Consider the following 71,728-nt stretch of genomic DNA (forward strand, 5'->3'; position numbering starts at 1 on the left):
AAGCTACCTTAAAATTTAATACACAGCAGACTAACTTTGAACAGAATACTGGAAGCAATGCTTCAGACTGAAGAGAAGATCAAGCACAGCCAAGAGACTGTAGAAAGAAAACAAATGATGCTGTGATTACTGAAATTCAAATTATGACTACGAATGCAAACAATGAGGCAAAGTGACTGCATCAACATACACCTTTCAATAATAACTTCAACATCAATGGTCTTAACTCTCCAACAAAAGACATAGGATGGCTGAATGGATAAAGAAACAGAACCCATCTTTCTATGATCTATAAGAAATTTATCTTTAAAAGAAATTTATCTTTAAAGAGAGATTAAAGAATGAAAAAAACTACTCCAATTAAATGGGATAAGGAAGCAAGCAGGAGTCACTATCATAATATCTGGCAAAACAGACTTCAAACTAAAGCTAATCAGAAAAGACAAAAAAAAAAAAAAAAAACCTCTACATTCTACTCAAGGGAACAACTAAACAAGAAGACATTATAATCCTTAAACTCTGGTGCACCTGTTTTCAGTAAGAAGCTACTACCTACCAGAATTAAAAACAGATTAACATCAGTCCATTATTAACAACCCATGTAGAACCACTAGAGCCTACAAACAGACAAAGTACTCTTCTGAAAGAAGAATGAAACTGAAGGCAATATTTTCCTGGCTTCAAGATTTATTGAAAAAGCCATAATAATCAAAATATCATAGAAATATCATAAAACAGACATGAAACAGCATAAAGAGCTGAAAAATAAATCCACATTTATTATCAATTGATCTTTGACAGGAGGTCCAGGAATACACAACAGTTAAGGGAGAACTTCTCCAAATGAAACAACTTCTCAATGAAAACAATTAAACTAGATTTCTATCTCATAATTTAACCAAAAACCAACCTAAATGGACTAGTAACTAAAACATAAGACATGAAACTATAAAACTAATAAGCTAATAAACCAATAAAACAAATAAACTAATGTAAGTGAAAAACAATATTGGTTTGTGATTAACTATATTTTTGGATTTGCTCTCAAAAGTAATCACAACATTCCCCCCACCCCACCCCCCAAAAAAAGAAAAATACCATTACATCGAGCTAAGAGGCTCTGCACAGCAAAGGAAGCAATCAATAGAGTGAAGAGACAATCTATGGAATGGGAGAACATATTTGGTTTTTTTTTTCTCCTCCTCCCCTGCGCCCCCAACTCCCATCCCATCCCCTTTCTGCTTCCCAGGGAAGGTGAGGCCTTCCATGGGGAGTCTTCAAAGTCTGTCATATCAATTGGAGCATGGCCTAGGCCCTCCCGCATGTGTCTAGGCTGAGAGAGTATTCCTCTATGTGAAATGGGCTCCCAAAGTCCATTTATATATTAGGGACAAATATTGATCCACTACCAGAGGCTCCATAGACTGCCCAGGCCTCCTAACTAACACCCATGTTCAGGGGTTCTGGGTCAGTCCTCTTCTGGTTTTCCAGCTATCAGACTGGGGCCTATGAGCTCCCCTTGTTCAAGTCAGCTGTTTCTGTGGGTTTCTGCAGCTTGGTATTGACCCCTTTGCTCATTACTCCTCCCTCTCTGTAACTGGGTTCCAGGAGTTCAGCTCAGTGTTGAGCTGTGGGTGTCTGCTTCTGCTTCCATCAGCTACTAGATGAAGGCTCTAGGATGGCATATGAAATAGTCCTTATATGCCATTATCAGGGAAGGGCATTTAAGGTAGCCTCTCCACTATTGCTTAGATTGTTAGTTGAGGTCATCCTTGTAGGGGAGAGCATATTTGTAAGCCACAGCTCTGCAAGTAAGCTAACATTCAAAATGCACACACACACACACACACACAACTAAATGGCAAGAAAATAAAGACTCTAAAATTGGTGAAAGGACTTAAATGGGTATTTACAAAAAAGAAAAATAATGAATAATAAGTATATGAAAAAATGGTACCTTGGAGAAAACTATATAATACTGTTAATTTTTGTTTGTTTTGTGATGCTGAGGAATCAAACCCAAACTTTGTATGTGGTAGGCAAGTTATTTATCACTAAGCAACATAAGCTGGGGGTCTCTCTATGTTGCCCAGGTTGGTCTCCAACTCCTAAACCTAAGTAATCCTACCACCTCAACTTCCCAAATGCTGGAACTATATGTACCCATGAGCTCTCCTGAATATTGCCCTTAATAAAAGAAAACTCTGCCATTTATGACAGCATGGATGACCCTGAAAGACATTGTTTATTAACCTAAACCCATGATCTCACTTATATAAAGATTCTTAGAAAGTTGTGTTGGTTGAAATGAATAGTAAACAGTGGTTGCAAGGAACTGAAGGATTTTCAAAGTGAGATAATGTTGGTAGAGGGGGGCACAGTGTCAGTGATGTTGTATGAGTAACTTTAAGATATACAATACACATCGTGGTGAATATAGTTCACAATACTACATCATATACTTTTAATAAGAAAATAGGTCTTAAGTGTTCTCACAATGATGAGTGTCTTAGGGTTTCTATTGCTGAGATGAAACATAATGACCCAAAGCAACTTAGGGAGGAAAGGGTTCATTTTGCTTACATTTCCATATCACAGTTCATCATCAAAAGCAGTCAGTACAAAAACTCAAACAGGGCAAGAACCTGGAGACAAGAACAGACACAGAGTCCATGGAGGAGTGCTGCTAACTGGCTTGCTCAGCTTGCTTTCTTATAGAAACCAGGACCACCAACCCCAGAGTGATATCACCCACCGTGGGCTGGGCCTTACGCCATCAGTCACTAATTTTAAAAATACCCTATGGGCTTACCTATAGTCTCACCTTATGGAAGTATTTTTTCAAGCGGGACTCCCTCCTCTCTGATGAATCTAGCTTGTGTCAACTGACACAAAATTAGCCAGCTATCATGGTATTGCTTGGCAGGAAGAATGGAATTAAAGGGCCCTTTGTAGCCATTGTCTTCCAGGCACCACTTGATACATGAACATTAACATGTCCGTTTCCTCTGAAACAAGTGATCATGTCAGTGGTCAGTGTCTTGGTAGACACAGGAAATCAAAGATTTCTAAAATGGACTCACAGTTCAAACACTATAATGAGAAGTCCCCCGGCTTACTGTAACTTATTTTCAAGTGTTGGACTACCACGACTAGAGTAAGATTAAACTCTAGCCTCTCAATAAGTGACAGCCACAGGTGGCTTGTGACTGATTGCAAGGTTAAAAAAGAACCAGTGACAGTGTTTAAACAATCGCAAACCTTACAAAGCTGGAACATAAATTGACAACAACCCACAGTCCGTTAACATCCCTTCCTCTCAGGCACATCTGAGTTCTAAGCCACCCAGGTCAACTATTCACTGAGTGCAAGGCTAACTAAATAGTATTCAGGTTAATGTTTGCCCTTGGTTGAAAGGAACCAGCTGAATACTGCATTCCAGCTCAAGGTTCACATCACCATGACAGGAAGGCAAGTTTTCATCCTTACAATAGGAACAAGGAACAAAGACGCTGGACACCAGGTGGTCCTTTTTCTGGTTTCTGACCTATGTGTGGGACTATTTTTCACTTGTTCTATTAAAGTGTAACTTCTTCCTCCCTGCCCTCCCCTCAGTACCTACCCTCCAGGTCACCTGCTGTGTCTTTTGGACTACAGTATGTTGTCCTCCTGATCCTTTTTTACTTCATTTTTCAATTGTCAGTAAGATCATGAACCTACAAAGGGGAATCTGTGCCCCAGATACACACACACACACACACACACACACACACACACACACACACACACTCCTATGTCATGAACATGACAATTATCTTGATTTGGGCATTTCACAATGTGTGCACTTACTGAAATATCACAATGTATACCACCAATAGTAATGTGTTCTGGAACCATTTAAAAAAAAAAACTCCTCCACTGCTGCAATATTTGGATATCACCTATCATGGTAGGTATTCTGTTTTACTTGTTTGTTTTGTTAAATTTGTTGGTGTTGGGGGGGGGGTTGATTTTTCTTTCTTTTTGTGGAAGGGCAGCCAAGACTGATTTTCCTGTCTCTACCTCACCCTTGCTGTGGTGAAATTTAAAATAAATGTAATTTTTCTTTAAAACTGATGTTTTAGGGTAGAATAGATAGTTCGTTTCATCGTGGTACATGTTCTGTGTGGTGCACAAAGAACTGTGCCCTCTGGAAGGAAGACCCACTCAGAGAAAGCAAATGTGACTGGAAAGTGATGCAACAGGAGAAGACAAAGGGGACACAGGAGGCAAAGACCACAGAAAGAAAAAGAGCAGAAGGGACAAATTAATCAGATGGACAAACAGCTCCCATCAAGGAGATGGGAGGGGCCCCTAAGGGCTCTGGACTGGACTTTAACTAGGTTCCCGAGGTCCTATGAGTCTTCCTCATTAGTTTTGCCTTTAGTAATTTACACATTTGGGAAAGGGTTAGGGAAAAAACTTCTCTCTCCCTCTCCTCTCCTCTCCTCTCCCTCTCCTCTCCCCTCCCTCTCCTCCCCCCTCCCTCTCCTCTCCCCTCCCTCTCCTCTCCTCTCCTCTCCTCTCCCTCTCCCTCCCCCTCTCCCTCTCCCTCTCCCTCTCTCTGGTTTTTCAAGACAGGGTTTCTTTGTGGCTTTGGAAGCTGTCCTGGAACTAGCTCTTGTAAACCAGGCTGGCTTGGAACTCATAGAGATCTGCCTGCCTCTGTTTCCCGAGTGCTGGGATTAAAGATGTGCACCACCAAAGCCTGGCTACCAGTGTTTTTTGTTTGTTTGTTTGTTTGTTTCTTTGTTTTTGCAGGCAGTCTCTGGTGTGGGTTGCAGGTTTTGTGCTGGGTGGTACTGACTACTTTTCTCCTCCAGCACTGTTCACAGTGTCTCCCAGCACCATGAATGTTACTTAGCAGCAGTGAAGCTTCTCTTTGAGCACCAGCTCAATTTCTTCATGTTCTATGACATAATTAAGTGGTATCTTCAGCAATAGGGTCTTAACCATCAGGCTGGGAATGACAACCAAAAGCCTTGGCAATAACTTGTGATGTTTAGGTGAGTCTGGGGACCCCTTTTGCCAACCACTCATCAAAATGTAACCCCTTCCTGACGTTATAGTTTTGGGGGGGCGTGGTTTGAGGGTAACCCCTTTAAGCTGGGTGTGCTTATGCACACCTGTAATCCCAACACTCTACAGGCTGCAGCAGGATGATCACAAGTTCAAGGCCAGTAATTCCCTATTTCAGACAAAACAAACTCAAAATCAAAAGGATGCTTCTTATTATTGTTGGGCCTTCCCATTCAGAATGAAAAATCATTTTTCATATCCCCTTAGTTGAAATGGCCTTCCTCAGAAGTCTCCTCATAGCTCCTATGACATCTTTGTTCCTCAGAGTGTAGATGAATGGATTAGCCATGGGAGTAATGACACAGTAAAACAAAGTCAAAACCTTGATGAGGTCTTGGGAGCCATCCTCTGAGGGTTGCATATAGATGTAGATACCTGGCCCATAAAATAAAGACACTACCAGCAAGTGAGATGAGCAAGTGTTGAAAGCTTTAAGTCTCCCAGCTGCAGAAGGAATTCGAAATACAGTTTGGGCAATGTAACTATAAGACACAAGTATCATGGAAAGGGGACCCATTATCAAGAATGTGGCCACCACTGATAAAGTAATCTCATTGACTGTGGTGTTCCCACAAGACATCTTAATAAGCCCAGGCAGCTCACAGAAGAAGTGGTCCAGCATCTGATTCCCACACAGGGGCAACTGTATGGTGAGTGTAGACTGTAGTAGTGAATTGGCTAGGCCAGTGAGCCAAGCAGTGCTTGACAGCTGCAGACAGAACCTGTGGTCCATGATAACAGAGTACCTCAGAGGCTTGCACACAGCCACATAGCGATCTAAGGCCATGATGCCAAGCAGAACACATTCTGTACAGCCTAGCCAATGGAACACATAGGCCTGGGCCATGCAGCCTATGTAAGTGATGTTCTTGTTGGGTCCCTGTAAATTAAATAGCATTTGAGGGACCGTTGTGGTGGTGAAACAAAGATCCAAAAATGAAAGGCTGGTAAGGAAGAAATACATGGGGCTTTGGAGCTGGGAATCCAGCTGAGAGACCAGAATAATAGCAATGTTTCCCAGCAACGTGAACGTGTAGGAGGTCAGGAGGACAAAGAAGAGAGGAAGATCCAGCCATGGATATTTGGTAAATCCCATGAGAATGAAATCTTCTGGGAAACCTCCATTGATGAGCTTCATTGAATTTTCAAAGGGGAGTGACCTGATAAAATCAAGGAAGAAACTGATGATTTGAAAGCAAGCAAGCAAACAAACAAACAAAAATCACAAGTTGGTAGAAATTCTGAAGACACTAGAAAAAAATGTACTTTTTATGGGTAAAGATCTGACATTTGATGTCCACATGAATCACAGCAATGCTAATAAATATAATAATTTATAGGGAACATTTCAAGCACCTGGATTGCTCTTCTTGGGGACAAAGCCGTTTTATACACTGCTTGCTTTCTTGCCCCCACTCTCTTTTACAAAGAACTTCTTCACTGAGGCATTTGAAAGCCCTGAACAAATAAGGCAGGGTTTGGGCAGTGTGGTAGGTGCCAGCTTCTCTCTCCACTTCTTTGTGTCAGCAGAAAAAAAAAGGGGAGGGGGGAACAACTTTTTGTATTGCTTAAAAATGTCTTCCATCTGCTGAAAGATACCAGCGGAAGATGGGCACTGTGTTGCTTTCCCTGAAACCTCGACGCTAAAGGAGTGCTGATTTAGAGTTACCAATCAGATGCTAGTCCCTAGGACTTGAATTTAATGGAATGATAATACAAAGGAATGAGGAAAGGAAAGGGGTTTCAGAAATTCAGAGCAGACCACCTCCTAAGTAACATCCCTGTGGCATCAGCAAAGGACACTTCTGCTCTCCCTGGACTACAATCTTGATTATGTCTTCCTTCTCTTCATTTCTTCCCCCTCCCCCACCCATTCTGTGAAGCACTGCTTTCCTAACTGTTTTTCTGCTTAAACTATTACAATCACTGTACTATTTACAACTAAGAATCCTGAACAATAGAGAAAACTGTACCAGAAAACAGGTTTAATATATTTCAGATCTCTTGTAAAGACTGATGGGGGAAGAATCTGAATGAGCATCTCCAGGGTATTGAGAGCACCATGGTACCCACTACCCACTTTCCCATTCTAGTAAAGGCAGTCAGTACTCCTCTTTTGTATGATAAAGTTGCCTTTCTTGAAATGTTATACCTCTCAGGAAAATGGAAAGATGACAGAAAAAGAAATATCTGCAAAAGGTGTAAGATTAAATACAGGACTGGCGATGTGGCCAAATGGTCCAGCCCTTGCCTAGTATGTGCAAAGCTATGAGTTCAATCAGCAATACTACCACCAAAACAAGGACTATTGCAATGAGGTGCCACCATACACCTCTTGAAATGGACAAAATTCAGAAGACAGACAAGACCAAGTGATAGACCAAAAATAATTCCAAATGCTAGAACACAGATAAGACCAAATGTGAAAACACAGACATGACCAAGGACTAGAACATAGAAAAGAACAAATGCTAGAACATAGGTAAAGTCCAGTGCTAGGGCAGACACAAGGACAAATGCTCAGGCAGACATAGGGCTGCAGCCATTTCCATTTGCTGCTGCTGAGATACGCAATTGTGCAGTCACTTGGAAAACAGGTCAGCAGATTCTTACAGCACTAAACATAAGCTGTCAAACTTAGCTAGAGACTTTGCCCCTTGCTATTCCCCAAATGTGTAGAAAAGTTACAACCACCTGAAAATTTGTACACAAATATTTACAACTGCCCCACTCATAACTGAAAATACTTAGAAATGACTGAAATATCCTTCAGTAGGTGATTATATTAATAAACCATGGTATATTTAAATAATAGAACATTATTCTGTACTAAAAAATGAGCTTTCGAGTCATGAAAAGATACCAGAAAAGGCAGTATGAGAAAGCTATATACTACACATTTCCAGAAGACTGTCATTCGAAAAAGGTGGCATTGTAGAGACATTAAAAAGCATTAAGTGGCTACCAGTGGCTGAGGGTTGTAACAATCATTGTAACATCAAGGATTTAGGACAGTAAAACTACTCCATAGCCTCTGTATGCACTACTCTGTAATGATGTATGTATACCGTGGTAAACTTATCCAAATGCACATGATATATGATACCAAAGGTGAATCCCAGTGTAAATTCTGGATTTGGGGTGATCCATCAATTTCCAGCTCATTGATTATAACAAATGTTCCTTTGTGGTAGGAGAAAGGGAAAGCTACACATGTGCAGAGGTAAAGAGATTATGGGAAATTTTGAACCTTTGCTCAACTTTTCTGTTAGCCTAAAATGACCCTAAAATAAAATTTTCAAGAAAAAATTCTCTCTGCCCATTGAGAAGATTATATGATAAATGAAGGTGAATCGTCCTTGTAGTCTGCATGATATGTATAAAAAGTCCAATCAGAATCACTTAAAAGACAAGCCTGAGGAAAAGATAATGCATTTGAAAATTAATGTAGCATTTTCCCAGTTTAGGACAGAGACATGGATACCACATGTGAGGATTAATCTGAGAAACCTTAGCTGAAGAAATTGCATGGGACTTTATCTTGACTAGAGAGATGTGTTTTGGTTTACTGGCTGAGTCTGTGGGAGTTGTTTTAACTGTTTCGTCTATTCCATGATTGAAATCTGATTTTGAAGAGACACACCTAAATGGTGTTGACTTGCTAGAATCCCTACAGTGTGTGGTGGAGGGCACTGAGAGACCTGTACAGACCCCCAGACCTCTATGATTAGCTAGTAGCAAGCTCCATTCTCTGACCCCCAGGCAGGCTTTGTACAAGTGAGACATGACCACAGACCACAGAGTATTTTCACTGTCAATTGATCACAATGCACAGGCAATGAGGACAGTGGCTCCAAAGGGAAAATCATCCACAACCACGACTATATCCTTACTTAAACTGTTTCAAATAAGTGACACAGGGCAGTGAATCTATACGAAGAACCTTCTCTCCGTAAAGATCAGTTCCCAGTGCAAGACATTTTAGTTCTGTTATCAGTTCTGTCTTCATAGTATACAAAGAAAAATACTTTATATAAAACATGATGAGTAGCTCTACATTCATTCATGTAAGGCAAGACACAGCTACCAAAGACATGATCAAATGAACTAAGTGACATAATGAACATAATGACAAATTTTCATTCTGGAATGGAGAGGCTACCTTAAATGCCCTTCCCTGATAATGAGAATGATGACTACCTTATATGCCATCCTAGAGCCTTCATCTAGTAGCCGATGGAAGCAGAAGCAGACATCCATAGCTAAACACTGAGCCAAACTCCTGGAATCCAGTTTCAGAGAGGGAGGAGTGATGAGCAACATGATCAAGACCAGGCTGGAGAAACAAAAAAGAGCTGACCTACACAAGGATCCCAGTCTGATAGCTGGGAAACCAGCATATGACTGACCCACATGCCCTGAACCTGGATCTCAGTTAGAAGGATCCTCTCTTATTTGTTTAAAAAAATGATTATTGGGCCAATCACTGTTGCTGGGTATTTGGATGCAGCAGGAAAAACAAAACAAAAAACCTTATCTTTCTCTTTTGAAGGGATGAAAGAAGCTATCTCTAGAAAAGGAAGAGTAATGGAATAATGAAGTTAAGGGCAGGGTATGCTGACTTTGTATTGGTAGCTGTGATAAAACATGACCAGAAGCCAGAAGTCACTGTCTTGTATTAACTGTGTTCTTTTCTAAGACTTATGAGAAACTTGGAGGAACATGAAAAGTTTGTAGAACTCATCAGAAGTGATAAGTGAGAAAAACTGATCAGCCAGGTGGCTTGACAGGGGAGGAGACAGGGGCCATGTGAATTATTTTCAGGGGGTGTTAAATTTGATGATTTCATGTTTTGACGTGGCATTTAATAGGTTGCATCATGTGACTTTAAAAGTGGGCATCAGCTGAGTGTTCCTGTGAAACGAATCCTTGAAATTCTGACTTGTAACTTATCTCTTGGGAGAAAGAGAGATAAGGAGAGAAAGAGATATCGGTTTCAGATATGGTATATATAATGCAAATATTTGTCTCTGCCAACTAAAATTATAATGAAAGAATGAAAAATATAATTTCATCATGAAAAGGAGGATGAGAAGGGAGATGACAGAAAAGAAATAATATCAATGACATTTGAAAATTAGAAAGCAAACAATTGCATACTAATGGACAAGAAAGTAAAAGCCTTGGGCAGTGATGTAGAGATTCAGCAAGCAAGTAAAAGAATGGTGATTCTAGAAAGCAGACCTTTGAGGGGACTGAATTAAAAACAATGGATTGCCAGACATAGTGGCTCGCAATTATAATGCCAGCACTTGGGAAGCTGAAGCAGGAGAATCACCCTAAATTCAAGGCCATCCAGGATTATATAGTGAGTTCTAGATTGGCTGGGGCCACAGAGTGAGACACTGTCTAAAAACCCAAAAAGCAAAGCAAAAAAAGCAGAGTACTGTCTGAGGTTGTCTGAAGGGCTGTACTAAGGAGTCTCAGAGCTTCAGATACCAGTCTCCTCTGCTACCCACTGCTGTTCCCCTGCTCTGCCTGGGAATAGGGCAGTGTGGTTTACCCCTCTGCAAGGATGAGCTAAGGACATCTAGACTCCAGGCAAACATGAGACCAGGAGTAGAGAAACTGACAACAGGACAATTCAATAGCAGTTTCTCTGGTTCTGCTTAGTTTGTTATTTTGAAATGGGGTTCAACTTTGTAGCTCAAGCTGTCCTGGAACTCACTATGTAGCCGAGACTGACCTTGAACTCAAGCAAATCCTCCTGCTTTGGTTTCCCAAACGCTGGGACTGCAGGCATGAGCCACCACACTTGGCTCAAATTCATTGAGAAGTGAAAAAAAAATTCATGGATTAAAGCTTGTGTTATTAAGAAATATGGGTAAGTAGGGACTGAAGACATGGTTCAGTTGGTTAAGTGCTCCCTGTCCAAGCATCAGGACTAGTGTTCAGATCACAAGTACCTGTGTGGAAAAGCTGGGCATGGTGCTGCATGCTGTAGTCCTAATGCTTCAAAGACAGACAGGAAAGGCCCTACAGACCAGCAGCTAGTTTTTCCAAATCAGCAACTTCCACATTCAGTGAAAGACCTGATCTCAAAAAATAAGGTGGTGCGGGCTTGAAGAGATGGCTCAATGCTAAGGAATATTTGCTGCTCTTCCAGAAGACCTGCATTTAGTCCCTAGCACCTGCATCAGGTAACTCATATCTTTAACTCCAGAGAATAGGTATGCTGCCCTCTTCTGTCCTCTGCAAGCTTGCACACAGGTGCACACACACACACACACACACACACACACACACACACACACACACACACACACACGGATGACAGGAGAGAAAAAAATGGGAAACTGGGGGAACTTTTGAAGGCAACTGGGGACAGGGAGAGCATTAGCTGGAAAGGCAGTAGTGACAAACAGGAGCCAGGCATGGGTTCAAGACAGAGGAGTTAGAACCCCAAACTTTAATCTGAGCTCCTAGGAGACTAGAAATGCAGTAGTCAGAAAGGAAGAGCGGCATTGGTGTGAGCATTGCATGGGATGGTTTAAATCAAAACCATCTTTAGAAGGTAAATTTTAAGTTTGGCAGGTAAGAATCGGCTTGAGTGTTTCTTCTAGGGCCTCTTAGAAATCTATAGGTCAACTTAATCAGCTTCTGAATTGAAAATTCATAAAGTACCTGAATCTGTGGCTGGGATAGTTAGTATCACCAAGGCCAGGGAGACAGTGGCAGTGTGTCATGGGACTGTCTCCAACCAGAAAAGATAACACAGTCATGCATGGGCACCATGCAGTCACAGATAAGATAGTAGAGAAAAGGAATGACATCCTGTCCTGTCTTGAGCTGATTTTCAGTGTGTTGTATTTTAAAGTATTTGTTCAATCATGGCCTGATCTCTCATTCTTTACTGAAATTGACACAAACAAGTGCTAGCAATTTCTTTGGTAGAACAATAGTTCAATTAGCTGAGGTATCTTAGCCTGGCTAATCTTATGTACCTCAGAACTCTCATATATTCCCCATCTCAAAACCAAATAAAACTGGGCAAAACCCAGGGATATTTAATCTTGTATTGGTTTAAAAAAAAGGGGGGGGGGACATGCCTAGCACATACCTCTGTTTGTTTGGGTTTATATAGCAGATGTGACCAGCTATAGAAGTCTAGTCGGGAGAAATGTTGCTGAAGCTCGTGACAGGAGGGAGAGAAGTGGGCCTGACCAGGCTAGGGACCAATAAGAGCTTCTAACGTCTTGATGTGGCAGCTTAGGTGATGGAGAGAATTCTCCTGGTTCTAAGGCTGACTCAGGGGTAGATAAAACCAACTTTCATTCAATGCACCAGTCATCCCTGAGAGACTGCCACTGGTGAATTAATCCCGCTGGAGCATAAGGTTTATATTTACCACCTTGGCTACAATTAGAGATTGCATCAGTTTTCCCATCCATTGATCTCACCTTACTATCAAGGGAGAGAAGAATGTACCTCATCAATTTTCCAAAGGCAAACAAATGTATTAATAACAATAGCAATAGGGCCTGAGAGATGGCTGGGCAGCTAAGAACACTTCATGTTCTTGCAGAGAACCTGTGTTTGATTCCCAGCACTCACATTGGGTGGTTCATAGCTACCTGTAACTATGTCTCCAGAGATGACCTCTTCTGGCCTTCACAGGCACCCAAATGTACATTCATAACACACACACACACACACACACACACACACACACACACACGCACACACACTAAAGATATAACAATAATAATCATCTAACACATCCTAGACAGTTTACATGAAGATTCCTAATAGCTTCTTAAAGTCTGAAGCTTGAAGAAATTAATTTGTTCAGGATTTGTATGATCTTTGCAGTTTTTAGTATTCAAATACTAAGTGAAGGTTTTGCAAACATCAGAGTGCATGAACTTTCTTACGTCAGCGGTGTGTGGAATACAGTCAGATTTCATTTGTCAAGCTTGCCTTAGTCAAAATTTATGTCATTTTGTTAACTCCTTTAAAACATTAAGATCTTCTTTTGATTTCCTCCACAAGATGGCACAATTTCAGCCCATCTCTTTCACAAGAAAAGGTTTTCAGAGTAAATTGCTCCTCAGAACAAGGTAGAAGAAAGGCAGCCACTCTAAAGATGGTTAAAGATGCTTGTTCTGCCCCTTCCCAAACACCTAGGCTGCCCTTCCAAGGTTATTAGATGGCTCATGACCAAGTTGCTCAGAGCTGTGTGTCAAACAGTCCTCTTCTCTTCCTACTGTTTTGTTTTGAGTCTGGCCTTGAACTGACTATGTAGCTGAGGATAACTTCTGACTCTAAGCCTTCTGCCCCTAGCTCCCAAATGCCAGGACTATAGGAATATACCACCACACCCATTCCATTCCTCATCTCTACTTTTTAAACTGAAGAACTGGAAAATGAACAGCAGACACAACATGATACAGCCATAGAGATGAAAAAATTGCACTTTCTAATGATTCCTTCCATCCCTTCTTTCCACTCTAGTTTGTGTTTGTATTTTAAGATAGGGTCCTGTGTAACCCAGACTGGCCTCCATCTCACTCTGCAGTAGAGAACCTTGGACTCCAGATTCTTTTCCTTCTTCTTCCCAAGTGTGGGATTACAGACATGTGCCACCACGCCCAGCTCAATCTGTGTCTTCTTCATAGAGGACTTCCTGTATAGACAGCTGAGGTTTTATTTTATATTTTCCTCCTTTAGGAATAAATAGAGTTAAATAACACTTTATTAGACTGGTGCACTCACTTTATAAGAAGAAATAACAAAATTATTTTAAAACCCTTAAGGTTGAAAAGGCTAAGTTTTGAAATTAGTCTAAGTTATTCGATTTTGTTTTACTTTATGGATGTAAACTTTATCCTTGACTCTAAAGAAATGGAAGACAGATGCCATGAGAAGGTCATGGGTTCCAAACTGAGATAGTCTTGGATTTGAAACTGAATTTGGCCATTTACTATGTTGCCATGAATGTCACTAAACCTATGTCTTCATCCTTAAAATGTTTCTTGTAATACTTATTTGATATAATTATTGGATTAAGTGAGATTATATATGAAAAAAATGAATGCAATGAATTCCAATAAATAACTCCTCTTGTCTATGTGATAATAGGAGAAATGAAGCTCATGAGTCAGCACATGGTGCTGTTGCTATAGGCAGGCCTTACTTTAAAATCTTCTCCATGTTTTCTAAAGTCACTTGTTTCAACAGTACTTAGAGTGCTTACTAAAATACACATTTCTAGGTCACTGACCAAACGAAACTAAAATTTCTGAGAATGAGTCCCAAAGCAGCAATTGAAGTATGTGTGTAAAAGGAAAGTCACCACATTAGAGAGTCAGGCTGCTTCCTCAATTGCAGAACTAAAATTCATATTCCAGTGAGGTTAATTTATTTATCCCCTTGAGGACTAAAATCCATCTCTGTAGATTAAAGACATATAAACAGAATTAAATGACAGTTGTTGAACTTTAAATTACTGTTATTGTTGAACTTTAAATGACTGGAAAATACTATGCAAAACAATAACACAATGCTGGGTTATCTAGTATCAATAACAAACTACGTCAAAATTCAGAAAAAGACTTTAAGCACTGAGAACATTTGTTTTTCTCCCTCTCCAAAAAAGAAATGGCAAGGAAGAACCTAGGCCACTATATAACAAATCGTATTCTGGAAAGACCGAAGACACCTGTCTATGTATATGAATGAGTATATGATGGAGCACAGGCAAGAAGGTGCAGAATAGAGACACTTTAGAAAGACATGCTGAAAGCCTTCAACAGATCTTTGCACAGTGATTGTTGTAATTACATATTTATTCAGATCAATTATTAACAATAAACTGCTTTCTTGCCCATGAGTTCTGTATCTGTGATTCAACAGCCTTATACTGAAACTACCCGATCTTCCCACCGAAGTGCTTGAATTACAGATGTGTGCCCCTGAGTCTGGCTCTCAGGTAGTGAATTTCGTTAATGTTTAAGGAATCTCAGCAAGACTAATCAGATCTCATGAGAAAACTATGCAAATAATATGAAACCAACTTCATGGAAAAGAACAGAAACCCCTAAGAACTGGACCTAATATCAGCATCACCCTTTACAGGGAGGGTCAACTATAGTTAGGCAAATAAATTGAGAATGCCATTCCTCTGAGGGTTTCTATAATAAATTACTACAAATGAAATCTTTCTTCCCTTTAAAAGGTTTTGTTGTTGTTATTTTTATTTATGCACATGCCTTTGCATGGGTTTAAATGTTTACATGTTTGGTATGCATATACGCCAGAGGTGAGTACAAGTCATAGTTGTTAGCTTGCTGATGTAGGTCTTGCAGACCAGAAGGAAACTTTTTTATTTATTTTTTTGACAGGATATCACTCTGTGACCTGGAACTCATTCTTTGGCCTAGGTTGATTTCAAACTCCTACTGATGCTCCTACCTCAGTTTTTCAAGCACTGGTCAAGCTTGCCTCCAAGAAATTTATTTTCTGTTTTGAAGGCAAGAAATATGAAAAGAAAAGCAACATGTATTGACCAAACTCTGTGGGGCATGACCGAACTCCCTCCGTGTGCTCCAGAAATTCTGTCCTTGATCATTCAGATTCCTGTGTTCCCAGCAGCACTCTTATGGCAAGAGCAGCATCAGGTCCCTCATGGCAACAGCAGCATCAGCACCCTCATGGCAACCGCAGAATCCCTCTCTTTGCCTCTGTAGCACTTTGCCTTCTCTTCTGTTTCTGAACAATCTCCCAGTGCCTGTTGTATGAGGATGCTTGTCATGTGCGTGGCTTTTAAGTCTGAGTGCATGAATCAGGACATGTAAGATAATATCCATAGGTTTCATGGAAAGAGAATCAAATGGCTTCACACACACACACACACACACACACACACACACACACACACACACAATCTGGCTTTTAGTAAAAATTGAATTGCCAGTTGTCATCACTACAACATATTTAGTCATCCCACTTTTAGCAAGTTCTCTAATATGTCATACTAATGGCATGTGGATTGTTATATGTCATACTAATGGCATGTGGATTGTTGTATGACACTATTCCTGGAGAGACATGAACAGGTCTTCTCACCCGATAAGGAACTGACACAAAAGTAAGGATACCACTGAAGTCCAACTTGGTGAACTCCTGGGTTTTATTCAGTTTCCTTAGGAATACAGGTGAGGTGTTAATTACAGGGCTTCACCACCAAAAGCCAAGCCCGGTGTGGGTTACCACCCAGGAGGAGAGGTGGGTGGTGACCACCCAGGAGGAGAGGTGGAAACCAGTAGCTCTCTGTACAACTTACAGGGAGCTCATCCGGTTAGAGACTGTGTGGGGCAGCTCAGGCAGTCTAGGCTTCTTCCGGGCATCTTGGCTGATCTCTATTTTCTCCAGGAGTCTCGGCTGTTCTAAGACTCTTCTAGGCAACGCTACTTCTCTGAGAATCTCTTAACAGTGTTTATAGCTTATCTATACATACTTGAGGAAGGGGGAGGGGCTAAGGATCTGGTCCGTTTCAGGGACTTCCTGGAGTCACTGAGTTATTTCTTTCCGAGTTTAAGGAACTTCAATACAGTATGGAATATTTGTCTCCCCTTAGAACATCTCATTGTTTTACCTCCCTTTAATATCCTGAGTCCTAATAAGGCTTCGACTGCGATAGATCAGCTATACACCTGGCGCGTGTGGTGAGATAACAGCAGTATTCCTTCACAAAACTGAACATCCTAGAGACACCACAGAGAACGAAGACACCCTGTTTGGTTTGGGAACCATGGCAACACTGTGAAGCGAAGGAGGCAGCAGCACAGATTTGGAAAGTGTGGATGTGAGAAAGGGAACAAACAGTCTTTTGCTGCCTGGCACAGAGTGGCTGTCACTGCAACTGCAGTCTCTGTGATGAGTCCACTCAGAAGCCCAGTGCTCAGGGGAGAGTTGGGAAGGAATGAGTGATCACTGAAAGGCGCTACAGCCACACAACACTTAGGAACCACAGGGTTTTGTTTGTTTGTTTGTTTTGTTTTGTTTTGTTTCTTTAAAATTTTTAAAGACAAGCAAAGACAGATTTAGAAATAACATTTTCAAGCTCTTATTGCAGAATAGCATATATCTTCAAGGTGACCTAAAGTTGGAAGCCACTGTGCTTCAAATGGCTACAATACGACTGCCAGGGGTGTTATTTGAAGCCACATCCCGAAATAACTGGAATCTCAATCTAGCACCTTTAGACCCCTTAGCCCCACTACCACACAAGTAGACTCCTAGTGCTGATCTTTATGATCTCAAAGGGACAAGTATGTTTTCCTATATTAATATTATTATTATTTGCTGTTTTAGATATGAGTTATTCTGTAGCTGTCCCAACTACCAATGGATTCTACAAACAGGCTTCCTCTCCTGCTAGACACCCAGCAGCAGCCCACTCAAAGATGTCCTCAATGGAAGCCTGCCTCAGAAAACAGGAGGCTCCCTCCCCAAATCTCACGCTCCAGCCGGGGCTGGCAGTGGTCTTTGCCAGAGGCAGAAACAGAACACCTGATCTAGTCACCGGAGGAGTTTGCTCCCCCTAGGAGTCGCGTGCGTGGTGTCTGAGCCCCTCTTACCCACACACCTTTGTAAGCGGGTTAAACTTCTTAGTGCTTTCCTCACAAGTGAAATGGAGACGATAAAAACGTGTCTAAACTTTTGGTAACAATTTTATTTTATTTTTTAAACCCCAGAACTCGGGAGACCGAGGTCGGAGTATTTGGGGTACATACCGAGTTCTACTCCCAAACGCCAAAGAAAAGATGTCATTTCTAGAAAATATATGTATATGTAACTATATAACTATTTAGAAGCTTTTCCAACTGCCAGCAAAGTTCGGTGTTGCGTCACTGATTGGTATTCCCTGACAACTTACCTGTGACATTCAGTGCGTTAGATGATACTGTGAGGTATTAAGCCATTCTGCAGATAACGGCGCTTTTAAGTAACTTAACACGCGTAAGAAAAAGACGCTAATTATTTCCTCTCCCAGCTATTCCCGCTCATCTTTATTACTCTATTTTGGAGGCTAGACAAGTAGAGGGCACTCAAGTGACACGGCTAGGAAACATGGATTGTAACAATATTGGTTGCGGCTCTTGGAGCTTCGGGGCTCCGCTTCATCTAAAAAGTTCACGCTCAAGAACCGCTTTGACGCACAGAAACAAGACTGAGTTTACGGTTTTGATGGGCTGCATCGCGGCTGTCGGTGGTCTCATGCAGCTGGCGGGGTGGGCAAGGTACACTGTTTCTTTGTCTTCTGTTGCAGCGGGTAAAAATCTGACTTCAGAATATAGAAATGAGAAAAAGTTAGGATCAATAGGTTTGCTTAAGAAAGGGAGGCCCAGTGCCTTCTTAGCGCAGTAGGCAGCGCGTCAGTCTCATAATCTGAAGGTCCTGAGTTCGAGCCTCAGAGAGGGCAAGTGTCTTTTGGCTCAGAAGAAAATCCAGAAAATCTGGCAGAGAAATCTAGAATCTAACACCTGACGCAACCTATACAAGTAGTCACCTGACGCAACCTATACAAGTAGTGAGGCTGTGGTCCTTTGAGATCTTTTCCTTCTTACTTTAGTACCTCTTGTTAAAGACTTTTTTTTAAAAAAAAAATATGTCTACCACAAATGTTACATAAAACTAAATGTGTGCCTAATATAAATCTCAGTCACCTACTGATGCTCTAGAAAACTGACACAGATCTAGAGGCTCCAAAGAGTTCAGATATGCTATCTTGTTCTTGTGAAGTTAGAGCCTCTGCTTGGAGTATTGTCTCAGGCTCGAGGAATTTGGGGTCTGGTCATGGTCAGTTGACCCTGAATTGCAAATGCGAATGTCTACCACAAGGTGGCTCCCTTTTCAGGGAGGCTGTCTGCATCTAACGGAGTCTAACCAGAGAATTAACAAATCCAGAATCAAGCTAAACTTCTTTCATTATTGGTTTGAGTTGCTAGGAGCTGTGATTCAAATTCAAACGACATAAGAGTAAAACCCATTAAAGCAGTGTGGTGATACACACCTGTAACCACTGCATTCGGGAGGCTGAGGGAGGATTGCCACACGTCACAGGTTGTCTCAAAACACTAGTAGAGCAGCAGAGTTATCTGCTATAGAGTTCTGTTTATTTCACTGTCACAGATTCAGGCCAAGATCTGCTATATGACACCAAAATGCTGTAGGACACTGCCATAGCAAGTCCAAAGACAGTATTCATTATGCCCTGGAAAGATCTTGTTGCCTAGGGGTCCTAGGACGAGCTCACTACATGAACTGGATAGGTCCTCCTTGCTAATCCACCATTAGGATCAATAGCTAACTCCTGGGAGAACAAACTGACAACTAGTTACATTCCACTCTAAACACGTGGGGTACAATGAATGGGCATACAGGTCTTAGAAAAGGTACACCATTTATCTGTCTTTGATTGTGGTGGAAACTACAAAGGTTATTAGTTATTGTGGGGAGAAGTAAGACAGGGTCAATCTACATAGTCTAGGCTGCCTTTAAATACGTGGAAAGTCTCTCATGCTGAGATTACAGGTGTGGTGATATATTATTTATGATTTATTAAAGCTTGCCTGAGGATTCAGAAAGCAAAGTCAGCCACTAGCCACAGAAGCCAGGCACAAACCTTTAATCCTAGGACTCAAGATTAAGAGATAGACCAATGTCTCTGAGTTCAAGGCCACCTGAGGTTACAGGAGATTGAATCAGTCTAATAGTAACAAATCACATGTCTTTAATCCCAGCTCTAGAGGGGTATAAAAGATAGAAGCAGGGTCTTCAGTATTCAGTAGGGGACATTCGTTCTCCAGCTACGCTGAGGAGAGGATACAGTCTGAGGTTTGATGAGAACTTGTGGAGACAGGATCAGCCCATTCAGCCTGAAGTAGAACTAATAAGCTAGTGGCCAGCTGCTTTACTTTTCTAGTCATCAGCTTGAAGTTTGAACCCCAACATCAGTCTCTGGGTGTTTTATTTTCTATGTTACATACAGGTGTGAGACAAATGCCAGATTTCATAAGTTATTGTGAAGGTCACTCAAAACCAACAGGATTTCTTAAGCTTCGGAGTCCAAGGGATGATGGATAACCAACAGCTTTCAATTATCTGTTGATGGAATAGGAAAGCCTGCCTTTTGACCACTAGATCTACTCAGTGTATAAAAACCAAATTTTTGCTCAACACTGAACAGATCACCTAGTGGGGTTTTACAAAAACAGGGTTTATGGTTATAAAAACACAACTGTGTAGCACAGAAACATCTCTCAAGAATTTAAAAGCCATCCTCAGGCACATAACCATCAAAAGCATAAGACCTCAATCTCTAGCACTCCATGACAAGACAGACTCCTAATTAGTAGTCACCAGCTGCTAATAAACATAGCTAGCCTAGCTATTGTCACTCATGCTAACCAAGTCTTTGAACTTGTAACTTTTCTGACTCTGAGCCCCAGTCTCTCCCTTAGTGACACACTTTTAGTTGACTCTGAATGTCATGAATACTGGCAGCCATATGGCTGAGCCATATACCATCAGTCTCACATTAGCTTTGCTGCAGATAACACATCTCCCACTTACGGCATATGTTGATAATGTTTGCCAGACATTCTTTGTGCTAAGCAGATGTCTTTTGACTACTCTTGACTATTTTTGAGACAGGTTCTCACTCTACTGCTCTGACTTGCACCAAGCTTTGGATATTTATTTTTGTCTGTACTACCTGAGGGCTAGGATTTCAGGTGTACCCCACCACACCCTGCTGATGGATGACATTTTGATGTCAGGAAGCCCAAAACTCTATTCTCAGTCTATGGGTATGTGGCCTTTGAAGTCTGACTGTACACACACAGACTGCTTGCTTCCTGTCATTTTTTCTCTTGACTTACATCAACTGTGCTGGATCTACCCTTAAGGACATAGATCTGAGATTTGACCATGGTTGGCTGCCATTGACTAGGTTATTTCTTTGAAAATATCATCTCAGTGGCAGGTATTCTGTGCAGTAGGCACACAGCCTGGATTGGTACCATGTACAGTTTTGTCTCACATGAGGTGGTTATTACTTACAGATTCATCAAATACCAGGGACTGGTGTTTGTAACCTCTCATTGGCTTAAACCAAGCACTTTGAATTTCTGGTTGAGGACTATCTACCAAGAATCCTGGAATGAGTTTGCCTGGTACCTATTGATTTTTTGTTCCAATATTACAGGGATGGGCTAATAATATAACTCAGTGGTAGACTGCTTGCCTAATCTTGTGTACTTTGGGTTTCTCTCCAGTCTCTCTCTCTCTCTCTCTCTCTCTCTCTCTCTCTCTCTCTCTCTCTCTCTGGGTGTGTGTGTGTGTGTGTGTGTGTGTGTGTGTGTGTGTGTGTGTGTAAGTGCATAGATAGGATCTGTGATTGGCCAAACCATACCTACACAGGCTCCTTGGCAGCCCCGGTAGACACAGGTCTGCCTCTAGACTGGCACCAAGCAGTGTACCCCACTGGTCCTGTCACAGTTGATGTGCATCATCTACTATCTTAGATTTTTCAACCCCTTGCACAGGTGCTTAAAGACATGCCTCAGTCTGGAGCTTCTTGCATTCTAGCCTATACTTTGATTTTCATTTCAGAAAAATATATATTGGTCTCTTCCATCTCCACCTCCCTTCTTCTCCTCCTCCTTTTCCTCCATCCCCACTTATGTAGCCCAGGCTGGCTTTGAACCCACAATCACCCTGCCTCTGCTTCCTAAATGTTGGCATTACATCTGTGTACCACCATGCTTGACTCCTGTGACATCATGAGTATTTTTTTGTTTATTTGTTTTTCTTGTTTCAGTGTGTGCTTGGCCAGACCTGCTACTGTGATCAGTACCAGCTTGGCTGGAAAGGAACTAGGGCCCTTTTCTTGCTGTGTAAGTGGAATGTGCACACAGCAGCTGCAGGTTTCAGCTGCAGGGCAAGATCTTGGCAATGGTGGTCCTCTCATTCAAGTCTTCTTTAATTTTGCTGTTAACTTTTTGGTTCTATGAGGGGGAGTTGTTTAGTTTAGGGTTATTGTTTGCTTGCTTGTTTGTTTTTTACTGTTTGTGTCCTATAAATATATTTTGAATTTATCATTATTTCATAACTTTGATAATCTTAAAAATGGAATCTTCTTTAAAATTTTGATTTTGGGGAGCTGGAGAGATAGTTTAGTAATTAAGGATGTCTACTGTCGTTGCAGAGGACCCCAGTTCAGTTCCCAGAACAGACATCATACTTGCCTCCAGAGGGTGCCAGGTGCTCACCCATGTGTTCACATATGCACACATACAAAAATAAATAATAAATAAATTATTTTTAAATCCAAGTTTCCTTTGCTTTGAATGCTGAACTTTGGATGTTTTGAGCTGACCCCAACAGCATCCTGCTCATTCATAAAGTGCTGTTTTCACTTCATACACCACCTGAACTGATGTGCTAATAATTCAAAGAACATTTTCTCCTTATGGAGGACACTGGCTTGAAATTTGTCAAAAATGTCTTTGCCTGGTCTGTTAACGCTGGCCTTCTAAAGTCAGTTCAGATATTCTCACTTTTCCTTTACTTGCCAAAGGAATTCATCATTATATCCATTGAAATTGGCCTCTTTAGAGAATTTGGCTGATGTCTGTCCAACCCTGATTTCTCCAAAGGTCAAGTATACAGGGTGGTTTTAGTTTGGTGACATAAAACTTCAGCAGGGGACTCCATTTTTTATTTGTGTCTGTTCATTGGAAACCACCTGGAGAAGTTTAGTCTAAAACAGTGACCTCCTAACATGTTTATTTGACATTAGTGCTACTTGGCATACCTTGGCATGTGACAAGACTCTGCAATCTGTGTCTCTGTCTTCATAAACGCCTTACATGCCTATCCCAGAATCCAAAGCTTCCTCTTTACACTTATATAATTCCAGTCACTGGACTGTGCCCCACCTTAATTCAGTAGGATAACCATCAAAGCAGAGGTCTTCCTGCTAGGTTGGTGGTTTTCAACCTCTGAGTTTCAACTCTTTTGTAAAACCTCTATCTCCCTAAACATTTACATTATGATTCATAACAGTAGCAAAATTATAGTTATGAAATAGCAGCAAAGGTAATTTTATGGTTGGAGGTAACCACAACATGAGGCACTGTATTTAAGGGTTGCAGCCTTAGGAAGGTTGAGAACATTGTGTTAGATGAAGCAGGACATACTCAGCTGGTGAAGGCACAGGCTTCATGAGACCCTATTCCAAACCAAAAACAGAATAAAACAAAACAGCAAAAGTCAGTTACTTCTGCAAAGAGTTTATCTCAAAATAAAGTCACATTAATAACAGATGCAGGGAGTTAAAGACTTAATATATCTTTTGGGAGAGGGGAACACAATTCATGAAAACATGCTTAGAATGTTTATTCATACATTTAAAATAAAAAGGGGCTGGACATTTGTCACAACCAATTATTTTAAAGATTACAACAATGATCTCACCATATTCTGAAGTTGACTGACCATGTGTTTATGGGTCAGATATCCATTTCAGATCGTCCATGTGTATCCATCCATCAGTTCTACTTCATGTGCTGCCTGTTGAGCTAAAGTAATTTGTCAGGGGTGCCTCAGCCTCCTTGCACAGCAGGTGAGGGTTGGATATAGAGACTGAGACCTACTTTGAGTTCCCATCAAAATGATCAGAGGTGAGATCCACACACAGTTAAAGGTAATTTTCTGATCATTTTATGTTGCTACTTATAGTACTTAGAGAGTGATATATTGGTTATACTGTGACAGCTTCCATTGAGTGTTAAAAAAAATAAAAATTAAAAACCCGTGGCCAGTGAGATGGCTCAAGGGGTATAGGCACCGTCACCAACTCTGGCAATATAGCTGTGTCCCTAGAACTAACATGGTAAGGAGTGAACTGACCTCCACAAGTTGTCCTCAACCTCCATATACACGCATACGTACACATACAAATAAATAAATATATAAAAATATTAAGAACATTTGCCAATGATTTTATTTGATAGGATACTCTCTAAATACCTGCCCCATATTCTTTCCTTAGTTCATCCCTGCCCCCAGACTTGATCAGTAGTGGACGTGGTTATTACACTATATATTCATTTTTGTGTATCTGTCATTCCTACATTGGCATATAAGAGTCCCCAGAGTTTTTGGTTAGCTTTGTTCACAGCTGTACTTCCTCTGTGAATATGCCTGCCACACAAAAAACAGTTAATGTTTATTAAGTTAGTGGATGAGAGATAAGAGATGAGGAGCCATGAACCTTTTACAAAGCACTGAGGGTGGTCTCAGCTGCTTTAGATTGTTCTGGAACAATTGCCCTTCCAATCCGCTCTTTCCTCACTATTTCGCTATCCTTGCTCCAGGTGTACATGGGGCTAGGAAATTTTAATTTTCAGTCTATCTGGTAATTTCTTGAGAGGCTTAATTTAGGTGTTCTTCAAAATGACAAAGACAGGGCTGCCATTTACCTAAGTGGTCTGAGGCCTGCATAGTGTCTGGAACCCTTAGGCTTCCTCTTCTACGACATAAAAAGGGACAGGGTAGATGGAGGTCCCGGTCTCTCTGTATAACATTCCAGTTTTCCTTTATAATGGCTCATTGAGCTAAAAACAGTTAGGATCTGGATCAGATCTGGATCCTGTGTATCTACGCATCTAATTGTGACTGCCCCTAAATCTCTTACTAGAGTTGAATGTAAATTTATGAAAAATTAAGAAGGACTTGTCCATGCATTATTCTTGGACCAAGTTTTGAATTTGAATTACCTCATTAAAAACTGTGTATGAGGACAATGACAGGCTACAATCTTGTAAGTAACTTTTTAACAATTGCATTTGTAGGAAAGTATGAAAATACAAGGCCCCACTGGGAGTCGAACCCAGGATCTCCTGTTTACGAGACAGGCGCTTTAACCAGCTAAGCCATGGAGCCACATGGCAGTGTGTATGAAAGACAGTTGAATCTATCCCATTTTATGTCTGCTTAGTGGGAAAAGTTAAAAAAAAAAAAAAAAGCTTACACTATCTAGTGATGCCTGTTCTTATCAAAGAATCAGCTGTGAAAACATACTGCGTTTTCTCCAGTCAGATTGAAAGCATCACACACGAAGGCGAGTCAGTCCCAGAGTCAGATAATTTCCTTTTATCACAAGGACAGGTATCACACACACACACACACACACACACACACACGGCTATGGAGTGACAGAGACCATCCATGATAAAATAGATATATGTGTAAATGTGTAGGCGCAGCACTTGTGCGTGGGTGTGTGCTGTGCAAGTCGTTGGCCTCTTCAAAGAGCTGCATAAAAAATAAACCATTTGCAGCGTTCTCGCTTTCCAGATTTGCTACGACTGGCGACCGATCTTTAGCTAAAGGTGTCTGCAGTTTTATGCCTTGTTTGAACCTCATACGATCGATTTCAAGGACCATAAAGACGTTCTCATTCAGAGCCTCTGGATCGAGGGGTTGGGGGCCTGGAGCCCGTACCCTAGACACTGGAAACGAGAAATGGCTTGGTTTCCTGCTCAAGCTGGAAGCTGGCTGGTGCTGGGACTGCTGGGGGACGGGGATGGCGTAGGGTAGAAAAGGGAACCTAGGAACGAACCGGCTAGGCCACAAGCATGGGACAGGCAAGACGTGAGTCTCCTCAGGGCTGGGGAGGACAAGGAGAGTGGCATTAAGTGCAAACAGGTTCCAAATCGAACTGTGGGAATTAAGTGCAAAAGGCTTTCACCCTTAGGCCTTTATAACATCAAGCCGAACTGGGATTCCCAGTGCGTAGAGTTGAAAGGCTGGGGTGGGGGTGGGGACAGGCCTTTGTCTTGTAGCTACTCTCATTAAAATAGCAAATCCTGTGGTGGTGTACACCTGTAATTCCAACCCTGGGAAGGCTGAGGCAGGAGGATTGCCTTGAGCCCGAGACCACCCTGGTTTATGTGGCAAGCCTCTGTTTTAAAAATAAACAAACAACCCCAAAACACAACTTTCTGCCTCTGACCCCAAAGCAACATGAAAACCTGGAACTTCCTGGGACTGAAGAGACCGAGCTTTCAGCGCAAAGGTGATTTATTTGCCCCGAGGGACAAGGGGCAGAGTATACAAGACAAAGACAGGAGATAGAGAGAGAGGGAGAAGGGGAAGGGGGAAAGGGATATTGGGAGTGAGGGGCCTCTGGATAGAAAGAACACAGACATAGGCCAATGGGCAAATGGCACTTTATGAAGGGGAAAGGCGAAACCCCATGTTAGAATGAGGTGTTTAATTTAAATGGGAACGTTAATTAGGGCAGCCAAAAAGAGGCTTTTGATTGCTGGACATCAATACTTTGATAGCTGGACCTTGGTAGTCAGCCTCAGGAGGAAGAAGTAGCCAAATAGGGGGAAAGACCTTGGTGGCTAGCTTTAGGAATATAATCTAATGGGTTTTTAGCAAGGCAGAAAGAGTCAGGGAGAATGGCAAGGCCTTCCAGAGCTGTGGTTGCCATGTTCAAACTGGCTAGAGTCCCTTTGGGGACTAAGCAGGGTCATTGTCCCAGAACCTGGTCCTTTGGGTGAAGACTCTCATTAATGATTTTGTGCCCATTAGGTTGTCCATGAGCAATCACAGCTTATCTGGTTACACAATAAGCTGTGAGTACTTTTGGCTTAAGAAAAATTCTCCAGCAATAATCCTTATCGTGGTGATAACTGGGAGAGTGGTATTAACTCTCTGTTGCAGCATGCTGAAGTGCCTCAGGCATGCCAATTTTGCCCTTTCTAGATTTTCTGCATAGTTTTCCTTGAGAACTAAGATCAGTCATAGAAATTGGCTGAGGGGATGAATGGATTTTTTTTCTTCTGTTCCTTTTATACCTTTTTTTTTTTTTTTTACATTATTACTATGGTCATTATCATTTGGTCACACATCCCAAACCTACACTCATAATTCATTCAGCAAAGGACATGTCTGTTTCTGCTTCCCCTGGCTTTGGCTGTGTTGTGGTTTGGATGTGAAATGTTCCGCACAGACTCATGTGAACACATGATGCTCAGATCATGGAGGCTTTGGGGTAGGTTGTGGTACCTTTAGGATGTAGGTCACTGCAGGGCAGGCCATATGAGGTACAGCCTGTCCTGCTGAGCTGTATGCATTTACCTCACACTTTTGCTGCCAGAGAAACGCCATAAGCTGTTGGGTTCATGATCGACTACAAACCAAAGCAAGTCCTCCCTCCCTTATGTTGCTTTTGTATTTGACCACATAGGCAAAAAAATAACTAATGTGGGTTCCCCAGAACAGAGTTTATTTTCTCTTGATCAGAAGCATAGATGCTGTATTTTTCAAAGCAGCAGCAGAGTTGAAACCTCAGCTTCTCAGGCACAAGGCACATGGGCTGTGATGAGTCGAAGGTGAGAGACTATAGGTCCTGGTTGCTGGAAGAGTTTCAGAGAGCCTCCAAGCCCGAATAGCCAAGTGTCCCAAATTTCTAGGTCTGGATGTTGTAACATTATGCTGTAAGAATCAAGGGGCTTGACAAACCACTTAAAAGCTGGAACACTAGCTGTAGGATCCAATACCTAAGGCTTGAGTATACTGGCTGAAGCCGCCACCAGATCCTGATAAGAGCAGAGGATTACAATTGGACTAGCAAGCAAATCACAGACTAACAAGCCCCCACCCTAAACACTGGGAGTAGTCTCTGGACTGTTGAGCCCATAGCCAAAAGGCTGTAGTCTTCTAGACAAGACTAGAAGCGTTATGAGACCATAACCCTATGACAATCAAGGGCCAGAACTACAGACACCAAAAAAGCTACTTTTCCTACTTCAGCTTTCCATCTGAATAGAACAAAGTACACTAGCCAGCTGACCACTGACAGTAGGGATTTTCTTAGGGTTGCTGCACCTCTGAAAAAGATCAGGCTTTGTTGTTTTTTTACAATTTGACAATATGTGCATTCAAATTTAACTTTAAGTAAGAATTAATTTTATAAACAGAAATGAGAGGGGGAAGGGAGGGAGGGACAGAGAAGGGAGAGAGAGAGATTCTTTCAGAAGTAAGAAGTCCTCTTTTGTAGGGGTTTGGAGGGCTTGGCTAAATGATCAAAATAGGAGGTACAGAAAGGCCTGGCTCCAGAAAGTCTGTGAGCTGGGCGTGACTGCAATACCTGTATTCCTAGCTACTTGAAAGGCTGAGACAGAAAGGATGACTGGAAAATCAAGGCTAGCCTGAGCTACACCCATAGGTCTGGGCTTTAGATATGAGCAGCAGTGTGTCTGCAGTACCACCTGATGCTTTTAGTAGTACCAAAGAAGATTCTAGAACACTTTTGAGAAAACCAGAACGTTAAAGATATAAGTAGTGAGGTCAAGAAAGCACCTAACATGGACTGAAAAACATCACTCAGAGTCCACTGCTGCGGGTTCTTTGATTTTTTTTTTATTATTATTGTTTTTGTGAGACAGTGGTAATAGAAATTAATTTAAAGTTGCAAAGAGTCAGGGTGAGAGCAGAGTTCATCATTTGATATGAAGGACATCTGTGGTCAGGAGCCAAGACCCGAATGCACTAACAGGAAGGCACCCAAGGAGGCTCTGGTAAGGTCTCATCCGCCCTAATGGGGTGGAGATGCCCCTCCCTTCATGCCAGGTGAGGTTTCTGCTCTCAGCTTTCAGAATCCCCTAAGAAAGCTGTACAATGCTGTGCCACCAAAGGGGATAGACAGAAGAAGAGCTTGACAAAGCATGCCCAGCTTGGGAGGAGAAGAGGCTGGGGAAGGAATTCAGATGATCTTGCTATCCGTTTTCACTTCTTTTAACCCACCAGGACAGTGATAGATTAGGACCTTTGCAGGGTTGCTGTTTTAGGTGGATGGGATAGTCTGGATCATCAACACTACAATATGACTTCCTTTTGGAATAGATTAGGAAAACTTGATATAGCAGAATCAGATATTTGGGTAGATAGATTTTCTTTGACTTAATTTTCAGTGCATGTACACACTTCTGCATACAGAGCTGTTCACACATGCACTAGTAGGGACACAGGTAATGCTGCATGCTTTGGTCATGTGGAGGCTGGTGAAGGAATGGGGCAAAGACATTATTTGTAAAGCATATCCTAGTGGGTAAGAGTTTGGTTTAGGTACTCCATGATGTCTGATTGGACAGTGCTGACAGGAGTCATGTGGAACCAGCGCATGACAGGGACTCCATCAGGTCCCACCAGGAACTTCTCAAAGTTCCAGCGGATGTCATGGACCCTCATGGGATTCCAGAAGAGATATTCTGATGAGCCCAAAAGTTCAGAGGTGGGAGGGCAGGAGTTCTGGAACAGAGATAAATGAAAAATGGAAAGATGATCTCATTTCTGCTTCTGTGTTGTCCAGTCTCCTCTGCTCACTGCTATAAATCTTAATGTTTGGAACTCCACATGCTTCCAGCTCTATTATAATGACCTGCCATTCTAACCAGGGTAGAAAGTATGACAGTCAGTGAAAAGCACCCCACTTTCCTGCCACTCACTCCTCTAGTTTTAAGATTTCATCATGATGAGTAAAAAATACCTTCAGCTGGGCGTGATGGCACACACCTTTAATTCTAGCACTTGGGAGGCAGAGGCAGGTGGATCTCTGAGTTCAAGGTCAGCCTGGTCTATACAGCGAGAGCCAGGACAGCCAGGGCTGTTACACAGAGAAACCCTGTCTTTAAAAAAAAATCCATTTCTTTCAGTAAGTCATTATTTATATGATCTCAGTATCCATAGGAGAAAAATAATAGGTTGTTTTTAGAGCAGTAATTCCCAGACTTTGAGACTTCATAAACCCTAGCAGTTCAATAGCTATTTTGTAAATAAGGAAATTAAAAATATGTTGTAACTCTAAATTTAAATCTTAAGAAATTTTATTTATTTACTTTCTTTTCTTTAGACTTATCTTATTTCAAAATTGTGTGGGTGCGTGTGTGCGTGAGCGCACGGGTGTGCACGTGTGTGTTCCAGGTGGGTGTGTACACCTGTGAGTACAGGTCCTGCAAATTTCAGAACAGGCGGTTGGATCCCTGGCTGAAGAGGTGGTTGTAGGCTGCATAATGTGGGTTCTGGAATTGCTCTGGAAGATCAGTACATGCTCTTAACTGCTGAGCAGGTCGTCCAGTTCCACAGTTCGTTATTTATCTATTTAGTCAGTTAGTTAGTTAGCTAGTTAGTTAGTTTCACTTGAAGGCCCAAGTTGGTCTGAAACTCAGTGTGAAACTCAAGCTGACTATGAAGTCAGCCTCCCAAGTGCTGGGATTTCAAGCATGTCACCACACCAGATAGGACTCTGAAGTATTAGACAACTCTGTATGGATATCACTGTCTTGTTTGTTTTCAGACAGGGCCTTGTTATATAGCTGTGGCTTGCTTGGAGAGGACTATTTAGACTACATTAGCCTAGAATTCATAGCCATCCCCTGGCCTCTGCATTCTGAGTACTATCATTACAGGTATGAGCCACCATGTTTTGTCATCTTTTGTGCTACAAAAAGCATGTGCTGTAGCCTGACCGTAACTTATTGTTGGAATAAACAATTGTCTTTTATGTTTATATAAGTAGATCTTTTGTTTCAGTCTGTTGTGGTAAGTGAAAATATCCACAGGGACAGCTTTGTTCTGCAAACCATCCTCTGGGAATAAGTGACTAAGTAATCCTTGTTGGGAAGGTCCTTCTTGCTGTTCTGCAGCTATAACACTCTGTGATTCTTTTCCCTTGACATTCTCTCTTAGCCATGCCTATGTCATCTCCAACTTTAAAATATATCTTTCAGGTAAGAGACTAACCTATTAATAACTGTTAACTTCTATTTCACAGCTCCTTGAATAAAGTAGGGATTTGATTAATGATCATCAAATACACAAATCATTAGTGTTCAGCAGGGGATATTAATCCACATCAGAGCTATCATGTATGTTTCCTCTGCTTGAAGCCAATGCCTCATGCCTGTGAATTTACTCCTTAGGGAGTCCCATCTTATCAAAGATACCTGCCCCATTGCTTCCAGAGAATCCTATCTGGCTGATCCATTCCATGTTTGTTTACTCACCTTTAGGAAAGAAAAAATCTTTTGTTCATTTTCTCCATTCACATCCCCTTTCTCAAAAAGCTGGAAATTGGGCACATAGCCACCTCCTGGACGCACATACCTGCAGTGAAACAAAGTGTTCTCAAGAGAATCCAAATTAAATAGAGGAGGGATAGAAATGGCCACCAATGGTCCTCACAAAGGGATGGAAAGAACTGCAGAGAGAGAGGGGGGAGGAAGAGGGGCCTCTGGCATCAAGATTCCATGTAGGAGGCTTCATGCAATCAGAGAATTCCAAGACACTGGGGACAGGATATTTTGACGTCAGATTTCCAGGCCCGTCTTTCTTTTCCTTAGATCTTCCCTATTCTTACCCTGAAGATGGAATTCAAGGCATCATGATGGCATTCTTCAGCCCATTGTTCTATCTACTACCCTAGAAGATTCTGGAATGGAAAGCTATCTAAGCAGACGAGGAAAGGGCATCTCTGGGGCCCCACATAGCACTCACTTGAGTCCAAGGAGGATCTCTGAGTTTTTTGCAGGTTCTTGTTTTCCAAACTGGTTGCAAGGAAAGCCCAACACAATGACATTGAACTGCTTCAGCTCCTCCTGCAGTCTGTTCAGTTCTGTAGGTAGAGGGTGAATAGCATGGGTAGGCTTCCTGATCAAGGTTTGTCCTCTTATCACATGAATGTACTAAAGACTATGAATAGCTACAGACATTAAAAAGGCAGAGCAAACAGCTATAACACAGGTTCCCGGAAACTCTTCTCAAAGGCTGCTGGTTTTGTGACACAGGGTTTCCCAGGTTTCATTGCCCTTCACTTTCCATGCAGAGAGTCTGTTTAAAGCAAATAGACATGGACTGATGAGACCTATGGAAAATCCTGCTTGATTCTGAAAGGAGGCTAGACTCAAGGTGCATTCTCTTCATTAGGTGGTGGACCAATTAGGATGTTTTATAAGGAAAAAGCAAACAAAATTAGCATACTCTCTTGTCCTCCCACCATGTCCCATGATGACAAGCTCTGACACTACAGTCACTTTCCCAGAAGCACTCTTTGCTGTTACACATTAGAAGGAATAGAAGGAAACAGAAAACCAGAGTCTGGCTGCAGTGCTCACCTATAATCCCAACACTTGGGAGACAGAGGCAGAGGATGAGGAATGGTCAGCCTGACCTGTAGAGTGAGTACCAGGTTCACCAAGTTTACTTAGTGAGACACTTTCTCAGAGAGGAGAGAGAGAGAGAGAGAGAGAGAGAGAGAGAGAGAGAGAGAGAGAGAGAGAGAGAGAAATACGAACCAACTTATATAGCATTCTCTACCCTAACCTCAATACCAATAAACTAAGACCATTTCCACCCCAGTAGGATCCCTGGCACACAGTTTAGACTGTTCTTCATATACTAAGAGTGCCTGGTGTGTCTGCTCAGACTTCTGCCACTGCTCTACCGTCATTTTCAGTTTGGTTACTACTCAGAACAAGTCACTAAACTCATTTAGGCTCATCTCTGCTTGTTGGGGACTCACCTAAGAGCCTCTTCCTAGATGAGAGTACCTTCAAGTTTTAGTTTAATTCTTGTATATTTTATGTGAAAGTATATGTTTAATACATTTTATATAAAATTTATTTTTGAGACATACATTTCATGCATGATCAGGATGCCTTCCAGCTCACTGTGTTGCCAAGGATGACCTTCAACTTCTGACCCTCCCACCTCCACCTTCCCCTTCCCAGTGCTGGTATTAAAAAAACTGCATCACCATGTTGGTTTATGTGGTGCTGGAGTTTGAACCTAGGGTTTCATACAGGCTAGGCAAGTATTCAATAAACTGAACTACACCTCCAGCTCATATAACAACATTTTATACAAATTTCTTCAGTAGCTGCTTACATTCACCTGTCCCTCAGCTTCAGCTCCCTCTTTGTAGCAGAAACTCAATAAACTTCAACTTTGGTCTCTGGTAAGCTCTGAGCCCTCTCAACTTTTTCACTGAGAGTAAAATTTGAGGTGTTTTCTAAAATTCTCATGACATAGTTTAATTCAAAATGAGTGAAGTAGCCAGGCATAGTGGTTGAAGCCTATAATCCCAACATTTGGGAGACAGATCAGGAGGATCAGAAGTTCAAGACAACTTTATTTACTGAATACCCAGTCTTAAACACACAGAAAAGTGAGGTGAAGGTAGAATTTTTCCACTGGGCTCATGATCAGCTCTGTTTTGCCAACTACTTACCACATAATCATTCAGAGACTTATTACTAATTATAAATGATCAGCCAATAGCTCAGGCTTGTTACTACCTAACTGTTACAACTTAAATGAACCCATTTATATTAATATACATTCTGCCACATAATGTTACCTCTCTTATCTTGCACCTCCTGTTTCCTCTCTGTGTCTGACTGGCAGCTTCTCTGACTCTGCCCTTTTTCTTCCCAGCATCTTCCTAATCTGGTCTTCCTGCTCAATCTCTTCCTGCCCAACTATAGACCAGTCATCTCTTTATTAACCAATGATAGCAATACATATTTACAGTGTACAAATATTGTTCCACAGTAGTGGAACAATACCCAAGATATTTTATTATGCAAAAGAGCAAGGTGAAAAATAATTTGTGTGTATTTATTCCTATCTCTCTTACATACACACACACACACACACACACACACACACACACACACACACACACGAAAAAGAGAGATTGATTTCGGGAAACATATACTACAAACTATGACAAACTCCCTAAAGTAAAGGGAATTTGGGCAATATGCCTATTAAACCCTTTTATATCTTTTGAATGTTGTGAAATACTATATACTAAACACATGCATTAAAATTAAATTTTAAAAATTCCCTCAGACCTATACTAATGCCAGTCAAGTATTTTACCACTGAGCCATACTCTTAGCCCTACAATTAAATTATAACAACTTTCCAAATCTACCATATTTTCAACTTTTTGAAGGAAAGAAAATCCCCATTTGTTAACTGATTCTAAACTGATTTTTGGCTCTTAAGTTTAGGTTCTTGAGTTTTCTAAAAATTTAACATATAACTTTTCAGATTTTTCTTAAAGTTGATTCCACATAAAGATACAGAAATATAGTGGTCAAGAGCACTGACTGATCTTCCAGAGGACGTGGTTTCAATTCCCAATGCTCACATTACATTTCACAACCATCTATAACTCCAGTTCCAGAGGATTCAATATTTCTTCTGGCTTTTATGAGTACTGCATGCCTGTGATACATAGACACATACATTCATATATACATATAAACCAACCAAATACATAAAACTAAATTTTAAAAAAGACAAGAACAAAACACCTGTAATTTCACCACTAAAATTGAAGTAAGTCTTTAGCTTCTCTTGAACTCTGAAACTGTTGTTTGGCTGTGTTTTATATCATATGGTATTTTATTCTTTTTTTTAAATTTTCCTTAAGACAGGACTACATGCAGCCTAGGCTACATGATATACAAGCAACAATGATCTTGGACTCCTGACCTTCCTACCTCCCCCTACCAAATGGGATTACAGGCTATACTATTAATGCCTTCCTGAGGAAGCAGCATTTTAATATAACTATGGCTAAGTCAAGCATCATCCTCTGAATAACTTCAAAATACCAAAATTTGATGACACATACGCCCTAGATCTGAGACATTGCTGTATGCATCAATTTAAGTAGTAAGCAAAAAATTCTAGAATTTGTGATTATTATAGTTGCATTAAAAAATTGATGGTGTGTAATAATATTGTTCACACATATAATCAAAACATTTGAGAGGCAGAGGCAGAAGGATCATGAGTTTTAAAGACTGAGAACCTATCTCAAAAATTACTTTTGAACAGCACTTGATATTTTTGATTAGTCAAGTAGATAGCAGTGTGAACATGTGGAATTTGTAAAAAAAAAAAAAAAACTTATTTCTGTATTATTTTGGTCCACTTATCTGTAGTATTTGATTCAATAAACCTTCTGAAGTTATCATGGATATTCTTAAAACAATAATGTTCTTAGTGTGTCAAAAATTATATATGTTACTTGTACAGTTCATGGAGAAATTAATATGACCGTATTTGGTTTAACAAAAATATAAAATTCTTCCATGATTGACACAATAGGGAGATAGAACATTCTGCTATATCTACCACTTGCTCCAAGCAGCCTTCATGCCAATTATAGCAGCTTGAATAAAAATTTTTCATTCTCCTTTGTCATTTGGGTGTGTCTCCCAAAGATAAAAGCAGTCTTATTTAATATTGCTGTTGTTATTGGTGGTGGTGGTATTAGTGGTGTGTGTGTGTGTGTGTGTGTGTGTGTGTGTGTGTGTGTGTGTGTGTAGTCAGGGGGTAGATGTTTGGTGTTTTCTTCTATTTATACCCACCTTATGTTTTTCCACTTTATAGCATATGACATACATTGTACTTTTTTTTAGATCATCTCTCACTGAACAGGGGTCACTGTTTTACTTAGACTGGCTGAACAGTCAGCAGGAGGAATCCACCTGCCTCATCTCCTCTTGTCTCTCAATTCTAGGCTTACAGGCTTGTGCCTCTACCATGTTTGAATTTTTGTAGGTTCTAGGAAACCGAATACAGGTCTTCGGGTGTGTTCAACAAGCACTTTATGCACTGAGGCATCTCCCTAGCTTCCTGATGCTTGTTTTTGTTTTGATATGGGATCTTCAGAAGTAGTTCAGTGTTGGATAATGACTTTGAACTCCAGATCTTCCTGCCTTCAGCTCACAAGTGCTGAGAAGACAGGTTTGTACCACTACATCATGGAATGCTGAGGACCAAACCCAGAACTTTGTGTATGCTAGATAAGTACTCTGCTAACTGAGCCATGTGACCAGCCACATAATCTGCATTATGACTCCCCATAATGCAAACCCATCTCCACTATTCTACTTTCTGGCCTATGAGCCACAGGAAAGCTTTGGTGTTTGGTGATCTATCAATCAACTCCACAGAACATGAACATCAGAATATGCAACCATGACCAATCAAGACTGCTCTACAATCACCTCTGAACACACACACACACACACACACACACACACACACACACATAGTCTAAATGACAAAATGACCATTTGTCACCCTGCCAATATAAATAGTTGTGACTGCTTTACCATTTACAACTTCAGCCTTCCTGTTTCTCTTACAATGTACGTTTTATAAGATAACCAATTGCATAATTGCCCCTTCTTCATTTCCTGACAGCCTTTAATCCAGAGCAAATGTCCAGTTCCTCAAATCCTTCCCCGAACTACCTGACACTAGCTCAGATGGCCTGAGTCTTCTTTATCCTTTCCTGATAATCCTCTGTGTTCCCTGTGGCAGATGCGCAAGCAATTCCAACTTGTTCAACCATAGATGTGTTCTTAGTGGCTGTCCAATATATCCCAGGGAAAACCTTGATCCTCAGAACAGAGATAATCCTGACATTAAAAGCAGCAGAATGGAAAAATTTAGGGGAATAGAGTCAGTGTGCTTATGCATTCCTCAATTCCAGGGAAACCTTCTCCAGTCACAAAATGGTGGTACAGCTACAGCAGGCTAGTTCTGAGAGAGAATCAAAACTTGAGTTCTTACCAGGATAAGTAGCTGTCAGGCCACAGAAGGACGCCACGTTGACAAAGAGGATGTGCTTCCCTGCATACTGCTGGAACTGAACATATTCCTTGCCGTTCAGGGTCTTGGCTCCATACTCAAAGATGGTGCCAGTCACCCCTTTGTTACAATCCACCTGTAATATAACACAAGTAACTGCGGTGGTATGGCCTAATAAACCAAAATCCCCAACGCCTGTCAGCATTTTCAAATCGCGTGAAGATTTTTCATGCAATATCTTGAAATTTTAAGAACTAAAGAATTTCTGTTTGAGGAACTTCACACCCAAGCAGGCATTGGTGGCAAACACAGACATGGGTGTCCCTAGAGGATGCCTGCTCCACTGGACTGAGACCTCACTTAATAGTAGGTAACTTGTGACTTTCCGGCTGCCAATCAGAATTTTACATGCATCCTTACCCTTCACATGCCCAATAACAGAGGTCAAAACTCAAAGGTCAGACTTAGGAGCTTGCATAAGCACCATGAGAGCATTTTAGAAATATCTGGGCTCCCAAGAAGACATTGGATCAAAAGCTCTAGGAGTGGGAGCCAGTCACCAGTGGGTTCTCAGTTTAGCTAAAGTCTGGGAATTAGTGCTCTGTGATGAGCTTATCCCTTGCCTTTTACAGAAGGGAGCCAGAATTGACAAAAGATACATAAGTCATTTAAAGACACAAGCGACGTTGAGGTTTTCAAAGAGCTTCTCTTATTTTGAAGTTAAAATGAACAGGTGGGAAAAGTGCCGAGGCAGAGGGCACCAGAGACAGAGGTCCACAAAGAAAGGCGGTCAGGCAGCTCTCTCCCTTTAAGACTGGATAGGCTCCTGAATCTCTTAGTAGCCATTTTTCTTATCAGATGTTGGAATCTTATCAGATGCCCTGGGGTTGCTTACCTTTGCTTTTTGAGGATTCAGAGGCTCCTGAGCCAAGGCTGCTATAAACAGTGGGAAAAGACAGGAGGCCCAGAATGTCTGGGTCATGGCTGCACAAGGAACACTGAGTCTCCAACCTCAGAAACTGTGATCCCTTTTGAGTATCCCCAGCAGGCACCAGTTTGGAGATGCACAGCCAATCACAGAGCTGCTGTCAGTCTCCACCTCTTTCCTTCTCTCTCCTCTGCTCAGCCTTGCTCTCTTGATACAGGAGACATGTGGGTAGGCACATGTTCTGACAGGTGAAGGTGAGTTAGATGAAGGTGGACACTTTTCTGTCTGGAACCTGAGAGGCTGTATCTTCCCCCTCCAAGTAACAGGAGTAACTCAGGCCACCGAAATGCAGCCTACCTTTCCACAACATATTCACAAGGTTTGCATGACAACTCAAGTTTGAAAAGCATTGACTCAGATTGTCAACAGTGATGCAGCCTGGAGACACAGGCACTCACAGCCTGAGGAGTTCGCTTCCCCCTTAGCAACCTCTGTCCTGCGCAGGTAAAGCCAGATCCTTGACTACACTGCCTGCCAAAAAGAATTTCAGGACCAGAGAGAACAAAGCAGTCAGTATAGCAGGTATTTAGACAAAGAGTCATGTAGGCAAAGGCAGTGTACAACCCCACAACACAGCTGTATGGGCTGCTGTGGTTTTCTAAGCCAATCTTCAAAGCTTGTAATTTACAGCAAGATTAATGAAGCTTAGAATTTTCATAAGGTTTAAAAGCAAAGATTTGTAAAGATTTAAATGTTAAGTTAGTATTTTGTATATGGTGTCTTTGCTTGCATGGGGAGGTCACAGAACAACTATGGGCAGCTGGTTCTCTTCTTCTACCTTAACTGGGCCCCAGAGATTAACAAAAGGTCGTTGGACTTGTGAAGCTGGCACCTTTACAAGTGGAGTTACCTAGCCATCCCTAGTTAGTTGGGTTGGTTTGGTTGGCTTTTCAAGATAGGGTTTCTCTGTGTTGTCCTTCCTGGCTGTTCTGGAACTCACTTCGTGGACCAGGCTGGCCTCAAACTCAGAGATATGCCTGCCTCTACCTCCTAAGTGCTGGGATTAAAGATGTGTGCCACTGTTTTTTGTTTAGTTTTTGGTTTTTGGTTTTTTGAGACAGGTTTTCTCTGTGGCTTTGGAGGCTGTCCTGGAACTAGTTCTTGTAGACCAGGCTGGACTCAAACTCACAGAGATCCACCTGCCTCTGTCTCCTGAGTGTTTGGGTTAAAGCTGTGTGCCACTACAGCCCGGTTTTTGTTTTTTGGTTTTGTGTTTTGTTTGGTATGGTTTTTTTGTTTTTGTTTTGTTTTGTTTTTTTAAAGGCAAGGTTGCATGTATCTCAGCCTGGCCTGTAATTGATTTGCAGCTGATGGTGACCTTGAACACATGATATTCCTGACTTCACTTCTGGGTTGATAAAGATGTTTTCTATCACACCTAATGTTCTGTGATGTTGAGGATTAAACCCAGGACTTTTTGCATACTAAACAAGTGTCTACAGCCTATTTTATTGCCTTAGTCAGGGTTACTATTAGTGTAACCAAAGCAACCTGGGGAGAAAAGGGTTTATTTAGCTTACACTGTCCATCATCAAAGGGAATCAGGACAGGAACTCAAATAGGGCAGGATCCTGGAGGCAGGAGCTGATGCAGAGGCCATGGAGGGTTGCTGCTTACTGGCTTACTCTACATGGCTTGCTCAGTCTGCTTTTTAATAGAATCCAGGACCACCAGCCCAGGGGTGACACCACCCACAATGGACTGACCCCTCTCCCATCAGTCACTAATTAAGAAAATTCACTATAGATTTGTCTACAGCCCAGTCTTATGGAGGCAGTTTCTCAATTATGGTTCTCTTTGCTCTGATGACTCTAGCTTGTGTCAAGTTGACATAAAACTAATCAGAACACCCCCCTACTTTCCCTTCCTCCCTTCCTCCCTTCCTCTTTTCCTTTCTTCTTTCCTTCCTTTTCTGTATGTGTATGAGTGTTTTTTCTGAATGTACGTATGTATGTGAGCCACATGCATGCCTGGGTGCCTGCAGAAGCCAGAAGAGGGCATTGGATCCCTGGGGTCTGGGGTTACAGGCAGTTGTGTGCTGCCACATGAGTGCTAGGAATCAAACCTCTAGAAGATCAGCCAGTGCTTTTAACTGCTGAGCCATCTCTCCAACCCCATATTTTCCTTAAAGAATCCCACCCCCTTTTAAAAATAAAATTAATGGCTATTTTACTGCATATATTTAGGAATGAATGAGGACTATTAAAACAATAAATCTCAGAGTTACAAACATTTTGGCCTAAAGTAAGCATAACTCATCCATTGTTTTTAACATCCTTGTTTAAGGTGCTTTTAGGAAAACATAAACTACTTCTGACGTAATATTGGATTGATTTGTTGTGATGAGATTTCTTGAATTTCAGGGAGCAGAAAGGGCAAATTGGATCCCAAGGTAATGGGGTTTCTTTCTCTTCTCATGCCCCTTGATTTCCCCATCTTTTTTACTTTGCCTCAAAATGACCATCATTTGTCCTGTCTCTTTAAACTTCACCACTTAACAAAAACAAATGTCAAGTTTTTAAAATATGAACCAGGCTATTGGTGCTAAACATTTCAGCTTTGCCCCTCACTCTGGCCCCTGGGAAAAAGTTCCTTAACAGAGGAGGAACAAAATGAGGGCCATCCATTCATAGTGGAAAGTTATCAAAGAGAAAGCTATAGGCCATGAGTCAGGAATGGCCTGGCCTTTGTTTCCTCCTCTGCAGGTACTTATAATAATCTCTGCCTTGCCTATTCTAAAAACGTGTTATTGTGAAGTTTTAGCAAGATAACAACCAGAATCTTGTTCCAAAATCTTTGAAGTGGGTGAGGATTGTGTTTCCTGGCTGCTTCCTCTGGCATTCTCTGTCATCCACCTGGTTTTTTACTGTCAGCAGCTTAGGTTCATGAGAAAGCCTTCCTTTCCACTTCTAAGCCTTCTGCCATCCATCTGCTGCCACCTGCCCTGCCCCTTCCAACTTCACACAAGAGGCCTTCTATGCCTCTGAGAAATGGGATCTGGATGGAGTCTGATAAGGCACCCTTCTTTGTTATCTGGGATTTCTGCGTTCCTCTATAGTCCAGGATCTGATCCAGGTACCCAATGCAGCCACACCACTCTTCAGGGCCTTGAGGCAGCAATGAAGAAGTTGCCTCCAAGTTCTTCAGCCCTCTCCCATTCTCAGTTTTAAGAATGGCTGAACCTTAGAGTGAGTGTATTTTTCCACTTTACAAATGTGAACACCAACTTAGCAGGTCACTTATTTTTCTGTCTGTTTTTGTTCTTCAGATGCACTAACTACACATATTAGGAATGTGAAGAGTGATATTTATTCCAGTATCCTACTCTGTAACCTTGGAAAGACTGCAAGTTACTATGTAGCCCAGACTGGTCTCAAACCTCATGGAAAATCTCTGCTTCAATGTCCCAAATGCTGAAGTTATAATCATGAGCCACCATCTGGCTTAACAGTGATGCATTTGCTGTAGTTCTCTTTCATTTACATTTTTGCCCAATGTTTTGCCTTGTACTGCCTAATGCTTGGGGAAAACTAGGTTCAGACTGGCTGTAGCTTTAACCCTGGGCTTTCATGATGACCTCTGGCCCATCTTAAAGTCCTCCTGAGTCTCTGTCATTATTACCAGAAATCCAACTTTCATCTGTTTCAGGAAATAGTTCTAGTAGTTGGTGACATAAGAAAATGACTATGTAAAGATGCACATGTGCCTTCCTAGGTACTGTTCATGTCCATTGTTCTCACCAACATGTACCCCAGAGTCCCACCATGTCACCACATAACTGCAGCATCTGAAATACTGTGATTGCCCTGGATGGAGATGCTCTAAAAATGTAACCAATGGATACCAAAGATTAAGATCTCCCTCAGAGCCCTATGCTAGGTAAAGGGAAAGGCTGAGTGAGACCCAGTTATCAACCAGAGGAAGAACGTGACTCCCGGGTAGACATTTCACACAGAGCTTACAGTTTGCTTGACAGACCAGAGTTAAGAAGACAATGATGAGTCATTGATGGGAAGGACTACACGTTAATCATGACTTCTTAGGTAAGAAAACCACTTGATCTCTATGTAAACCTAAACCCCAATTCAGTATCCCAAAGATGGTCCTGGGAGTCCATAGACCTCTTTGCTTGTCCCTCTTCCCTTGTGGCCACAATCAATAAATTCTTCCTTCTCTGCTTTTCTCTACTGTCTCTTTAATTGGCCTGCTGGGGAATGGTGTCTGACTCTATCTTATGGGGACTTCCAGGGCCCAATTTTTTTTTTTAATTTATAGCAAAGTCCATTTAAATGAGAACAAACATTTATAGACAATATTTGGGAATTTGGGTGTTGTTCTTTCCAAACTACTTCCTGCTGGTAAGGGGTGCTATCCTGGGGGATTCGAAGAAGATTCAGAAATTCTGACTGTAGTCTGCAAGGCTGCTTTGTCCAGCTGTTTTGAATGTAGGATCACCTGGTACTCCGTTTCAGGTGGTCTGGCTTGATCAAACCACATTAGTCTGGAAGGAATCCACATCTTTTCATTTTCTGTGGAAACAAAAATAGAAATCCTTTTCCCCAGTAACTTGTCCTTCAACTTAAATTTTGGAGTCAAAGCATTTTTTTTTAATTTAATTTATTATTTCACATGTCGATCCCAGTTTCCTCTCCCTCCCTCCCTCCCTCCCTCCCTCCCTCCCTTCCTCCCTTCCTCCCTCTCTTCCTCCCTCTCTCCCTCCTTCCCTCCCTTTTATCCTCTCTGCCCTCTCACATGCACTCTAACCACCCTCCCCTCCCATCCCTCCACCCCTATTCCATATGTAGGGGAATACCATCCAGTTGGGATCATGTACATCTGACAGGTCATGTGAAGTAGGGACTAGGGCTTCTCTCCTGTCTCTAGATTAAAGCAATTATCCCTCCATGGGGGATGTGTTCACAAAGTCCTTTTGTGTACCAGGGATACATCCTGGCTCCACTGTCTGAGGTCCAGGGCCCAAATTTTGACCATAACAACTCCAGTAACAATGCCCATAGTGCTCACAAGAGCTACCGTATCATTTGGTCACAGGACTACATGTCCCCCAACAAGGCATAGTCCCAAGGTTGCTTTAATTTTTGTCTACTTTTCACTGGGAAGGAAGGATAATGCTTTTATCAATATGATGGGCTAAATTCCAGATATTCCCCTAGAGGTAAATATTTGAGACTAAAAGATGATCAAATTTACTTATTTTCAAATTTCTTTTCTTCCCTCATGCCCCCCCCCCACATTTTTCTTGAGTTGGGTCTCACTCTCCACACTAGGCTGGCCTTGAACTCTTGGAAAACTGGCAGAGGCCATGCTGTCACCCTTAGGAACAGTGAATAGCTGTGTTGCAAATGGAGCTCCTTAGATGGCAAGGTTCTTCATAGAGTCTCATTCATTTGGCAAGACCTATATGTACAATACTGCAAACTCCTGCACTGATCTTAGGGAGCTCATGGGCTTAGAGCTTCTCTGACTTTTGCTATGCTTATTCTTATGGAAACTCTTAGTTTTGCCTTGTTAGTTGGTGCCTGAGTTTACTGGGAACGCAAAACCTTTACAGAAAAACTAAATTTGTCTGATCTGTTACAGAAACCAGTTTCTCCAGTTGTCCCTGACAACCTTTGCAGTCATCCAGAATAAGCAGAAAGAACTCACTATGGTTGATGATTACTCCTTACTCAATACCAAAAAAAGATAAATGTATTCCAAAGAACTTAAGAACCAAGAAAATGGTTTCTTAAAAATGACATTAAAAATCGTATAGGAACACAGAAAGAAAAAGAGCTAGGACATGAAAGGTCAGACATTTCTCTGGCACTAGGACATGAACACTCAGATACTTTTCCAATATCAAAGTACCAATAAAGGGATCTAAAACACCTAATTCCTCTTAAAGAAAAGTACATGCAGAAATTTCCAGGAAGAATAAAGAAACTTAGTCTCAATAGTTAAAGAGTTAGGTATTAATCATTACTGTTTTGAGAACTTATAAAGAATAGGATTATAACTGCAATCCACATAATACATGTAACATACAGATTACTCAGAAATGGGTATACTCCTGAAAATGATACTCTAAGCATCACAATATATTCAGCTGATTTCATATTGTTAAGAATTAATCACAGGGCTCAAATCTCTTTCTTTGTAACCACTGGTTAGGGTACAGTATGAATGAGATGCACCTATCTAGATATTAACATTTGGCTTGCTATATAATGATACAGGGTAAAAGTCAATGATGTCAAGGGAGTGGGAAAGAAGAAGAGGAACTAAAATATTGATGATTCTTGGAAAATTATTAAAGAGAAATTATTTGAAATTGCTCATGCTTGAATGTATTAGAACTTGTATAAATAAAGATTGTCTGAGCTAGTCTAGGCCATCAGTTTGAAAGAAAACTGGTAGCCAGACTCCTCATTTTTCACCAAATTCACACATCCTTCCTGCTGCACAAGAACCCCACTGGAGTCCTTCTGACTCACCTTCTAATACCTGGGTATACAGGTGTGCACCACCAAACTTGCCTTTAAAGCCTTAATGTTTTCTCCAATTTTGAGAAATTTGGCTCTGATTCTTACCTTGAGAAGACCAGGACATGATAGTATTGACTCTATACTGCAATTTATACATAAAAAGAGCAAGGCACAGGAAGTCAAGGAGCTGGCCATCCTGGCCTTGTTCAGCCCTGGATAAAAGCTGAGTCTGCTTCAGTTGCTGTAGTGATTAAGTTAAAGATGACTTTGACTTATAGTTGATTGTCTGGGGTTTTATCGTTTATATTTGGTTGTAGAGTCACAACCTCACTATCTTTTTTGATGTGTGTATACATATGTGTATGTGTGTGTTCATGAACATGTGTGTGCATGAGGAGTCCAGAAGACAGGCATGAATGTCATCCTCGGGAATAACATCCACCTCCTTTGAGAAAGGGTCTTTCATTGACCTGAAGCTCCTCAATTGGAGCTGACCTGATGGGCCAAGGGCTCATGCTGTAAAACAGTATGTCTCCATATAACTCAGGCTGGCCTCAAACTCACCACGTAGCCAAGGATGACTTTGATCCTTTTGCCTCTTCCTTCTGAGTGCTGGGATTGCAAGCATGCAGCACCCCACCCAGTTTGTACAGTGCTGTGTTATGGAATAGTAGTTTAAGATATGTTACATAGGTTTATGCCATAGAATACTTTATTTTTTGATGATGCAAACATGAGGAGCATTCTTTTAAGTTGCATTTGTTTGACTCTATGAAGCTGTGTTACTTTGCCTGTCTAAAACACATGATTAGTGTAATAAAGAGCTCAACAGCCAATAGCTAGACAGGAGAGGGATAAGTGGGGCTGGTAGGCAGAGAGACTAAACAGGAGAAATCTAGGCTGGAGGTGGGGTTGCGGGGATGGGGAGGAGCAAGAGAAGGATAAAGAGAGGAGGATGACAGGGACCAGCCACCCAGCTATACAACCAACCACAGAGGAAGAAGGGAAGAAAGATATACAGAATAAGGAAAAGTAAAAAGCCCAGAGGCAAAATATAGTTAAAGCAAAATGGGATAATTTCAGTTAGAAAAGTTGGCTAGAAACAAGCCAAGCTAAGACCAGGTATTCAAAAGTATGAATAAATCTCTGTATATTTACTAGGAGCTGTGTGGGGAAACAATGGCTGAGGTGTCCGTTCTAATCTTCAGGCTCTTGTCTACCAAGAAGAATACAAAGAACATTTTCAATAATTAACTTTAAGTTTCGAAGATGAGATCAAACAAATCATTGAGATTAAGAAACCCAGGGACGGCTTCCTTTTCCTAGAAGCCACCAAAATGGCTGAAGTGGAGCAGAAGAAGAAGAAGACCTTCCACAAGTTCACCTACCGGGGCGTAGACCTGGACCAACTGCTGGACATGTCCTATGAGCAGCTGATGCAACTGTACAGTGCCCGACAGAGGCGACGCCTGAACCGAGGCCTGCGGTGGAAGCAGCACTCCCCTACTCAAGCGCCTGAGAAAGGCCAAGAAGGAGGCACCACCCATGGAGAAGACCGAGGTGAAGACCCACCTGAGGGACATGATCATCCTGCCCGAGATGGTAGGCAGCATGGTGGGTGTGTACAATGGAAGACCTTCAACCAGGTGGAAATCAAGCCAGAAATGATCGGCCACTACTTGGGCAAGTTCTCCATTACCTACAAGCCGGTGAAGCACCGCCGGCCTGGCATCGGTGCCACCCACTCCTCCCGGTTCATCCCCCTCAAGTAACTGGCCAATAAAGACTTATGTATAGTCAAAAGAAAAAAAAAAGAAAAAGAAAAAGAAAAAAGAAAGAAACCCAGGGACATTTTCTGAGAAAGTATCGAAAATGTAACAAATACTCAAGTCTTAAGCGTGGTTATTGAATCAATGATAGGGTCACTCCATAATGGGAAAGCAAAAGAAACATAGCATCCATCCTCCTTCACCAAATGCAAACAAAAACCTCTTAAAATTAATACCAAATAGTATCTCATTAAATCATGTGAGAGACTTAGTAACATGTACAAATGAGAAATGAGCTGTACCAGGAAAATGCACTGGATGGCTTAGGTATTTATGTGAAATTCAGTTCGGTTTTTTCATGAGTGATAGAAAAAACAACTGACACAGGACAGCTCCCTGCTATGTTAAAACACAGGGCAAATGCAGGAACCTGTTCACCAGCTCAGGGCAGTTTTGCTGTGGTAGTATTGCATAACCTGACAGTCTGAACCCTGTTAATGCCATGAGTCAGTCAACACTGCCACACAATATGTCAGTCATCACTTGGTGGTCATTAACTTTCTTAGGTGAAGTAACCCCTTAAATAGCTGTTTATATCCTGAAGAATTCCTCACTAAAGCTGTATGTTACTTTGATCAGAAAAAGTAAACATGTTATTCTATCTTAATCCCTGTGTGCCTCATGTAGTATACTATATCACAGTACACACAAGAAGAATTTGGAAAAAAAATAATTGAAGGAAATATATGGTCTTGATTAATAAGAAAAATATAAAAACTGTAAGAACTACTTATTTAGGAATTATAACATTTTCAAATTGAATTTGAAGTCTTTAGCAAACACCATTTAAAATGTGCAGGATCAGCCAAAGGCCACAACAAACTTTTAGTACAGCTCGAGGTTTGTAAGGTTGACCATATGGTCATGAAGGCTGAAGAGGTGTACTTTGTGGTATTAATATACACCCAACAGTGTGTACCAATTGGACATGTGTTGGTGTAAATCCAGGAGAGATGAGCTAAGTTAGTTCAGATCTCTGCTTTTCTCTGTGGTGCCAAAGCTGCTGGGAAAGTAAAATCTATAAACTTGAGAGTCTAGAAAAGCTGTTCCTGGGAATGTCTGACTTCTGTTTTGTTTGCCAACTGGGTGCTCCTGGCTGGGTTGATCCAATGGTGGCTGCTAATAGAAAGATGCTCTCATTCTGAGGCCCTTCAAGGGCTGTGGCAGATGATGATTTAACAGAAAAGCTGACCTCTGCTGTACAAAGGAGGCTATGGAATCTGGCCAGGTGTTGAGAGCTATTGTTTTAAAACAACCCATGTGACATTCTCAAGGAGAGGTGGGACTGTCAGAGAACCAGGGTATGTCTAGCAGTCCCAGGATTGCAGAAGCAGAGACAATGGATCAAAACTTGTGAATCGCGTTTGTTTGCCCTTTCCCTTAATGGAATTCAAAATGTCAGTGATCTTTTGTATTTGGGGATTTTTTCCCCCAATCTGTAGAAATGCTCCCAGGACAGCTAGCCCATCCGACTCATGTCTGCCTCAACAAAGCTGGGGTGTTTGTCTGAATTCCAGTGGACAACATGGAGGCTCTGTAGCATATCTCACTCCATCTACCATATGCTCAGAGCCGTGGTCATCTGCTGAACCCCAGTGCACGTGGAACTGCCGCAGCCTGTAGCTTCCTGTGAGAAGCCCTCCACGCAGACTCATTTGTCCTGAGTCGTGGAAGTCAACTTCGAAGGGATGGCTGCTATTGCTGATGATTTTAGCTGAGGTAGGATCCTACTTGATACTGAGAGGTCGGAGTGAGGAGTCCTATTTCATTTCTTTGGTTTTAATTTCAATCGGAAACTACTGGTCACCATCAGCAATGGAGAAACATTCGTTCCAGTGAATACGGCCATTTTTCGCATCGTATCCCTAGCTCAACCTGGCCATGGTCCTCGATGGAGAGCCGCACACCCTGTGACCTAGACACATGGATGTTACAGATATTTCCATTGAGGGCTCACCAAGAAATGAGGAAAATATTATTAAAAGCTGAAGGAATGGATAAAGGAACTGAAAGGATATTTCACAAAAGAAAACAGATATGGTGCCTAGCTGTAATCCCAGCATTTAGGAGGCTGAGGCAGGATTGTTGAGTTTGAGGCCAGCCTAGGCTACATTCAGAGACCTAGGCTATATTCAGAGACCTTGTCTTGAGAGAGAGAGAGAGAGAGAGAGAGAGAGAGAGAGAGAGAGAGAGCATGAGGGACCAACAAATGTATGAAAAAGATCATCTGGTCAACATCTAATTTCAAATTAAAACAGTGAGACACCATTTCACACCTATTAAAATGGATATGTAGAAAGGACTGAAATCATTGGAGGGAATGCACAGGGTTCATGTAGTCCTCATTGTCTGTACCTCTCCAGTCTTAGGTAGTAAAATGTCCCTTGGTCTGTCTCAAGAATATATGTGGTTGCATTGAAGGATAATCCAGATAAATCTAGAATAATCCCTCAATCTCAAAATCCTTATCTTAATGACTTTTGCAAAAAAAAAAAAAAAAAATAGTTGCCTTATAAGAGCATTTCTGGGTTCCAGAGACTAAAAACGTCTTTGTGTCTTGCCCCACCACCCCCAGCCCACATCTTCCTTGCTTATGTCTTTCTCTTTTACTCATCCCCTAGGTGGTTCATAGAGTACACCGACTTGGTTCCAACCAAGACTAAGAGCTAAGGAACTACAATGCTAACCCCTGGAGAATGGAAATCAAATGGGCACTCTCTGCTTTTCTAGCTCTCCACCATGAAATCCTGATTTAAACATCCCCTGTAGCTGAGAGAAGTGTGGGAGTCAGCAAACACCAGCTTGGTTTTTGTTTCTTTCTTTGTTTTTCTTCCAGATCTTATAGACTAAAGGTTTGTTGCTCCTGCTTTGGGAGCTACTCCTAAGACCCAAAAGGACCACATGTATTTCTGATCAAAAAGCAATAAATTTTGGATTCCCACACTATCCCACACTATGCTTTTTTTAAATAACTCAAGAAGGCACTTTATGCACATTTACTGGGTTATTATAAAAGATGCAACAGAGGACCAGCCGAATAAAAGGAATGTGTGCGGCAGGATATGAGATAGGTAGATGAGACCTTCAACATCTTTTTTGTGTGAGCACTTTTCTCAGCACCCTGAGAATTCACCATCTCAGAAGCTCTTTATGCCCTGCTGTTTAGGGCACTTTACATCACTGATTGAATTACTAATTAAATTCGTCATTAATAATTGAACTGGACCTCAAGTCACTATGCCCTCCTTAGAAGATGACAGAAACCAGCATCGAGTTTCTAATAATCATGCCTTGATTGTTCTAGCAACTAGCACCCATTTTGAAGGGGCATTTGCATCATCTCAGCAGCAAATAAAAGACATACCTATCACTCAGGAAGATCTGGGGGCTTTTGGACCTTTGTACTAGGAACAGGGACAAAGAGTAAATATTTTCTAATACACTTGTAGACATGCTCTCACCAAGTATCTGAGTTTGGCCTCAAACTCACATCCTCCTGCCCTCCTGCCTCCTGCCTTCTCCATGCTTGATTACAGACATGTGTGCCACCTTACCAAATAGTTCTTTACAAAAACAAAACAAAACAAAAAAACATATTGTAGAGATAAAAGTAAAGGCAAAAATCCTCACACCTTTAGACTCTGACTGGCCATAGCCCATGTGACCTGTGATGCTCTATGCAATCATTTAAAATTCATTCCCAGTGACTCACTGCCTGACTTATAATGGCTAATCTCAAGAAAAACAAAAATTCACCACATAAAATGATAGGGAAAAGCTTGTGCCACAGAACCTGGAGGCCCCATTTCAGCTAAGCTGTTGACCAGCCAGTGGACCCTTGGGGGTCTGCTTGTTGTCTCCAAATCCTGGAAGTATCACCATATGCAGCCATACCTGGCATTTTGCACAGCACTGGGAATACAGACACAGGTCATCACACTGGCAGAGCAAGCACTTTCGCCCGCTGAGCCATCTGTCTCTTCAGCTCCTACAATGAACCACTTTTCAATGAAGATTTTTAAACTTATCCCGAAGTAGGCACATAGTACAATAAATCCTATGTATCTTCCCCAATCACGATTGAGTATTTTTATTGTTCCTCACCCTTCATCTCTTTTGCTCTCTCCCCTAGTTTCTCTATTTTCTTCCATAACTACAACATCATCATCATGCTCTACAAAACCAACAATAACTATTTAATGTTATATAGAATCCAACTCAGGTTCAAGCATCTTTAATTATCTCATTGTTGCTGATTCTTAAGCAAGAACACCCAAAGCATGAAACATATTCAATCACTGAAGTGTTACATAGTGATCAACTATTCATATGACATATACATATAACAACTCATTTAATCATTCTCCTGATGCTAGGTACTTGTTTTATCTCCATTTTATACTACTGTGGTAAGACTGGTATGAACACTCTTTTTTGTAAACATATTTTCATTTTTCCTGGGTAAATATTAGGATTGTTGGGTTACTGATTACATGATTTTAACTTTCTAAAAAATACTAATAATTCCCCAAAGTGATTTCGTTCCTTATGTGTTTATTTATTTATTTGTTTTGTGGTTTGTTTGTGGTTGTTTGTTTGTTTCTTTGTTTTTCAAGACAGGATTTCCTTGTGTTTTCCTGGCCTGGCTGTCCTGGAACTTGCTCTGTAGACCAGGTTTCTGCCTGCCTCTGCTTCTTGAATACGGGGATTAAAGGAGTGCACCACCACCACCCAGAAATCTATTTAACTCTTTAATGGCCATATTTCTCTTATTCACCAACCACAGCACATCCACACATCTGAAAACATAAGCATGTTGGATTAAATGAACATAAGATTCATCCCTGCTTTGAGCACTGACAGATGCGAAGTCACTCAAAAGCAGAATTGTTAAAGGCCAAAGGTTTGGTTTATATTTATGTATTGTGTTGCCTAGTTGACATACGCTACAGACATTTCAGGGGACAGGGACCCTGAATCGAGAAAATGGCTTCATCATATTGGTCTGTGGACAAGCCTGTGGTGCATTTTCTTGACTGATGGTTAACGTGGGAGGGGCCAGTTCACTGTGGGAAGCACCATCTCTAAGAACGTCATCCAAGGTGCTGTAAGAAAGCAGGCTGAGCAAGCCATAAGGAGCAAGCCAGTAAGCATCATTCCTACATGACCTCTGCATCAACTCCCACCCTGACTTCCCTTAGTGATGGAATGTGACTTGACCCTTGTAAGGTGAAGTAAAACCTTTCCTTTCCAAGTTGCTTTTGTCCATAGTGTTTATCACACATCCTAACAAGAATATAATCTTGTAGGAGAAAGCAAATTAAGAGGAGCCCAGGATGATCATAAAACTCCTAAGAGGCAGAAGTAGGAATAAACGACACTGCTGTGTTCTGTGGGTGTAGAGAGGCACGAGCAGCCAGTCACTAGGACGGAGGCCAGTGAAAGGGACAGGAAGGCTACAGAGTCTGAGATGTTAAAAACAAAGTAGCAAGGATTGCCAACTGTGGTAGCTCATGTCTGTAATCCCAGTACTCAGGGGACTGAGGCAGGAGAATTACTATGACCACCTAGCCTGAGCCACAGGGTGAAACTATCTCAAAAACAAGAAAATGAAGCAGAGACCACAGTCAAGAGAAAGCCCTGCAGGCGGTGGTGAGCATAAGACACCCAGAAGCCTTGCTAAGAGAGCTATTCTAATAAGAGGGAGTTGGGCGGAGGATTTGGGATAAATACGGAAATAAGATAAGATAAAGTTGAATTCATCCTAATCTCATTTATTAAAAGTTTAAGCTCATAATCACACACTGCTGTGGAATATAATCCCTGAGAATTCTAGCACATCTGTAGACCATGGCATATCCAATGGCTGCTGCTTGGACTGTCTGGTGAGGGGTAGCAAAAACACTGGAAATAACCATATCCCCTTCAGGAAGGGAAGTTTTGTCTTCATCCTGTAGGTAGAGCTCATCTCAACCCAAAGAAAAAAAGATACACGTGCCCACTGCTCTTTATGAGGCATTCAGGTCCCCATAGACTCAGAATGCCTCTCCTGAAATGCAAAGCCATCAGAAGACAGGTGTAACCTTTGCTTACTCTTGAGTCCTGGGAATTCAGTCTACATTTAAAATGTGTGCTGTTCTGACATTACAGATTGTCTATTGTTCCCTTGTATCTTCCAGTAGCCACAACACAGTAGAAAGCTGACGTTTAGCTTGCAAATGGGACAAAGTTTTAATCACTTCAAAGCTCTTTCCAGGTACATATGATTTCTTCAATGACAGCAAAACATCTTCCTCCTCACAGTTCCACATCCTAATTTGTCAACAAGGGAAGCTTGTTCTAACACCAAGAGTTTAGAAAACTAACAAACAAGAAAGCACAGGGGCTCAATTACAAAGTTCCTCAAAAAGATATAAATACATTTACATGTGGCCCAGTTACATCACTTTTGGGCATACACCCAAAAGAATGTATAGTCTATTACAGATTTACCGGCTCATCCACATTCATTGCTGCTCTATTCATAATGGCGACAAAATGGAAACAATTTAAATATTCATCACCTGAAGAATGGGTAAGCAAAACGCAATACATAGACACAATGGGATTTTATTCACCTATAGAGAAATATAAAATGTCCATGTAAATGAATGAGACTGGAAAAATTATACTGAGTGGGGTAACCTAGGCCTAGAAAGGCAAACACCACATGTTCCCATTCATACATAGTTTCCAGCTTCCAATCTTCAGATCTGTGTGTTTGACTTGGAGTACCTACAGAAGCCAGAAAACCAGTAAGGGGCCTTTGAAGGTGGAGAGATAAAGTGACAAGGGAGGAGGAGAGCAGAACACACAGGTGTATGAAGGACTAAGAGAAAATTACCAGGTTGTGGTGAGAAGGCAGATGGGGGGGTATGGCAGGGAAGGAGGTGGGAGCAGGGTTAACTCGCATTAAGGATGTTTGGGGGGGAAAGCATATGGAAATATAGTGTTCTGGAAGCTTCCTAAAAATAAATCTTTTTTAAAGAGTTTAATTGGAGTTCCTCTATGTGGGGGATAGTTATCCTCCTAGAAACCATAAGCTATTAACAGAAAGTCCAATACCAGGGGGAGTTGCTCGTTGGTGGAGTCCTGGATACCCTCAACACAGTGCAAGTTAGTGTCATTGCTCTTGGCTGTTCACAAGAACTTAATGATGGTAAGACCATCTTGGTGACAATATGGCACACTTTTCCAGTATGTTGTTGATTTCTAAACGTTTGAGCTCTGGGACATGCATTTTCTTGCAGAACGTTATTTTGTCATCACATGTGGAGAGAACACAATCCCTTTGTTCCAGAAAACAACCCTGTCAAATAACTGTCAGACCTTGAGAAGAAAGCACACACACACACACACACACACACACACACACACATTCACCCAAAGCTCCCGAAATCAGCAGTGTTATCTGGAGCTCAGAACAGTTTGCACAGCAGTGTTGGCCTGTTACAAACCTTTCTCACCCTTTCTCCCTCCCTCGCCTTCTCTTGCCTATGAGTCAGAACGGTGGGGGTTACTTGAAATCCTGTAGTGAGACATGGACACAGCACTCTCTCCCCCACAGCCTCCTCCAGCCCATTAAATCAGGTGTAATGGACAAAAACAAGGCCTCAAAAGGACACATTATTCCTCTCACCACCTCCCTATTGCCACCTCCAAGAAGCAGACTTCCTTTCAGAGCCAGCTGGAGAAGGGGCACTTGGCATTGATGACAATCCCATCAGGAAGTCTGTACTCAGCCAGCTGCTCTGTGAAGTCTCAAGTGTAAGATGCAGTTTGACCATACTGCCCAAACTATCGTGTCCAGCAGTGTTTGGGGCATGGGGGGGGGGGATTTCTAGGAAGTTTAGAGCACATGAGCTTGAAAATTAAATACACAAGGACAGTTAGTGCTGTTCCTGTATTCCCACTCCAGTGTTCTGGGGAATTCTCACCAGGTGGTAGAGGGATAAGGAGATTTGAATAAAGAATTCAAGTTTGTGGTCTGGATCTATCCACTGTGAGACTTCAGTCAAGTCGTTTTGCCTCTCAGAATTTGCTTTTTCCACTGTAAATTTGAAGAATGATGCCTGCCCCATCTCTATAACTCCCTGACTGTGATGATGCTGAGTGAGGTTATTAGTGTGCAATGTGTTCATGAACTGTGACTTCTATACAAATCTAAGTGGCATTCCTTTCCAGTGGCAGACTAGAGTGGGTCCTGTGTTTCACTCTCGCAGTCTAGAAGATAGGAAGGCTCTGAATGAGAATCTGCAAAAGCAACAGAAGAGCCCAGTTCAGAACAGCCAAGGAAAAGGGAAGAGAGGGCAAGTGTCTGAGTTGGCCATGGGTAGAAGATACATTTGAATCTGAGATGGAGAGGTACATTACATCTCAAAAAGGTTGTTGTGTGTTTTCTTTGTGTTCAAATGAACAAAAACCAGAAACCCAGTGTTGTACTTCCGGTAAGATTATGTCATGAACAAACACTAAAATCTAGACTGCCATTCACTGGATGTACAACCTTGAGCAAATCCCAACTTTTGGGAAGACCATAGTCTGACTGGGAAAACAGACTGAGGTTGAGATCTGATTCTTCACACTCTGGCCTCCCGCCATATTTAAGATGATAGGAGTTTCAAGTCAGGAAGTTTTAAAAGATTTTGCAAGACACAATTTAGCTTACTGCTGGATTGGCTTTTACAGACTTGATATAAGGCACATGTCCAAATGTTTCCAGCTAAAATCTTATTTGTTAAAATTATATTCCTTGTCATTTAATAGAAACTTCCAGTCCATTCAAATATTTGTGTGCATGCACACTCATCCATGCAATCACGTAAGGGTCTCTCCATCAGTGATGGGCCATCTGGGTGACAGTATCGTCAGGAAGCTGGCTGGGAGTCCTTTGCTCAGCTAGAGAGAATTGGTGGTTAGGCAAGGACAAGTGTTCAACAGTACTTCCCTGGCAGCTTATTTCTCTTAGTGCTTCAGAGCCACAGGTGACATCAGTGGGCCAATGGGAGGAGCAGCAGATAGTGCCTTCTAGTGCTACAATTACTGACCCTTAGCCCTTAACACTGACCAGGGTTAGTGTTCTTGGCCTGGGGTCTGAGACCCTTGTCCTTAAAGCCTTTCCAGGTCTCTGGAACGTCCTGACAGCCAGGCCTGCAGCTGTTCTTCTCGGTCTCTTCACACTTAGCTCTCAGCCCTCCTTTGCCATCTGTCTGCTTTTCCATATTCCTTCATCCTAACGCTTCAATTGCTTCTTTGGCTGTCAGACAATGGGTGCCTTGCTCTTCTCCAAGATGTTCACAGGAGCTCCTACTGTCTTCGCTTTGCTACTTTTCTCTTTGTTACCAACTCAGCCCTCACTACAAATGTGTGCCAAAGAAAGTTCACTTAAGAGAAGCCTTTTTTTATTGCATCTAATGCTACAGTACCAGGAGAGGCAGCATGAATGAAGGTCTCTCAGCCAGCTCACTGAGCTCCACTGTAATTCAGGAAGGGAAATCGCACCAATCACAGCCACTTGTTTGGGCAAATCACAGTTAGCCTTTCAGCGTCAATCGCAATCACTGAAGTTCCTGTTCTGACCCAGTCACAGAGCCTTTTGTTTTGGACCAGTCACAAGCCTTGCCTTTTATCATCAAGCACAGTAGTCCCTCTTCTAGGCCATCAAGAAAAATGTCCCTCTGGCCCCTCTGGCATAGGCAGAAATGGTTGCAGGGTCACCTGGAGTTCATCAAGGCTTGTCATAGGAAAGTCTGGTATAAACTGTTTCAAACAGCCATGGCTGAGGATGTGCCTTCTAGTGCTACAATTACTGGGACAATCAGTCTGGGACAATCAGTCGCCATGACTGATAACTATCATCACATTTTCAAGATGTCTTTAAAGCGTACCAGATGGCTGTTGTTGGTAAGGATCATCTGGTTAGCTGTTAGCCCTTAAGCTCAAAGCAACCATGGCAGAATGGTAGGGAGTCAGATGGTCTTATGACCACTCCTTCCCTTAAATTCAGGAAGACAAACAGCAGAAAGAGTGCTCACAGTAAGAACTTACAACTAATGGTGATAGTGATTTTATTTTGCCAGTGTTTTAACAGTGTTTAATGCTTGCCCAGTGCCCCAGAGTTTCCATCTCAACTGTCTCAATGGTGGTCCTTTAAGATTTATCATCTAGTGATTCCGTAGCTATCTTTGTATACAGAACTTGGACTCTGTGATGTTCAGATGGTGACAGTGTTGACTAACAACAAATGTCTTAGAATATATTCCCATCAATAAAAATACATGCCTCTGTGCTCAAGGTCAAGAGTCTAAATCCAAAAGAATGTGTTTTCGACAACGAAAATCATCTAGTTTCACTAGGAATAAAACTAAGGAAGGAAGCTGAGATCCCCGCAAGACATCCTGGAGCACGCTGGAGCGCCTGTCTGGAGAGCTAGTACATTGGTTAACATGCCTGACTGGACACCAGTCAGGGTTATCATCAGAGAGATTTTTAGAATTTCCAGTTGACATACGTAGGGCATAAGACAAAGGCTTGAAGGAAAAGAACCCACAAGAGAAAAGATGATCCCACGAACCAGAAAGGAAAGATAAAGACTTGGTAGCTGTGTCTGGCAGAAGGTGTGAAGAGAAGCAGCAGGCAGCTAAGATGGACAGTTTGGCAGTGGCAGGCAGTGTCCTGCCTGCGGCCACCTGCTGAATCTTCACTTTTGAGAAACTGAGAACCCACAACTTCAGTCATTTTTCTCTAGTCAAACATTACTTTCTTCACAGTAATTGAAGTCTGTTGAATTAGCAACCAGGGAATTTATTTATTTATGGCTAGAAGTTGAAATAAATTGGGTTGTCTTCTTTACTTTTTAATTAACCCCTCATGCTATTTAAGTTTTGTCAGCCCGAAAAATCAGAGTCACCTGGGAGAAGGGAACTTTGGCTGAGGAATTGTTTCCATCAGATTGATTTGTGGACATGACTGTAGGATACTTTATTGGCTAATGATTGGTGTGGGTGTTCCCAGTCCACTGTGGGCAGTGCCAGTCCTGGGCAAGTGGTATGGAGCAAGTAGAGAGCAAGCCAGTAGCCAGTGTTTTCCATGGTCTCTCCTTCCTTCACCTGATCTCCTCTTCACCTTGGCTTCTCTCAGTGATGGGCTCTAAACCAAATAAACCTTTTGTCCCCAAGTTGTTTTGGTCAGGATGTTTTATCTCAGCAACACAGAAGCACACTAAGGCAACATGACACAAAGTTTATATTCCCCCAGTGCAACAGGTAAGGTTCAAAGGTCCGGAACACAATTTAATCATAGTCTAGGTGATTAGGAAAGACTGAGAAATCAAAGTAGGTTTTTCCAAGATTTATTATTCTTCTAATCTTTAGGATTACCTGAGCTAAGACCCAGGAGGACAGGATAGTCAGTGTCTTTAGGCAGGGAGGGAGGTGCCTTAAAGGATTGGAAGAGCTCTGTATCTGGATCAGGCTGTCATTATTTAGGCCCCTCCCCACAGGTTAGAGGCCTCCAAGAAGAGATCAGAGGTTTGATGTGAGGAAATGCTTTGGTTTCCCAAGATAAATCATGAATGCTTGGGCTCCACCAGCATAGAGAATAATTCCCACTCATATTTCACTTTGGAACAGGAGGTGGCTGCTTTGGTGTGAACATGAGAGGGGAGAGTTGCAGATGGGGCAGTTTAGGAAGTTAGCTGTCGAGGAGTCATTTATTCCTGGTCTACAAAGCTGAGCTGGCAGTGCAGATCCTATAAGTAAAAGGGCTGGAGTTTAGGGTGAGAAAGAGGGGAAAATCTGAGAATGTTTTGCTAGTCAAAATCTCTTTAGTGTCTTTTTTGTTAGTTATTTCTGTCAGAGGCTGGTTAACTGATGAAATTGCCCCCTTCTTAACAACTTTAAAGCATTGCCAGGCATAGTGGTGCATTCCTTTAATCCCAGGCAGAGGCAGGTGTGAGTTCAAGCCAACCTCGTGTCTAAATTCTAGGACAGCTAGGGCTCCCTCTAGAAAACAAAAAATAAACAAATGAAATAAGATAATTCTAAAGCACCCTGACCGGCTAGTGCAGATCAATATCCACCCTCCTTTATTTTATATCATTTTACCATCTTGGTCAGCTTTACCAAATGTCTTCTTGCAGCATAACCAAGATTATCTTTCCAGTCTGTAGAATCTGCTTCTGTGATACAAAAGTGGGTGTAGACTAGAGATAATATTTTTTTAAGAGATCCAGTAATGTGATGCTGATGGAGCTAGATCAAAGGGCACACTTTCAGAAATGATTGCCCTAGGCATCTATTAGCCATGCCATTTCCTAGGCTGGTCATGAACTCTCAAGCTGCAACTACTGTCTCTGTGTGTCCTACTCCATCTAGGGGCAAAGCAGGATGTCTGTGCCTTTGCCTCTCAAAAATCAGTAGAGGAGACTTGACAAAATGTAGTGGGTCCCACAGAAGGCAGATCAGAGGTCTCTGCAGCTGCAGCTGCTCTAGTCTATCAGAAAGTTCTCTAACAATGCATGTGAAGCTTCTTCAGAAGCAAGACTCCTCGAAAAGAACCACTGGAGATTAAGCCCTTCAACAGCAGGCTGATTAATGAGATCTCCAAGTAAGACCAAAGAAATTTCCAAACTGACAGAGATGCAAGTTTTAGCTCTGAAACAAAATCAGTGTGAAAGAGCCAGGCAACATGATCCCCAAAGACAAAAATTCTTCAACCACCAAATTCAAAGAAGCTGAAACAGGCAAAGTGCTGAATGAAGATTTCAAAAGTGTACCAGTAAAATCCATTAGTTGCCTGAAAGAAAATAGAAACAAGCAGATGAATTTAATTGAAGGCCTAGAAAGAAAAGTCAGCAAAAAAAAGATGAGAAAAAATCAACAATATGGATAAAAATGGAAGTAATATGGGGAAAAACTACCTAGAAAATTGAAATTTGGGGAAAACCCAATCAGATAGAAGGGTTGGACATGAAAAACTCAATGAACCAAATAAAAACCCAGTGGAAAACATCACCAATAATAGACTCAGCCAATCATAGGACAGAACTACACGCTGGAGGACAATGTCAAGAAAATACTATATTTAAACACCAATTAAGAAATAAAGTGAGATGAGGTGTGTCAGTCACACACTTGGGAGGCAGAGGCAAGCAGATCTCTATGAATTTGAAGCCAACCTGGTCTACAGAGAGAGTTCCAGGACAGCCAGGGCTACACACAGAAACCCTGTCTCAAACAAAACCATATATATATATATATATATGTATGTATATATATGTATATGTATATGTATATGTATATGTATGTATATGTGTGTGTGTGTGTATATACATATATATATATATATATATATATATATATTTCTTCATGGTCTCCCCTTCACCTGGTCTCCCCTTCACCTTGGCTTCTCTCAGTGATGGGCTCTAAACCAAATAAACCTTTTGTCCCCAAGTTGCTTTGGTCAGGGTGTTTTGTCTCAGCTACACAGAAGCACACTAATAATGAATGAGCATTGCCACAGCATCCAGGATATCTGGAATACATTAAAAGAACAAATCTGCAAATTCATGAGGTAGAAAGAACTGAGATGAAAACCAAAGGCAAAGAAAATCTACTTAATTAACTTATAGCAGAAAAATTCTCAAATTTAGACAAACAAATGGACATCTCCATTAGTTATGTTTTATTGCTATGAGGAAACACCATAACCAAAAGCAACTTAAGGAAGACAGTTTGTTTTGGTCTGTGGTTCCAGGGGGAAAGGTCATATGGCAGGAAAGGCATGGCACCAGACAACCAGAGTAGGAAGGTGATTAATCACGTGTCCATCCTCATGAAGGAAGCAGAGAGAAGACATTGAAGTGGGTCAAGGCTATGAACTCTCAAAGCCTACCCCCAGAGACATAACTCCTCCATCAAGGCTACACTTTGTAAAGGATTCGTATATTCCCCAGTGCCACCAAATGGGGATCAAATGTTCCAAATATGTGAACCTGTGGGGGACATTTCTCATTCAAACAGCACCACATCCAAACACAGAAGGCATTTAGAAACCCAAATAGAAATGACAAAAGAAAAAGAGTCTCTCTACCACATTCATAGTCAAATGTGAAAAATACAAAGTAAAGAAATGATATTAAAGGCTATAAGGGAAAATGTCAACTCATAGCAAAAGCAAAAGCAAGCACATCAGTAACGTCAGATCTCTCACCATCACCCATAAAAGCCAGCACAGCATGGAACATGCAGGGCAATGTATCTCAAGCCCTGGAAGTCAATAACTTCCTGTCATGAGTATATATCATGACAACCATGCCAGAACTACAGAAGATACTTAAAGGAGAGTTTCAATTATGAAAGCCCAGAAAACAATAAAATTAATGGGAGGAATCTGAACAAAGTGGGCTAAGTTGGAATCTATTGTGTCCCATATAGTAAACCAGTAACCTTTTCATGCTAATACAGAGTAAATAAAAGAACAACTACATAGAAAGCCAGAAAACTCCCAGAAAAACGTAGGATATTAGTAAATATCCCTGATAATTTTAAGTATAAATAGCCCCAATTCAGGAACAAAAAGAAGCAGACAAGCAAAACCTAAATCCAGGCTGGGTGTGATGACACATGTCTTTGATCCCTGCTCTTGGGAGGCAGAAGCAGGCTGATCTCTGTGAGTTTAGGGCCAGCCAGGTCCACACAGTGAGTTCCAGGCCATTCAAGAATACATAGTGAAACTCTGTCTCAAAACACAAGCCTAATCCAGTTCTCATCTCTAAGAAACATGTCTCCCTGGTAAAGACATCACAGGCAGACTTGAAGGATGGTGTACAATCTACTGAATGACTGGAAGCTGTGAACTAGGTGGTCTGGGATCAGCTAATCATCAAACTGGCATTAGTAAGAAGAGATATAGAAGATATTAATATTACATATTAGTAAAGGGATCAATTCATCAAGAAGACATAACAATACCAAGTATACATGGATTAAATATTTAGACTCTCTATTTCATAAGATGAATACTAAGGGAAATAAAGTATCTGACAGGTCTTGATACAGGAATAGTGTAAACAGTGACACCAAAACCAGAACACACTTTCTATTCAGGAGTTCCTGGAACCTACCTCTAATTTAGATCACATCCCAGGTTATAAGTGTCTTTGTTTTAAACAAAGTTAAAACCAAACTTTTTGTGTAGCAATGTAGTTCACAAATTAATAACACCATAACAGAATGATTTGGTATAATTTCAAACAGAAGAAGATGAGGTACAATTTTTATAAGTGAACCAATGTAATAAAAATATTCAATGATGCATCATGTCTCATTTTTGCAGGCTATCTTTTGCTGTCTGCCACTCCTCATAGTGTGAGTGGCATGTGCATACACACACATGTGGACACACACACACACTAAATACATAAAATGTAAATTTTTTAGAAAGATATTTTGTAAAGAGTATTCAACATTCCTGGGTGTGGTGGCACACTCAGTCTTGTAATACTGGAAGTGGAAACAGAAAGAGTTCTAGGTCATCTTTGGCTACATCAGCATTTAATTCACTCTGGACTACACAAGATCCTTTCTCAAAAATAAAATAAGTAAAAAATGTTCAATATCCTTAGGCCTTAGAGAAACACAAATGGAAACTTCTATGATATCCCATCACATCTCAATCAAAAGGGCTAATATTAGCAAATGCTAGCAAGGATGCGAAGAGAGAGAACATCTTTTATTTGCCCATTGTAAAGACTGCAAACCAGTGGGGTCACTATGAAACTCAGTATGGAGGTTTCTCAAAATCAAAAATCAGACCAACAATGTGACCCAGCTATCTGTCCTTAGACATTTCCCTAAAGAACTAATCCCTGCTACAGAGCTACTTGCTTATCTATGTTTATTGCCAGAAAACAGACCCAGCCTCTAGGTGTCCATTAACAGATACATAGATAAAGAAAATGTGGTGCATATACATAGTGGAATTTTATTCAATGGACCCTAGGTTTTCTTTTCTATTTTTGCACATATGTGTACATGTGTATGGAGGGTTAATATAGGTCATGAAACTAGAGAGGGGACCATGAAAGGGGGAAGGGTGGTCCTAAGAAAATGAGGAAGAGAGTAAAGATGGACAATAGAGTACATGTGTCATGAGAGTAGAATGAGGACTATTCAGAGCAGGAAGTGAGTGGGAGAGGCCAGGGACAGGGCAGTGGAGGAGGAGCATCAACATAAAGTATGCATGAAAATATGATCGTGAAACCCGTTACTTTACATGATAATTTAAAGAACAGACACCTAGATGAGTAAGTTTAAAAGGTAGAAAAGCACTACATTCAGAGTAGCCACCCAAAGAGTTGACAGTGTTCTGATTTCTTCACCACCCATCTAGTGTACAGAAGCACCCAATTCCAGTCTGCACCCAGGCTGGCTCCCACCATTCCTTTTAACTTGTGCCAATCTGATAAACACGGATGTATCTCTTCCTGCTCATAAACCTTTGATTTTTGTTGAGGGAGAACATTGTATGCTACCACAGATACCACTGGGTTTTATGGGTTGTGCCCATTTCTCTCTTGATCAGATTTTGTAAAAATTACTGATTTATAAGTCCTTGAAAGCATTTCTATAATGAGCATATCAATGTGTTGTGGTTCATTTTCAACTCTTGCCCCACTCCCCGTCCCCTAAGTTCTCTTGAACAGAACGTAGGTGGATCTATCCTATAGGACTTTTAAAGTTTATTTTAAGGTTTTATTTTATTTATTTATATGTATGTGTGTATATCTGTCTGTTCATATGAGTATGTGTATGTGGGTACCCTCATAGGCTTGAGATCCCCTAAAGCTGGAGTTGCTGGTAGTTGTGAGCCACCAGGCACAGGTGTTGGAAACCAAACTCAAGTCCCTTGCAAGACCAGCAAGTGCTGTTAACACAGCCATTTCACTAACTTCTATCCTTTATTTTTTTTAACTGAAATAATAGCCAGTATTTGTTACTGCCCAGTTCTTTGAAGTATAGCAGTGTAATAAATAAATGTTTCTTTTTTAAACTAAAATAATAATGCTAGGTAAAGCACAGTATTTGTTGTTTTTATACATATAACTTGGAGCTTTAAGCATACTAAGCACACAGTATACTACTGAGCTACATATTTCAAGCCCTAGAAATGGTATTTAGAACATCCACAGCAATATTTGACAAGAAGTTTGTCTTTATCTCAACACTCACATCCACTCAGGAAAACCAGGTAAGGCGTCCAGGATCTATAAGGCCTTGCCACATCTTTCTGATAATCCCGCAAGGATTTAATATGAGTTCCAGGTCCTTACCACACTGTTGAATTCTAAGTGCACATGGGGGCGTGTGTAGGCAAGGATATGACTTAAATTCTCTGGGTTTGCTGAACAGAAATACTTGCTGCCCTTTGATTGGTCTCAATAAGTGTGGGCTGGTCTTTGTCAAGGTATCAAAAAACTGAGAGGTGCAAAGACCCCAGGCTCTCAGACCAGCCATCTACAATACTAGTAATGACTATGAAATTAAGAGTCTTCTGTCTTGTCCCCCTTCTTCTAGCCAGCTATGTGCAAACAACCCCCAAGCCGGAAAAGATGAAGGTGAGTAAGGTCCATAGCGAGTACAGCAGGACTGAACCTGGTCGCTCTTGTGCTCTGCTCCTAGAGCTTGCCCTTCAACTCTTCTTATAAGAGTCTCACCTCTGCCTTCTGCTCCTGGTGGTCACCCCCAAACCTTTCTTCTCCTCTTGAATGATCTTCACTTTTGTTAATAGGTGTCTTTGAGTGTTGTAAGGATGAGGAAGAAAGGATCCCCCAACAACGGTCCTTTCTCCACTACTTCTCCAAGCAGATGCCCCCCTACAAGACACATTATGTCACAGCAGGTCTGAGGGCAGAACTACCATGGTCATCCAGTAGGTAGGGGTTTGGAGAATGATTAACAAAGAAGGGCTTCTTTCTGAAAAACAAAAACAAACAAACAAAAAATGAATGTGGATTTTTAAGTATAAAGGGACACATATGGAGAAACCGTAGCCAGAGTCCTAAAGCAATTAGTTTTGGAGCTTCAGAGCACCAGGTGTCTGAGAATCTAGTCCTAGCTCTACTCCCAGTATGGAGCTCAGCTGCCTGATCAACAATCTCTGTCTTCATGGTGGTAGAAAAGACAGTCCACAGGAGGGCAGTAATTCACGAACTGATACTAGAAGCAATCAAACATTGATTCACACAATGGGACAGAACTTCTGGGGTACAAATTCTATCCATTCCTAATTCGTGGGTTATATTATTCAGCTTGGGTGGGAATCAAAAATCAATGTTCACATAATTTGGTCTATAAAAGGCTGCTCTGGGAAGACTTTCTCTTTAGAACTGACAAGAAAAGTTTCTGGGTAGATACAGTTTTATGTCACCCAGAGCTGCCTCAGTAGATGTGGAGACTCAGAGTTTAATAAAGGCTGGTCTGGAGTCATGGCCAGACTAACATTCAGACCCAAAATATTTGGAAGAGCAGAACAATCAACATCAAGAATAAACTGGACGGCTCAGCAGTAATGAATGCTTACTGCTCTTACAGAGGACCAAGGTTCAGTTCCCAGCACCTACAAGGTAGCTCATAACTACCTGTAATTACTTCTTCTCATCTCTGCGGGTTACTATGTATATACAATGTACATATTTACACTCTTAGGTATGTACACACACATACACATTAAATGAGAAATATCATTTTTAAAAGAAAAAAATAAACTGGAATAGCCTGGGCATGTTGGCTCACGCCTGAAATTAGGACTCAAGGAGCTGAAGCCAGAGATTTGCCATGTGTTTGAAGAACACCCTGGCCTAGATAAAATCAGACCATGCCTCAAATCCTCCCTCATTTGGATAGATAAGATGGACTAAAATGAGTCTTAAAGTTCAGAGTCTCTCTAAGATATTGTACTATAGTACTCAGCATGATTTTCATTGTCAAAGCTCCCGACCCACTTCCCCAAAATAGTATGGCTTGGAAGTAGGCATCAAGAAGGTGAAAATGGATGCTTTTGTATATGTTCTGCATATATGCCTGAGTATTGCTGAAGTGTGTGTGAGTGTGTGTGCATGTGGGCATGTGTACGTGGGTGAGTGCATGCATGCGTGCATGCTCATGCCTTCCCGCTCAGAATAGGACCTACAAACTCGGGTGCTAGTGATGGTATCTTCAATTGTAAAGGGTTGGAAATGCTGGACTTTGTTTTGCAGTATTTCTTCTCTGGGTGGGAGCAGATGGTGTTTAATAAGTCCTTCCCAGCACGGCATGTCCGGGAAGTCTGGCTGAATCCTTGTCTAAGTCCATCTTAATTGTCTGATAATGAAAGCCTGTTTGATTTTTATTTTTTTTTTTATTTTTTTTTTTTTTTAGCCAGCTCAACAGCACTTTCTCAGTCGATGATGGCATGTAGCTTTCTGTTCATGATTTTTATACTCCTTGTATTCCATGAGCAATTTATACCTGCCTTCCTAGCACAGTGAGTGCATCTGGTTGTGCTGGTGAGCATCCATCCATACACCTTCACATCTCAGGGACCTAGTTAAGGCAGAGACAGAAATAAAACTTAAGACCTTCCTCATAGAGAAATTCAATGTGAAGACATGCAATGAGAATTTCTTCTCAAATATTTTCAGAGGTGACAGGCTAGTCTGTCTCAATCTGAGATAGGCTTTAGGGCTCTCCATATCCTTTCTTGGCTCACACCCATAGTTTTTTCCCACAGTGTTGGCACATAAGAAAATCATATGAGTAAGAGAGTGAAAGAAAGAGAAATCTATTATGAAAACTGCACTAGATTCTATAATGACAAAGCTGGAGACTTCTTTGTTCTGTTTTATTTTGGAGAAGATGAGCTCTGAGGCCCATGGATGAGAGTTGCCCAGATTCACAGACACTCTGAATGGTAGATCTTATTCCAGGCTAGAGATCTTCCCATTTTATCATGTTCACGAGTGGAAGGAGAAGCCAAAAGACTTAGAGAAGAAGTAGCTAGGCCATCTTGAAGCATTCAAGCAATGAAAATCTGGCCTGCTTGGAGAGCAACCAGGCAGCGTGCCTTTAATCCATGGCTGTTCTCAGCCTCATTCTCACAAAAGCCAGGGTTCTTTTCCCTTCGATCCCATTTGCTCTTAGTTCCATTCAGTCTAATATGTCCACACATGGCCTTGTGTGTAACAGAAGAGTGACAGACAACCCACTTGCCACTCCTTTTCTCCACAAAAGCAATAGACTATACGTCAAGTCCCACTTTTCTGTTTTCCGATCTCTTACACAATTCTGGTTTGTTTTCTGACTCCCGGTTAACACTTCATTGTTCATGTATGCTGTGAATGATCAAACAGACATGGGGTCTTGTTGTTACTCTTAACAAAGCTTTCAAAATCCTTCCAGATGAATTGCTACAAAGATGTGAAAGGCACCATCTATGACTACGAGGCTCTCGCTATTAATGGGAAGGAACGCATTAAATTCAAGCAGTATGCAGGCAAGCACGTCCTCTTTGTCAACGTGGCTACCTATTGTAGTCTGACAATTCAGTACCCAGGTAAGAATTCAGAGCCATATGACTTTATGACAAAAATTTTCAGCTGACTATATTCTAAATTACATTGGGAATTTTATTCCAATTCTATATGTCATAGCAATTTATGTCATTCTCTGGTGTCTTAAATTGGCAAGCGATGGCCCACAGTCAAACCTAGTCAGTTTATTTTTGTAAGGGCTTCATTGGAGCACAGGATATCCTCACCTATGGCTGCTTTTGCATCCCAAGGCAGAAGTCAGTAGTTCTGTGGATACTGGTGATGGACAGCATGTGATCTGCAAAGCCTGGAACTCCATTCACCTCTCAGCAGAAGAAAAACAAAACTGCTGGTTCTGTCCTTAGGTAGGCCTGGTGTCCGCTTTGAGATTGCCAGTGGAACCAATTATATCAATGACTTTAGTACTTGTCAGAAAATTTCAGAAGTGTCCTTGGCAAATATAGGAGAGAATATCCATGTGGAACATAAAGCCTTAGAGTGCTCTCCTTCTTGCATGGTTGTGAAAGATGTTCTTTCTTCTGAAGTCCCAGCCATGAAGTATTGTGATGTAATTTGATGACTTCTAAATTAATAAAGCACATTTGAAGTCAGTCCAATTCTTCATTCTTTTTCAACTGAACCAAAATCCATATTATCAGTTTATATATAGGGACCTTAAAATTAATTTATATCCTGGCCTGGTGATGAATAGTTGTGATTCCTGTATTCCAAAAGCTGAAGAAGGAAGGCCATGAGTCCTAGGCCAACCTGGGCTAATAGAGTGACCATATTTCAAAGAGAAAAAAAAATCTACTTATTTAATTTCCATTAAGCATGTAACAGATAAGTTATCCTGGAAGAGTTGCTAAAGGGCTGAAGGCAGGCTTCCTAATTTCTTGTCTCTTTCCTGAAAAGAGGGAGGGATTGTCTGGTGAAGACAAGAGGAGGTGGGGAGGAAGAGAGGAAAGTGTGCGGAAACTGGGAGGCAATCTCTAACTTTAAAAGAGGCCTTTGAGAGATGCCAACTGGCCAAGCTGAACCCTAGTGTGACAGACTAAAGGCATGGAACTCAGAAGGGGTTAACAAAGAAAACAACTATCAGAGTCTGAGCAGGGTGATTGGAACACTTTGTGACAGTGGACAGGAGCATTGACATCTTTGAGGACTTTTTTAAAGGTAGAATTTGCTGAGTGACAGAAAGTTCAGCTTGAAGCTCTCAGCTCCTGCTACCTGTCAAGTTTGTCTGTACCTGCTCAGCATGAGCTAGCCTGTACCCAGGAGAGAGCCTTGGTTCTTATATGTGCCTGTTCCTTTAGGAAAAGAATAGTCCATTCTATCAATCATCAGACAAAGATGGCTAGCTAGCTATGGTATTCCTAGCTGACTTAAATAGTGTCAGGGTTTTAAGTAACAAACATGGGTGGGTTCCATCTCAGAAGAATGGAATTGGAAGTGGAACCTGGGAAATCCTGTTTGTAAAAAGGACCACATGTGATTCTGAGTTTGAGAGATGTTGCACCATAATAAGGGGGCTCAGAATGCACATCTAACTCAAGTCATAACATTCAGATGTCTCTCTGATCTACAGAGATGGTTTTCGCCTTCTGTTTCCTTCTCTGTAGAATGGCCAGCTCACTGGGTCTTCCTCCAGTCAACCTAGGCTATATGAAGTTCCATATGTTGGTTATAGTAGAAACAGACTCAAGGGTTACTTCCTGGATGTGGGGTCTCTAGGCCAGGCCATCATGTTGTCCCTTTTCTACTTCAGAACTGAATGCACTCCAGGAGGAGTTGAAGCCATTAGGCTTGGTTGTGTTGGGCTTTCCCTGCAACCAGTTTGGAAAGCAAGAACCAGGAGAAAACTTAGAGATTCTTCCTGGGCTCAAGTAAGTACCTGCATGAAGCCCATTAGAGGCCTTGTCACCTTTCTGTCCCAAAGGCCTTTCTGGCCCTCTGAACCACCTGAGAGGGTGGTGGTTCAAAGGCTCAGGGACACCTGCAAGCAAATTTTAATTGAGGAGAATCTGACAGGGTTCATAGAGCCTCTCTTCACTCCTGACTGAGACCTGGATGGATGATGGAGAAATTGGAGATCAGCTACTCCTGAGACAGAAGCACTGAAAGGAGTAGAGACAAGCTACAATCAAGAAATATGAAGTGAATCAGAGACCAAATGCAAAACAGGCCTTTGGCTCCTGCATACCACCCCCCACCACCACCACCCCACCAGATCTCTGCCTCTTTCTTCCCTTTATCTGTTTATATCTCAATGTCCTGTCATAGCATTTACCTTTATGTCTCAACCTTTGGCTTGTTGCAGATATGTTCGTCCAGGAGGAGGATATTTACCTAATTTCCAGCTTTTTGCGAAAGGGGATGTAAATGGTGAAAAAGAACAGAAAATCTTCACCTTCTTGAAGGTTAGAGAATTGCTGGAGTCTATATAACTCCTTTCCCCCAATCTTCCTAGCATCACTTGGGGACTTAAAATTTCCATTCATTGATTATGGTAGGAACAGACTCAAGGAATCATTCCTGGAAGTTGGTTGATCTTTCTGGCTGAACTCTCCTGCTTAGCATAGAGATTTGAGCTAGTTTTTAGCATCTGTAGGACTCTGGGTTTGTAAGGAATAGACAGTTGGGTGCACTGGCAGCTTTTACTTGGCTCATTAACATTCATGCCCTCATCCTTCCAAGGTATTTTTTGATGAATGTCTGCCACCTATAGGGTAGGCTATGTAGTAACAACATAGAAAACTCAGAGCCATACAACTGCACGGCTCTTCATGTACAAATGAAGCAGAATAGTGTGGGGAGGGCTCCATTAATTCCATCAATCTATCTTTTAAGATTGGCCTCTATTGGAGGGCCATGGGCCATGTGCAAGTTATTCTTATTGTGATCTTTTTTAAATTAAGTGACAAAATGTGGTTTAGTCTTCTCCTCTTCCTCCTCCTCCTTCGATAAAGTCTTAGTAGCTCTAAGTTGTTCTCCAAAGGAATTTTTGGAAATTCCACTGGTCAGTAGAACCTAGACCTTGGAAAGAATATCCTAGTCCAAATCATCCATTCACTTTGCAGAAAAAGGAAATGAGCCTGCACAATGGTATTTATCTGCCATCCCAGCATGTGGGAGGTGGAGTCATGAGGGTCAGGAATCCAAGATCATCTTCAGATACATATTGAGTTTGAGGCCAGCATGAGTTGAATGAGACCCTGTCTCATAAAACAAACAACAAGAAGAAATGAAAGTTTGAAAGGCAATGCATCTTACCCTATGTGATGTGACTGTGAGAGACAGAATGAGGTAATACACTTAGGCTGTGGTGTCAACACTATTCTTGGTGATTGGCATGATGATGGTTAGGAGAATGTGTGGCATTTATCAGGAACCACAGGAGGCTAAGATGTCTGGGTCCACTGGGAAGGGATTCCCGGTGAGTGAGGATACCCTGGATCATCCAGGAACAGAAATCATGTGTTTTCTTTTTCTCTACTTTTCTGCTGCAGCACTCCTGCCCTCACCCCTCAGAGGTTGTGGTCTCAAACAAACATATCTACTGGGAGCCGATAAAAGTTCATGACATTCGATGGAACTTCGAGAAGTTCCTGGTGGGACCCAATGGAGTCCCTGTCATGCGCTGGTTACACCAAGCTCCTGTCAGCACTGTCAAGGCTGATATCCTGGCATACCTGAAGCAGTTCAAAACCAAGTAGGAAGACGGGTCTTCGGAGCCAACCCTACTTCTCCCTTTAAAGAGCTGTTCTGAAAGCATCCATCTTCTCACCACTCTTTACTTACTGCCCAAGTCACCCCTAACTTGCCTATGTCCCTCCCCTGCACAAAGTGGATTTACGTCTGGAAAGCAGCAGACATTTTTCCTTGTAAGAACCATGAGTCTAAGAACAAAAGAAAAGGGAAGATCTGAACCCAGAGACCCGAGTTTCAGCACTTGACTGGATGCATCAATGTTCACTTGTAACGTCAGCACTCAGCAGGCAGACACAAGAGGGACATGAGTTCCAGGCCAGTCTGAGCTACAAGAGACCTCGTCTCAAAATAAATAATAAATAAATAACAAAAGTCCATTGACAACAACACAACCATACTGAGCCACTTAAATTCATCAAAGGATATGAGAATAGCTTGTTTGGATGTTGTATCTGGAGGAAGAACCTCCTTAGCCATTCTGACTCCTCCTTTTTCCAGCTTGAAGGTGCAGAAATAGTAATGAAGGATGGTAAGATAATCTAGGTTTCTCCCCCTAAAATGTTGGTCTCCTGATACAAATGTGTCATGTGTTCATTCTCGTGTCTTTTTGATCCCGTCTTCATCTTTCACACCATCCCATGGGCACTTCTGAGGCTGATCTGACGGACAGTGGGAGCAGATAGACTCACCCAGGAGGAAGACGTTTCCCTCCCACCAGGGTCCTGAACTCAGCTCTGATTCTACAAAAGTGTTCCTTCCTGTCTGCTCTCCAATGGTTCAGCTGAGTAGTGGTGCCTTTTATCATCTGAAGAATAGGGTTCCCCCCACCAACCTGGAACTCCTCAACTTCAGAACTAGATATATTATTTCCAATAAAATGTTTTCTGAAGCATTCAAGATCTCTGCAGTTCATTCCTAATCAATGCTTTTATTTAAATCACTCCCTCCCTGCTCGAGGTACAAGTGACATCCAGATTATGAACCTCCTTAGAGACAATATTTATCCTCCCAGATGTTTGGAAAGTTGTCACCTGATGGCTTGTGGATGGATGTGATCTTTAGGAATTGCCTCAGGCCAAGTTTGTCCCATGAAGACTTGGCCACAAAGGTTAAGCTGACACCCCATCAGTTCCATGAATTCGTGGGGAGTTTGTTGGTACTTCCTTGCCCTGCAGCCCACTTTTCTCTCTAGTAAAGCCTTCTCTTTACCTTGCTGTATGTT

General features: G+C 41.6%; 3 protein-coding genes, 2 non-coding genes and 2 pseudogenes across 5 annotated transcripts; 3 read left to right on the plus strand and 4 right to left on the minus strand.

The window, feature by feature from the left end:
- Positions 1–5,311: 5,311 nt before the first annotated feature.
- LOC127229621 (olfactory receptor 2B11) lies at positions 5,312–6,256 on the minus strand. The gene has a single exon (XM_051194695.1). The coding sequence runs from the start codon at positions 6,254–6,256 to the stop codon at positions 5,312–5,314; it is 945 nt and encodes a 314-aa protein (XP_051050652.1).
- Positions 6,257–18,531: 12,275 nt separating this feature from the next.
- On the plus strand, positions 18,532–18,604 carry Trnam-cau (transfer RNA methionine (anticodon CAU)). Its single transcript has one exon. It is a non-coding gene; the product is annotated as a tRNA-Met (tRNA).
- A 6,456-nt stretch (positions 18,605–25,060) lies between these two features.
- On the minus strand, positions 25,061–25,134 carry Trnat-cgu (transfer RNA threonine (anticodon CGU)). The gene has a single exon. It is a non-coding gene; the product is annotated as a tRNA-Thr (tRNA).
- A 3,670-nt stretch (positions 25,135–28,804) lies between these two features.
- On the minus strand, positions 28,805–37,864 carry Gpx6 (glutathione peroxidase 6). The gene is made up of 5 exons (XM_051194687.1): positions 37,778–37,864; positions 36,865–37,018; positions 31,759–31,876; positions 31,269–31,368; positions 28,805–29,514 (listed from the first exon to the last, which is right to left on the minus strand). The coding sequence occupies exons 1-5, from the start codon at positions 37,862–37,864 to the stop codon at positions 29,308–29,310; spliced, it is 666 nt and encodes a 221-aa protein (XP_051050644.1). The 3' UTR covers positions 28,805–29,307.
- Positions 37,865–45,695: 7,831 nt separating this feature from the next.
- LOC127229623 (40S ribosomal protein S15-like) lies at positions 45,696–46,154 on the plus strand (annotated as a pseudogene).
- Positions 46,155–47,306: 1,152 nt separating this feature from the next.
- LOC127229624 (carbonic anhydrase 13-like) lies at positions 47,307–48,070 on the minus strand (annotated as a pseudogene).
- A 15,596-nt stretch (positions 48,071–63,666) lies between these two features.
- Gpx5 (glutathione peroxidase 5) lies at positions 63,667–70,511 on the plus strand. The gene is made up of 5 exons (XM_051194696.1): positions 63,667–63,843; positions 66,665–66,818; positions 68,564–68,681; positions 69,116–69,215; positions 70,305–70,511. Exons 1-5 carry the CDS (start codon positions 63,757–63,759, stop codon positions 70,509–70,511), a joined length of 666 nt encoding a protein of 221 aa, XP_051050653.1. The 5' UTR covers positions 63,667–63,756.
- Positions 70,512–71,728: the final 1,217 nt, after the last annotated feature.

The sequence above is a fragment of the Phodopus roborovskii genome, unplaced genomic scaffold, assembly GCF_943737965.1.
Source record: "Phodopus roborovskii unplaced genomic scaffold, PHOROB, whole genome shotgun sequence".
NCBI classification, from domain to species: domain Eukaryota; kingdom Metazoa; phylum Chordata; class Mammalia; order Rodentia; family Cricetidae; genus Phodopus; species Phodopus roborovskii.

What these genes read in the sequence shown, in the direction of transcription:
- Gpx6 (XM_051194687.1), bottom strand. Translation starts at nt 37,864, where the DNA reads ATGACCCAGACATTCTGGGCCTCCTGTCTTTTCCCACTGTTTATAGCA. An exon ending in CCTGACAGCTACTTATCCTG is followed by an intron (nt 31,877 to 36,864) that starts GTAAGAACTCAA and finishes CTCTACCTACAG; the next exon opens with AACTGAACAGACTGCAGGAG. An exon ending in GAGATCCTCCTTGGACTCAA is followed by an intron (nt 31,369 to 31,758) that starts GTGAGTGCTATG and finishes GTTTCACTGCAG; the next exon opens with GTATGTGCGTCCAGGAGGTG.
- LOC127229621 (XM_051194695.1), bottom strand. Translation starts at nt 6,256, where the DNA reads ATGAAGCTCATCAATGGAGGTTTCCCAGAAGATTTCATTCTCATGGGA.
- Gpx5 (XM_051194696.1), top strand. Translation starts at nt 63,757, where the DNA reads ATGACTATGAAATTAAGAGTCTTCTGTCTTGTCCCCCTTCTTCTAGCC. An exon ending in CCAAGCCGGAAAAGATGAAG is followed by an intron (nt 63,844 to 66,664) that starts GTGAGTAAGGTC and finishes AAATCCTTCCAG; the next exon opens with ATGAATTGCTACAAAGATGT. An exon ending in GAGATTCTTCCTGGGCTCAA is followed by an intron (nt 68,682 to 69,115) that starts GTAAGTACCTGC and finishes GGCTTGTTGCAG; the next exon opens with ATATGTTCGTCCAGGAGGAG.